The sequence below is a fragment of the Peromyscus leucopus genome, chromosome 8b, assembly GCF_004664715.2.
Source record: "Peromyscus leucopus breed LL Stock chromosome 8b, UCI_PerLeu_2.1, whole genome shotgun sequence".
In the NCBI taxonomy this organism is placed as follows: Eukaryota; Metazoa; Chordata; class Mammalia; order Rodentia; family Cricetidae; genus Peromyscus; species Peromyscus leucopus.
The window spans coordinates 90362938-90423885 of NC_051086.1; the positions used below are offsets into that span (position 1 = coordinate 90362938).

The 60948-nt window shown below is 51.1% G+C and overlaps 2 protein-coding genes across 4 annotated transcripts; one reads left to right on the top strand and one right to left on the bottom strand.

The window, feature by feature from the left end:
* The first annotated feature begins 17527 nt into the window (after window positions 1-17527).
* Window positions 17528-43344, top strand: Mpp2 (membrane palmitoylated protein 2). The gene is given in 13 exon segments (XM_028882563.2): window positions 17528-17685; window positions 19103-19179; window positions 19181-19222; window positions 35740-35892; window positions 36068-36217; window positions 36559-36786; window positions 37605-37736; window positions 37849-37954; window positions 38065-38133; window positions 38360-38521; window positions 39271-39473; window positions 39730-39858; window positions 40873-43344. Coding segments are annotated over 13 exon segments (1710 nt in total). The 5' UTR covers window positions 17528-17603; the 3' UTR covers window positions 41050-43344.
* Window positions 43345-45779: 2435 nt separating this feature from the next.
* Window positions 45780-60286, bottom strand: Cd300lg (CD300 molecule like family member g). Of its 3 annotated transcripts, XM_028882559.2 has the most exons (8): window positions 60166-60286; window positions 58461-58793; window positions 55390-55521; window positions 54426-54756; window positions 52560-52672; window positions 50468-50520; window positions 47133-47252; window positions 45780-46677 (listed from the first exon to the last, which is right to left on the bottom strand). In XM_028882559.2, exons 1-8 carry the CDS (start codon window positions 60206-60208, stop codon window positions 46564-46566), a joined length of 1239 nt encoding a protein of 412 aa, XP_028738392.1. In that variant the 5' UTR covers window positions 60209-60286; the 3' UTR covers window positions 45780-46563. The 3 variants fall into 3 exon arrangements, with proteins under 3 accessions (XP_028738392.1, XP_028738394.1, XP_028738395.1); XM_028882561.2 differs by lacking the exon at window positions 55390-55521 and having other exon boundaries at window positions 60166-60283; XM_028882562.2 differs by lacking the exon at window positions 55390-55521 and having other exon boundaries at window positions 54426-54507; window positions 60166-60281.
* Window positions 60287-60948: the final 662 nt, after the last annotated feature.

Sequence of the window (60948 nt, forward strand, 5' to 3'; positions counted from 1 at the left end):
TGTCCTGACCCAGGAATTGGGCACAGACAGAGTATGGGGGTGGAAGCACATGGCCTACCTATTGTCCTGACTAAGGCTCGGTGTCTTCCAGGGGCCCAGAGGGGTGGGTGGTAAAGGTGGGAGGCTCCTGGGGCCAGGGACCTTTTTGTTCCAAGATCATAGGTCCTGGGGAAGAGCTGTCTCTGGGCTTGTGAGTGGGCAGTGTCTTTCCCAGGGGCTATTTCTGTGTCAGCAGAGGCCAATGCTGAGAGACACCTTCCTTACTCACCACGCTGATCCGAGGGCAATCTTCCTGCAGGGTCGCTGTGGAGGCGAGTATGTCTGCTCTGGTGTCTAGGACTAGAGCAGCCGTGGGATTGGATCCCTGGTTCTCCCTGTCCCGTGTGGAGCCCCTGGGAGGGACCTGATGAGTCCTGTGGAGAGAGGAATCTTGGCTTCTTAAGTGACACACTCACTCGCTGCTGTCAGGCCGAAGAAGCTCCGTGTGGACCTGTCACCTTCCACCTTGCTGCGTGTCTAGACCAAATTGTGAAACATGGCATGGTCCCCTGTGACCACCCCACCCCTAGGGAAGGGACAGTAGGAGCCCTGGCCTCACTCACTCTTGGCTGTGTGAACTCCATCAAGGGACTCTACTTCCTGGTGAGCCCCCACAGTCTCATCTCTGGAATGGGGCTCATTAAGCTTCCAGCAGGAGACTGATGCCAAGATCGGTCTAGTCATGCGGCTCAGCCACCAGATAGCTCTTGGCATAGAGTGGGCAGTGGACGCGATGAACCCCTCTGTGTGGGTGCCTCTCTCCGCTCCTCTCCACTGATCTCATGTTCACCCTCTCATTAGTAAGTCCTGTTCTCAGGGAAGGGGTGAGAACTCAGGGCCAGGGTGATCTGAGTGCGCACAGCAGCTCTGGAGCTCGGTGAGACCAGAACCACAGTCCTAGGTAGCCAAAAGCTAGAAAAATAAGTGAGATTTCCAGGATAAAACTTCATAGTATAGGGGAGCTGTTTAGGGGGGTAGATACCCCACATGCTAACAGGTAATGAATTTGTGTGTGTGTGTGTGTGTGTGTGTGTGTGTGTGTGTGTGTGTGTGTGTGTGTGTGTTTTGAAACAGGGTCATGAGGCTGGCCTCAACCTACTATGTAGCCATGGAGAAGTTGGAACTGATCTTCCTGCCTCTGCCTCCTAAGTGCTGGGTGGGATTAAGACACATATCACCACACTCCATTTGAAACAAGCTATGATATATCCCAACTAGATGCGAGCCTAGTTCTAAACCCTGAACCCCACACTCAGTGAGGACCACATTGCTTCAGTGATGTGTCCTTGTGGACATCTAGGCTGTCCTGTTCCAACCTAGGACTCTTTCTCAGTCCTTCAGATGCAGGCCTTGGCTCATTTCAGGAACTGTCCAGTTCTGGCAGTGTGGGACGAGGGGGTAGGGGCTTAGCTGCTCTTATTTCTGGCTAGAGGAAAGCTTCAGACATGGAGCTGGCCAAGGAGAGAGATGAGGTGTGCTTCAGGAGGCAGAGCCGGAGGGACAGGACTGTTGGAGTCTGGATGATGCTTTTATGAGCCCCAGATGCCCAATCAGGGCAGGAACTGGAGTTGGCTCTGCTGGGTTTCAGTTTGGTCCAGTCTGTCTGTGGGTGTCAAGTGGGTGGACTTGTCATGTTTAATCTTCATGGGCTGCTTCAAGAATCAAGGGACTTATCTCCTGTGTCACTATCAATAATATCTGTATGAATATATAGTTCTTTTAAATCAATAACTGATAATCATTCTTGTGCTTGGTGGGAGGTCTGGTGTTCCAGTAAAACAACCTGACAGGAAGTCTCTAGTGTTACTTACGTCACATTTCTAACCCTTTATGTTGAAGGATGCAAGTTGAGAGAAATCAGGAGATCTGCCCAAGGGTTGAGGGGCATGAAGCAGAAGCTCAGGGCAAACGCATATCAGAAGCAACCTGGTCTCTTAGAAGTGCTCCCCCATTAGACACATGCCTGTCTGTCCCTGCATCATCTTCTGGTCCCTCATCCAGCAGCTGCCCATGCTCGGCAGGCTTGTGCCTTGCTGGTCTTCTAGAACTCCTGTTCTTTCCTATGCCTCCTCCATCTTGTCTGTTTCTCAGGAACTTTTCCCACTTCACTCTGGTAGGTGAGGTAGAGGCTTTGGTTCCAAGACAGCCCTGGGTTTCAAGCTTGGCATGGCCTCTTGCATTTTATGGACAAGTTACTCTGTTTCTTTGAGCAAGATATTCTTAGCTGGGGAGAGTGCTGGGGGTAGGGTGCCGGAGCCTCAGAGGGGTTTTGGCCTTAAGCTGAGGTGTCTCCCTTATAAGCTGCCCCAGGGACCATCAAGGAACTTTTCTTTTTTGCTTAAGGTGGTTTGAGTTGGCTAGACTGTCTGGCTAGTGAGCCCTAGGGATTCTCCTGTCTCTGCCCTCCCAGAACTGGACTTAAAAGCATGTGCCACCATACCTGATTATATATGGGTGCTTGGGATGGAACTAAGGTCCTCTTTGTACAGAAAGGACTTAGACCGAGCTATGTGTCCGTCTCTGATTGCTCCGTCAAAAAAAGTTTTGATATTTAAAATTGTGTGTGTGTGTGTGTGTGTGTGTGTGTGTGTGTAGCTTTTTGCACATGAGTGCAGTTGCTTGAAGAGACCAGAAGATGGTGTTGTATCCTCTGGAACTAGAGTTAAAGGCACTTGTGAGCCACTGAATGTAATTGCTGGGAACTGAACTTGGGTCCTCTGGAAGAACATTAGTGCTCTTAACCACTGAGCCATCTCTTCAGCCGATCCACCCCCATTTTTTTTGAGACAAGGTCTCTCTTTACATACCCATATCTATCCTGGAACTCACTATGTAGGTCAGGTTGGCTATGGACTCACAGAGATCTGTTGTGGAATATTAGTTTAAGATGTGTTACATTTGTTTGTGCTGTGGAATATTTGTTTAATGATGCAAAGACGTGTTGCATTCTTTTATGTTGCATTTGTTTAACTCTGTAAAATTGTGTTACTTTGCTTGCCTAAAAGAACCTGACTGGTCTAATAAAGAGCTGAACAGCCAAGAGCTAGGCAGGAGAGAGAAATAGATGAGGCTGGCATGCAGAGAGAATAAATAGGAGAAATCTAAAGAAGAGTGAAGAGGGAAAAGAGAGGAGGACGTGAGGCCAGCCACCCAGCCACATAGCCAGCCACAGGGTAAGAAGGAGAGAAAGATATATAGAATAAAGAAAAGTAAAAAGTCCAGAGGCAAAATGTCATTAAAGAGAAACAGGTTAATTTAAGTTAGAAAAGCTGGCTAGAAACAAGCCAAGCTAAGGCCAGGCATCTACAAGTAAGCCCAAATGCTGGGATTACAGGCATGCACCACTGTGCCTGACTTTTTCCCTTTCTCTTCCCCCTTCTTTTTCATTATTATTATTATTTTTTTGAGACAAAACCTCACTACATAGCCCAGTAGCCCAGGCTAGCCTTGAACTTGCTTCAATCCTGTCTCCCTGAGCCTTCTGAGTGTTGGAATTACAGGTGTATGTGGCCTGGCACAGTCTTCTTGCTTTTTCCATCCCTGTATGCAAGATTGAATCCAGGGCTGTATGCACACTAGGCACTGTATGCTGAGCTGTATCCTCAACCCTAAGCATGCTTTTCTGTTTTCTGTGTCCAGATGTTCCGACTTCTGGGCTAGACCCACTGTCTGACAGTTGTGCCACCTCTCAATAGTGGCACCCCGAGAACCAAGCCTTTATCCCACATTTCTTTGGAAGACACTCGTCTCAATCCCAGTTCCCTGAAACTTAGTAAAATGTTTGCGTGGACCTGTCCTCCGAGATTCTGCACCCCGTGTTTACTGAGCACTTCTTGATGGAAGGCACTTCTCTGAGTGCTGGAGTCACCGCTCAGTGAGACTGCCACTGTCCTCAAAGAACTCCACAGTCTAATGGGAATAGGTATTTAAGGAATGGAATAATTAATGTCTCAAGAAATATTTGCTAAGAGGCTACCTCTTGTCTGTGGAAAAGGGTTTTTTTAATTTTAATTTTCTTTTAATGAGTAGAATAGAAGCTCTGCATTTCTCAGCCTCCCCTATCACAGGTGATTCATGGACCAATTTTCCCATAATGGAGGATGCTGGTGTTCTTTGCAAACCAGAAGGTCCTGGCCTTTGGACATTCCTGACAGCTGTTGTCAAGCACTGCTGAACAGCTAGGTGTGGTGTTGCATGTCTGTAATCCCAGCACTGGGGAGGCAGAGGATTGTGAGTTCAGGGCCAGCCTAGGAAAGTTTGTGAGGCAGTGTCTCCATAAAAGGAAGGAAGAACCACTAAGCTGTTTCGGGTCCAGTGTCTGATGCCCAATTCATAAAGGATTAGGATGAATTAGTAAAAGTACCTCCATCGAGCTTAGGTAAGCGTAGGGTTAGATTAGGTTGTGATGAGAAGTGTCTAAACATCAGCAAGAAAGTACACAAGTTGTTTCCAGTTCATTTCTTTAAGCTGGGGCACCGAAGGGGGAAGAGGAGAGAAGTGGGTGGCACAGATGTGGCTGGACAAGGTTCTTCTCAAAGGTGTGTGGGCTGTGGGAAGAGGACATGCTCTTCAGACCACATACTTCAGAAGTCCTTGAGTGGACTCTGCCTGCTCTGGGAGGACCTGGGGTCAGTCATTCAGGGCACATCAGATGGCCTGAGAAAGGGATGAGCCACCCACTTGTCTCCACGGCACCTAGCTAAAGCCGTCCAAACTTCTAGAAGGGGCCTGCATTTAAGGATCGTTTTCTGTGTGTTGACACTGTGGCAGCCATTCCGCGGCTGTCCTCCAGCAAGGTGGAGGAGGTTGGCATCCACATTTTCCAGATGGGGAAACTGAGGCTCAGCAAAGCTGTGTAACAACTGGCTTAGTGTTCACACATCTGTGGCTGGAATAAGATTTCAACAAAACTGTTGTTACAACTTCCCACCCCGATAAGAAAAAGTGGAACCAGGAGACAGAGAGAAGTGCGGATGCTGGTCCTGGAATGGGGCAAGGAGGCTGCTTCACAGATAGGTCTAGGGCTCTCTTCCAGGTGAGCAGTCTGAGTACAGGGCAGGGTTGAGTGGGGTGACCTTGGATGGTAGAGCAGCCTTTGGGCTGTGTCTTGTGGTTGAAAAGAAACCAAGAAGTTAGAACATCTCAGTTTGGTTCTGAGCACGAGACAGAGCTACCCATTGAGATGTTGTATCGAGGCTGAGACTGGGGAAGGGGGCATAATATTTCCCAGGTAGAGGTGCACCAGGAGTATGCAAGGTAATTCCTTGCAGTATGGGAAAACAGAATGGAATTTTTATAGTTTCAAAATAATGTTTTAAGTTTTTGTGTATGTGTGAATTCCTTCTGATATACATAGTAGTTAGTTCAGTAGCTCAGCTATAATAATTTATAAGAAAATGACCTGTCTCTTTTTCTTTTCTTTTTTTTTTAATATTTTTTAAAGATTTATTTATTTATTATGTATACAGTATGTATGACTGCAGGCCAGAAGAGGGCACTAGATCTCATTACAGATGGTTGTGAGCCACCATGTGGTTGCTGGGAATTGAACTCAGGAACTTTGGAAGAGCAGTCAGTGCTCTTAACCTCTGAGCCATCTCTCCAGCCCCTCTCTTTTTCTTTTTTAAAGATATCTTTATTTTATGTATATGGATGTTTTTGTCTGCATGTACATCTGCACACCAGAAGACAGCATCAGATCCTATAGGACCACAGTTACAGATGGTTGTCAGCTGCTATGTGGGTCCTGGGAATTGAACTCAGGACCTCTAGAAGAGCAGCCAATGCTCTTAACCACTGAGCCAACTCTCCAGCCCTCTCCTATCCTTTTTTACACAGCTGTCTCCAAACTTCTCTTTCCTGAGGGTATAGCAAGTAGAAAATGTTTCCACAACAAGCAAGCTTTGGGGAGTTGCCCGTAGGTGTGTGTCCGTGTCTCTGTGTGTCCCGAGAGTGGGTACATCAACTGGGCATAGCTCTGGTGGCTCCTGCTGACTATCACAGGAAGTGTAGCACCACTCCAAGGATGGGCTTCTGGAAATTTACACCTGCTTAGGGTCCCCCCTTCCTCTTTGTGCCTTGATTCTCAAAGCTGTGGCCTGAACACCCACCACAGGAAAGAGTCATTGGAAGGGAAGTGCTGCCTTCACCCTGTGACCTCTGAGAAAGACAGAAGTAATACTGAGCTGGGGTCAGGAGGAAGCATTCTTCCCAGGGGAGGTGCAGCCTCTAAAACTGCAGTGAGAAGCTTGGTAGACTCCAGAGACCTTCTTCTAAGCTGGGCCTGGGTGGCTTTGGGCTCAGCTCAGAACACCATACCTAAGGGCACATTCTGTTATGACACTTAACCACACCATCAGAATAGCTTCTTCATCCCTGTGACATTGTTCTCCCCAACCTCCACCCCAGGACAATAGGCTCCTCATCTATTTCAGTATCATAGAAACTGGTATCTTGTCTTGAACAAACAGGAGGATTCTAGTCTTTGTTGATAAACATTTCCATCCACTCCAATCTCACAGGACTACTGAGTAAAACTATCAGTCAAATGTAAGGGGTATATTTGGGTCAGACCATAAGAACAACGAGTTGGACTCCAGCATGTCCTTGGGGTCCTGGATGGAATAGCTGTGCATTGTTATGGGGTAATAGTTGCTTGTTTGAGAAGGTAATTAATAGTTTTGAGAGGAATTAAGATCTCTCCCCTTCCCAACTAAATGCAAACAAGCAATTCCCTGAGCAGAGGTGTGTGCCAGGCTTTTTCTTTTGAGCCACCAACCAGCTCCCAAATCACGACACAGAGACTTATTACTAGTTTTGAATGCTCGGCCTTAGCTTAGCTCTTATTTTAACCTGTTTCTCCTTATCTACATTTTGCCTCAGGACTTTTTACCTCTCTTTCTTTCTGTATATCTTACTTTCCTGCTGTATCCAAGTTTGGCTGGCAGGTGCCTGGCTTCTGGTCTGGGGTGTGCCCCTCTGTTCTCCCTCGTTCTCTTCTTCTCTCTTTTGCCTAGATTTCTCCTCCGATTTATTCTCTCTGCCTCCCAGTTATTGGCTGGTCAGTTTTTTTATTAGACCAATCAGGTGCCTTAGGCAGGCAGGGTAAAACAAACGCAACAGGTCTTCAGTAATTAAACAAATGCAGCATAAACAAATGTAACACGTTTTTACATGGTTAACAAAGGCAGCAGAAACAGCTGTAACACACCTTCACATAGTTAGTAACATTCTGCAACATAACAAATGTAACACATCTTTGCCTAGTTCAGGTAATATTCCACAACAGAGGAGTGTGGGTGAGACAGGATGTAGTCTCTGCAACAGGAAGGAGACCTCTTGTCCTGAGTTCAGTTAGGAAGATCATCTAATCTAACTGCAGAGGTTTGGAAACGTTCTCTAGGAAGCATTTTTTCCTCAGACACAAGCCTGTAGGTTCCAGTCACTACCATCTGGGGTCGCTACAAAACTTTCTTCTCCTTCCTCAGTAATAAGCGAGGTCAGCTACTTAACATGGCTTTTAGCATGGCTTTTCCCTTTATCTATTTCCAATTTTTATCCTTTGTGAACAGAATCTGCTCAGACCACATCTAGGGATGGAGTCTCTCTCTTTTTTCTTCCTTTTTTAATTAAGAAATTTTTTTTCATTCATTTTACATACCAATCAAAGATCCCCCTCTTCCCTCCTTCTGCCCCCCCACCCAGTCTCCCCCTTCCAGCCCCTTCCCACTCCCACCCACAAGAAGGCAAGGCCTCCCATGGGGAGGCACATTCGGTAGAGGCAAGTCCAAGCCCTTCCTCCTGCCTCAAGGCTGCACGAGTTGTCCCCCCATAGGTAGTGGGCTCCACAAAGCCCGCTCAGGCACATGAAATTTGCAGGCAAATGGATGGAACTAGAAAATACCATCCTGAGTGAGGTAACCCAGACTCAGAAGGACAAACATTGGTATGTATAAGTGGATACTAAGCAGCGGAGGGAGTAGGGGACCCTTAACTCAGGGAAGTACCATGGGTTGTACAAACTGAAGAAATGCTGTTTTTTCTACACCGCAGCCACCGATAGTCTGAGGCTGTGCAGTATCTTTTACTAGCAGGTCTGGGCGGAGCTAGAGGCTGAGAAAGGCGGGCTAGTGGGCTTAACTCTTTGTTTCCTTCTTTTTTGGTGCTGGGGATAAAACCTAGGGCCTCCTGCAACGCTGCTACCACACGCAAAGGAGCCACTCGCCACAACTTGTTGAAAATGGAACTCAGGAAGGAGAGAGTGTTACTTCTGTCCTTATTCCATGGACAGAAGGCGTGGACGAAACTCCATGCGTCCAGGCCTAAATTAGGGTCTTGGTCCTCTTCATGAAGACACAGTCCCTTAAATTTTTTTTTTATTTTCAGATTTTCTTGGAAGCTGGGGAAGCAGATATTTGCCATCTGAATATTTAACGCTGCCCCCAGGCTGAGCCCCTATGGGAGTTAGTGCCCCATTCCTTTTCCAAACTTTATCAGGAAAGCGTGCATGGGACTGAACGCTGGATCAAGCGGTCCCGTTAGTGGTGTGTTGTGTGTGTGTGTGTGTGTGTGTGTGTGTGTGTCTGTGTGTGTGTCTGTCTGTGTGTGTTGGGGTGATCCCTTCAGGCTCCCCACCCACCCACCATCGCCCTTTTAAAGAATTCCTGGGCGCCAAGTAACACACGCTGGTGCTTCTCCGAGTTGGGGGTCGTGGGCTTTGAGGTGCTTGCTAACCACTACCTCCCGCCCACCCGTCTGCTGCTGCGAGATGACTGTACCGTGGTCGGGAGGTTGCTGGTGTCCCTTCCGCGTCCCAGCCCTCTCCTTTCTGTCTCCGCCCCTTCGCGCCTCGGCGGCCTCGCCGCTTTAAGAGCGCGGCTAGCGATTGACAAGCAATAACCGTGGAGTTGCCCGGCTGTGCGGAGTCGCCCGGAGCTAGGGGCTCCCCGAGACGCAGGTAGGTATCCCCAGGCCTCCGGCCAGCACCCACCTCAGGATCCCTGCCTCCTTTTCGACCTGGCACGGCCAACTAGGACCCAATTTTTCCAGGTCCCAAACTTCCCGGGCACCCCTTCCCCAGAACCGACACCCCCAGGGAGCTGGCTCTCATAACGAGGGCTCGAGGGACACGGCACGGGGGCTGCTGAGCTTGAAAGGACCCAGGTATTCGTCTGGGTCTGTGCAGGTGGGTGGGGGGGAGATTCGGAGGGCAACGTGGGCCGGGGGGCTTGGGCGTGGGTGGAGCTAGACTGAGACTTCTGTTGGGCTCCCTTTGGAACCAGGTATACTTCCTTAGGGAGGGGGTTGGAGAGGTGCTGCTACGTGGGGCGGGGGTGGGGTCTGGGGGCCAGGGTTGGTATGGGGCTAGTGGGTCGGTGAAGATTCCGAGAGTCAGGTCAGAAGTTAGGTCACCTGAGATGTATGAAGCTGGGGTCAGTCATGTGATTTGTTTTCTCGGGGGGCGGCTGGTTTTTGTGGCTGCGTGGGTGGAGATGTGTGTGGTGAGATCTACGCACGCGTGGGGCTTGCGTGCGTGTGGTAGGGTGTGGTTAGATCCACTAGAGACTTGTGTATGGTGGGATGGACTGTTTGCCCTTATCTAACATTTTGCCTAGGACTTTTACCTCTCTTTCTTTCTTATACTTTGCCTCTGTATCCAGTGGCTGCAGGTGCTGGCTTCTTCTGGGGGTCCCCTCCCCTCTCTTCTTCTCTCTTTTCCTAGATTTCCTCGATTATTCTCTCGCTCCCAGTTATGGCTGGTCATTTTTTTATTAGCAATCAGGTGCTTAGCAGGCAGGGTGAAAACAAACAGGTCTTCAGTAATAAACAAATGCAGCATAAACAAATGTAACACGTTTTTACATGGTTAACAAAGCAGCAGAAACAGCTGTAACACACCTCACATAGTTAGTAACATTCTGCAACATAACAAATGTAACACATCTTTGCCTAGTTCAGTAATATTCACCAAAGAGGAGTGGGGTGAGAGAGGATGTAGTCTCTGCAACAGAGGAACCTCTTGTCCTGAGTTCAGTTAGGAAGATCATCTAATCTAACTGCAGAGGTTGGAAACGTTCTCTAGGAAGCATTTTTTCCTCAGACACAAGCCTGAGGTTTCCAGTCACTACCATCTGGGGTCGCTACAAACTTCTTCTCCTTCTCAGTAATAAGCGAGGTCAGCTATTTAACATGGCTTTTAGCATGGCTTTCCCTTATCTATTTCCAATTTTTATCCTTTGTGAACAGAATCTGCTCAGACCACATCTAGGGATGAGTCTCTCTCTTTTTTCTTCCTTTTTTAATTAAGAAATTTTTTTTCATTCATTTTACAATACCAATCAAAGATCCCCCTCTTCCCTCCTTCTGCCCCCCCCCCCCCCGTCTCCCCTTTCCAGGCCCCTCCCACTTCCCACCCACAAGAAGCAAGGCCTCCCATGGGGAGGCACATTCGGTAGAGGCAAGTCCAAGGCCCTTCCTCCTGCCTCAAGCTGCACGAGTTGTCCCACCATAAGTAGTGGGCTCCACAAAGCCGGCTCAGGCACATGAAATTTGCAGGCAAATGGATGGAACTAGAAAATACCATCCTGAGGAGGTAACCCAGACTCAGAAGGACAAACATGGTATGTATAAGTGGATACTAGCAGCGGAGGGAGTAGGGGACCCTTAACTCAGGGAAGTACCTGGGTTGTACAAACTGAAGAAATGCTGTTTTTTCTACACCGCAGCCACCGATAGTCTGAGGCTGTGCAGTATCTTTTACTAGCAGGTCTGGGCGGAGCTAGAGGCTGAGAAAGGCGGGCTAGTGGGCTTAACTCTTTGTTTCCTTCTTTTTTGGTGCTGGGGATAAAACCTAGGGCCTCCTGCACGCTCTACCCACCAAAGGAGCCACTCGCCACAACTTGTTGAAAATGGAACTCAGGAAGGAGAGAGTGTTACTTCTGTCCTTATTCCATGGACAGAGGCGTGGACGAACTCCATGCGTCCAGGCCTAAATTAGGGTCTTGGTCCTCTTCATGAAGACACAGTCCCTTAAATTTTTTTTTATTTCAGATTTTCTTGGAAGCTGGGGAAGCAGATATTTGCCATCTGAATATTTAACGCTGCCCCCAGGCTGAGCCCCTATGGGAGTTAGTGCCCCATTCCTTTTCCAAACTTTATCAGGAAAGCGTGCATGGGACCTGAACGCTGGATCAAGCGGTCCCGTTAGTGTGTGTGTGTGTGTGTGTGTTGTGTGTGTGTGTGTGTGTGTGTGTGTCTGTCTGTGTGTGTTGGGGTGATCCCTTCAGGCTCCCCACCCACCCACCATCGCCTTTTAAAGATTCCTGGCGCCAAGTAACACACGCTGGTGCTTCTCCGAGTTGGGGGTCGTGGGCTTTGAGGTGCTTGCTAACCACTACCTCCCCGCCCACCCGTCTGCTGCTGCGAGATGACTGTACCGTGGTCGGGAGGTTGCTGTGTCCCTTCCGCGTCCCAGCCCTCTCCTTTCTGTCTCCGCCCCTTCGCGCCTCGGCGGCCTCGCCGCTTTAAGAGCGCGGCTAGCGATTGACAAGCAATAACCGTGGAGTTGCCCGGCTGTGCGGAGTCGCCCGGAGCTAGGGGCTCCCCGAGACGCAGGTAGGTATCCCCAGGCCTCCGGGCCAGCACCCACCTCAGGATCCCTGCCTCCTTTTCGACCTGGCACGGCACTAGGGGACCCAATTTTCCAGGTCCAAACTCCCGGGCCCCTTCCCCAAACCGACCCCCTCCCTCTCCAGCCGCAGCCCCCACGCTCTCTCTTTCTGTGGGATGCGGGTAAGGAGAACTGAACCCCTCATTCCAGGGATGCTGGTCTCCATCCCAGTAGTGAGGGCTCCAGAGGGACACCGGGCACAGGGGTGCTTGCTGAGCTGAGCGGAGCCCAGGTATTCACGCGGCCTCTCGGGGTCTGTGCAGGGTTGGGGTGGGGGGGACGACTTCGGATCCCGGCATTACGTAAGGGCCGCGCTGCTGGCGCTTCCGGCCGTGGGGGAGCTAGACTGAGACTCTGTTGGGTCCCTTGGCACCCTGCACCCCAAGAGGCCAATATCTTGACCTTCCTTGGGAGGGGGTCCTGGGAAGAGGTGCCCTGCTAACGCTGCAAGGGGCGGGAGGTTGCAGGGTCTCGGGGGCCAGGGTTTAAGGTATGGGGACTCCAGAGGGAATCGGTGCCAGAGGCGAGGAGCCAGGGTCAGAAAGTTAGGTCAACTAAGAGGATGGTGGGGAAATGAAGCCTGGGGGTGGGGTGGGGGCAGTCATCCAGTGACCTCATCCCCCTGGTCTCTGCGGGCGCGCGAGCAAAGAGCCTTCTTTGATGGCTCGCAACACGCCCCCTCCTTCCCGGGTCCTAGCGCCCCGCGGCTTCGCCTTGATTTGGAGGGGCGGGAGAGGTCTGATTGTGAGTGTGGGCACGTCCGTCTGCTCCCTAGACCCCATCCTCTAAATCTTAGTTGTGTCCGGCCCTCCCCACAACCCTATCAGGCTCCAAAGTGCCTTTGTCAGGCGCTCGTCTTTCGCACCTCTCTGTGTCTGCACTGATGGAGGGGTGGGTGGGTGGGAGGCTGGAGGTAACCTCCCCCTTGGAAGCTGGCGGGCTTTACCTACAGACAGACACCCTGGGGGTGGAGAAAGATGGATAGCCTGGTGGTGGATGTGCGTGTGGAGGTGGGAGTGGGAGGGTACCTGGGCTCAGGCTTTTGGACGCTGAGGTGCTGTTTCCGTGATGACTGGGCCTGGGGACCCTGGCATGGAACCAGGCTAGCTTGCCTGGCACTGCCGTTCTCCTGTGGGCACGGCCCGCCCCGCCCTCTCAGAGGCTTGGGTGGGGGTGGGGCAGAGCGAGCCGATGCCGTGGGAACCAACTCCTCTGGGAGCAAACCCGGGCTCACTGGGCAGGACTCCCGAGCCTAGGGTTTCATACAGGCTCCTCCCTGCTTCTTCCCTATCTCATCCCACCGCCAGCACCTCTCTTCCAGGAAGCACGGTTCAAGCCATGAGAGCGTGCCCCTTGCTCTCTAGGAAAGAACAGGGCAGCTGGCACTGGGGACACTGGCCTGCACAGTGGAGCCTGGACTTAGCTCCCAGCCAGTGGTGCTAGTGTGCCAGGGGTTTCCCTCCTCTCTCTGCAAGTTCAGTTCTTCTTTCTGGAGAAGATCCAGGAGGAAAAGGAACCATTCCTTCACCCTGGTGGTTTCTGCCTCCAGGGCTGAGGCCGTTAGCTTTGGCCTGAGAGAAGGCGCAGAGGGGCTTTTTAGTAAGGTCAGTAGTTGCTCCTCACTTTGGATTCTTGGGGGGCGGTGGAGTGGCCCTATGGCTCCCCTTCCCCCTGCCGGGGTGCAAGAGGCTTTAGTCTTAAAGTGGGCACTGCCAGCTGCTTCCCCCTGCTCCCCCACCCTTGCTGTGAGCCACTGCCTCCTGTTGCCATGGCAACTAGGGAATTAGGGTTTTATCCAGTGGTACATGCCCAGGAAGGCAAAGGGAGGAAGAGTGGTGGGTCACCCCGTTCTCCTTTCCAGGGAGGATGAAGGAGCCAGTCTCGGCTTGGGGAGACCCTGGGGTGGGCAGTGGGCTCCAGACTCCATGCCTGTTTATGGCTGCAGACCCTCCCCCCTCCCTGTCCCAACTCTGGACTAGGCAGGTAAGAGGGAGAAAGAGAGAGAGAGAGAGAGAGAGAGAGAGAGAGAGAGAGAGAGAGAGAGAGAGAGAGAGAGAGACAGGGCAGAAGGACAGTGGGAAAGGAAATATAATTTCTGTCAGCTGGACACCAGTGTTCATGGGACACCCAAAGGTTCTAGGCCTGGGCTCTAGAGGTGTCCATTCTTGTCCTCATGGAGCTTACTGTCTGGGGACACTTCCTGCTTTGGGCTTATATTCAGGACTCACACTTAATCTCCATCCAGAACCAGAAAGGAATATTATGCTTTGTTTTTGAGATGAGATCTCTATGTTTCCCAGGCTGGCTCAAACCCCTGGACTAAGGGGATCATTCTGCCTTAGCCTGAGTGCCTGATACTACACAGCACAGGTGGGCATGATCACATCCAGTGAGAAATACTTTTTTTTTTAATTGTCACAAAACCTAGGTTTCACTGTAGCTCTCCTACCAGCTTTGGGGTCTTGGGGGAAAACTAATTAACCTCTCTGATCCTTCCTGTCTCTCCCACCTCTGAGAAGGGGCATGCTATCTGCTCTTCTTACCTTCCAGGGCACTTGGGGTCATTCTTGTAATCCAAGCCCCCATTTCTGGGTGGTGCTGTCTTCCTCCCGTGGCTGTTCCTGAAGAGGATGCCCTTCCTAATTTCTCACCTCCCTGGCTTTGCCTTGTAACCTCTCATCCTCTTCCCTCCCACTCTAGGAGACTGACGCCAGAGTCCTCACTGACCTCAGCATGCCAGTTGCCGCCACGAACTCCGAGTCTGGTAAGAAGAGGGTAAAGCGGTCTGCCTACCCGAGTGGTTCCGAGGGGGGCTGGGCAGGGAGAAGGGGGTAGGGGCAGCAGTAGTGGCTGGGCGCTTTCACACCTGCACCCCCACCATGCCACACTCAGTCACTCAGCCCTCGTTCAGGCTGCCTTCTCCCTGCGATAAAATAGAGCAGAGTAAGACCTGAGCTTGCTCCAGGTAGCGCTGGATATGTAGCACAGCTCACCTGCCTGAGGGCCAGGGCACCTGCTCCAGTAATGGGGCGCACTGCAGCTGGACAGGATTGGCAGGGAAGTGCCCCTGGATGTGGCCCGGGAATCTGGGATTTGGAGGCCAGTACAGGTTGGAGGGACGGAGAAGTCCACAGTACATTTTGTCTATCCAGATGTGGCTGGGGAGTCTGGGATTTGGAGGCTAGTACAGGTTGGAGGGACGGAGAAGTCCACAGTACATTTTGTCTATCCAGATGTGGCTGGGGAGTCTGGGATTTGGAGGCTAGTACAGGTTGGAGGGACGGAGAAGTCCACAGTACATTTTGCCTTTCTGGGGGTTGCAGGGCAGGTTGAGCGAGGAGTAAATAGACAGACAAAAATCCCAGGCAGGGATGCTTGCACAAGGTTCTGTAGGTGTTACAGCCTTAGAGTACACAGGATGCAAAAGCCCAGGACGCAGCTGGGAAATGCCTTGCCCAAACTTCTAAAAGAGTTCATGTGACACTTCAAGGCTCCGAGAGGGAGAACTCACTGCTGTGAGTTTTCAGAGTCACTCTGCTGTGGTGGTGGTGGCGGCGGCGGCGACGGCGGCTGGTTGTTATGGCATTGACCTGTAAGTCAGCCATCTTCCTTTGAGGACTTGTTTCCTCTGAGATAAAGTGGCAGGATGGGATTGACATTTTTAATTTTGCTCCTAGATCCCCCAGACTCTGGAGACAGCAGTGAGCCCCCACCATCTGCATCCATACCCCAAAGTCTATACCTCACTCCAGGGGTGCCTGAGCCCTTGAGTGTTTTCTGGGACCCACCAGAGTTAGGTTCCTTGTCTAGAGGCTCTGAAAGGGCTCTGGCTACAGCTGTGAGATGCCCTGAAAGGTCGGAATTCTTCACAGTGGATCCTGCTCCTTCTGCAAGATATTCCAGGTCCCCACTTTGGATAGAACGAATCCTTGCCCCTACCCTCTGAGAAAATGAAAATTGCTGTGTGCCAGCCAGAACCTAGGCTGTGAGCCCTTTACTGTTTCTCCCCGCCCAGGAAAGGCTCTTTCTCCATCCCATGGAATGTCTCCCAGCTTCTTGGAGGGCTCAGATTTTTCTCCTGCCCCCTGGCCTCTCCCCTGCTCCGGTCGCCAGCAAGCTCTCTCTAAAGCTGCTTAGGAATGAATGAGACCCATCCCTGAGCCTGTGATTAAAGGCTCTCATCTGGGGTTGCCAAGTAAACCTATTAACAGTGACCCACAGGGCTGCACAGGGAGAAGGTTCCCAGCTGCAGGCCACTTGGTGGGGGCTCACAGGGTGGGGAGTCCATGCCTATGGGTGTGGCCTGAGTTGTCAGACACCTCCTGGTGCCCTGTTCCCCAGATGTAGTGCTGTGGACTGTTCTTTGCTTCTGTACCCAAAGGAAGAAATACCATGTGCGCCCTTTTCCTAGCCAGCTCTCTGTTGACATCTCCGACTCAAAATCTAAGGGTACATCCTGCCCCTTATCACTTGGTGGCCATTGTACTTCCCATGGGTCTGACTGAGACACAGCTGTGCCCCTCATCTGAGGTCAGGCTCCCCTCCCACGTCCTCTTGTTTCCATGGAGACATCCTCTGCAAAGGTGGAGCTAGCAAGTCCCTTCTCCATCCTTTCCCTGTGGATCAAAATGGCCCTTGTTATTATGGGAGGCCCACCCTTACTTTAGTTAAGGAGAATTTGGGAGCCATGTGAGTGATGTCACACACAGGATGGGAGTTTAGACATCTTGTGCTCACTTACAGCCCCTCTCCCCGCCCCACCCATTGTTTCTTTCTTCACCAGGCTCACTCCTTTCCTTGAATCAAGGTGAAGATGTGGGCCTGCGTTCAGATGGAGCTGTCCCTTTAAATATCTCTGCCATCCCTGGGTTACTGTCCGGGTGTGTAATCCTGCCTGCTGCCATGGCAACCAGGGGTGCAAGGCGACCTGGTGCCATTCCTCTGGGAATGGCTGGCTGGAGGTGGCGGCAACAGCAGCAGCAATGCCCTGGTAGTGGCCTCATGGATAAACATGTGTGCACGTGAGGTACAGGGCTAGGGTAGTTACTAAGCCCCCCCCCTCTTGCCCACCTTTATTCTTGCTGCATAAACGGGCTCTCATCTCTCCCCCCCCCCCCCCCCCGTTATAAGGTGCCTGGCTTGCTCCAGGGCGTCACCTCTCTCACCTGATGGATAATGATGCCAAAAAGGGAGAAGCTACTGTTAAGATGGACTCATGGGCTGGGTCCTTTACTGTCCTGTCCCATGGGTACCACCGTTCTGTCTCTCCGTCTACCCACTGTCCACACTGTGCTCGGGTGGATGATGGCATTTGAGGTTAAGATTTTTGCCTCTTGTCAAAACGGTATTACTGCCTTCCTGCACCTACCAGGGAGAGGGCCTAGAGCTGTTCTTGAGGGCTTTCTTCGGTTGAGGGGATTACTGTAAAGAAGCTAGCCTGGAGTTGGGGGAGAGGGTGAAGGTCAGAGCGTGCAGCGCAGGAGCGGGTGGGAATCAGCCTCGGATGAAGTAGAGGAGGGACATCGGTAAGAGAGAGGTGCAAAAACAAGCTGGGAGTCAAGTTCTGCCGGCCACCCCAGTCCCGAGGGGCTTACCCGAGTCTCTCAAGTCCGATCTCATTGCCACCCCCTTAACTGCACGGGTGACACTAAGTGACAGGGATCAGGCCAGTTTAGGATGACTCTCTCCTGCCACCGCCCTCCTCCCACCCATTACCGCCCCCTCCTCACCAGCAGGCGGGCTTTGGCCAATCAACAAGGCGGCCCAGGAGGCGGAGCTTTGCTATTGGCTGATCCTGCAGCGCTCCGAGGGTCCCGCCTTCTTTAGCTCAGCCCGCGTCTGGCTAGGAAGGCGCCGACCTCGCGGGAGACTGTTCCAGGACTGCCAAGGGGTCGCCATGGCCTGCAGCCCAGGCAGTGGGGCTTCCTTGGAGGGGATTTCCCTGGGCTCCTCTGAAGAGGCAGAGCTCCGCAGGGAAGGTAGGAAGAGGTGGGGTCGAAAGGCCACGGGAGGGCTACTCACCCTTTAATTGACCCTCCCATAGTGGGCTCTGGGGCACCTGGGCAGCGGCGCTCTTCCGGGAGATCTGGGCGCCCGCACCGGCCAGAAGAACTGATCTGGCAGAGGACATCACTCCCCCCTCCCCCAGGCTCAGTCCCCCAACCCCGATAGCAGGTTGTCTGGGGAGTCAGTGAGCAGGACCGGAGACTGTGGACATTTGGCAGAATGGGAAGGGCTCTGACTTGGCTTCTTTGAAAGCCCAAGAAGGATCTTGTACGCCTCTGGTCATTGCGACGTCCAGGCCTGGAAAGGAAGGGTCTGGAGGAAGGCTTGGCTGTTGTTGATGGAGAAGATGGGGAAGAGGAGCGGGAAAGAAACGGGGGGCTCAGGAGCCCTGAGCCATCCTCTCCAAGCTCCAGTTTTAGGGCTCCCTCCTGCCCACCCTCACTCTTTGGAGGAGGGGAGCTCTGACAAGAGTGTTGAGAGGTGCCAGGGAGCCTGTTTCCCCACTCCCCCCTCCTCCAGGGTTTGGATGCTGTTCTGCAGATGTAGGCGTGGGTGGCACAGTAATGATACCCCCTGCCCATCTTTGCTCCCAGCTGGGCACACTGCTTTTTTTCTTCCCACAACCCCCTGGAGTTCCCGCCCACCTTCACACAGGAGGGAAGACAGCCTCCACCCCATGTCTCAGAGGCCCGGTTCAGGTGTGCTGATGTCCTTGGTTATTGTCTCATCCCAGGCTGAGAGTGTTCATCCCTGGGGCGATGTGGTTTTTGACCTCTGCCCTTGGTACCCACAGCCATTCCTGGGTGCTTGTTTCTCCAGCGTGCTAGTATTCCACGCTTCAGTTTTGACTTTTTATCATGCATTAATTTCTAAAGAATGATGTCTGTCAGAGCGGAAGGAAACACGGAGGCTCGGGACAGTGGCGTGCGCAGTAGCGCACTAAACTGATGGTGTGTAGCTTAGACCCCTTCTGCAGCGCTGCCCACTTGACTCTGCCTGGACGTGGGGACCTGCTCCAAACACTGTCTCAGGCCTGCCAGCTACAGGTGGTTGAGTCCTCATGTTTCAACCCAGCTAGGGGTTGAGTGGGAAGTCTGGTTTTTTGGTGCTGGGCAGAATCTGGAAATGGGACACCTGCCCCTGCTCTTTGGTCTGATTCCTACTTGCCTAGGCTGGCATTGCCTAGGGTGGAAAAAAAAAGGTCAAGAAAACTGCTGCCTGCCCTGGGATCTCTGCCTGAGGCATACAAGGGTTTGGGTGTCTGTGAGAGGGGTAGGAAGTGCTGCTAGGTGTCTTGTGTGGGGCTGAGAGGATGGGAGGGAGGCTTTGCGCTGGATTTTGGTTTTCTGTGCCCAGCTGATACTCAGCATCTCACTGCCCCTCCCCCAGCCATGCAGCAAGTCTTGGACAACCTGGGATCCCTTCCCAATGCCACTGGGGCTGCGGAACTGGACCTGATCTTCCTTCCGAGGCATAATGGAAAGTCCCATAGTCAGATCCCTGGCTAAGGTATGATGTATCAGGGAGGTGGGTGGTGTACCCGGGAGCCTCAGGGGACCCTAGGAATGGGGCATGTAGCAGAAGGAGCCACCTGAAAGGGTGGAAGGATATCATGCCTGGGTAATGAACCTGAGGGACCAGGTAGAGGAACATCTATGGCACCCGGCTGCACCTGGCTGGTGAGAGGTAGCGGGGGGAACATCTGGCTGAGAGAAGAGCCTGCCTGTGTGTTGGAATCTCCAGATTGGTCCTGTCCACTTCTCTGCCTTTGTGTGTTTGTACATGTGTGTCAGGTAGGGGCAGACTCAGTAAAAGAGAAAATTATAAGAATTTTGTAATGGCATTTTAGGAGCACAGAGGACAGGTGCCTACCTGAACCTCTGGGGGCAGCGGAGGCCTCTTGAAGGAAGGATGCAGGCATCTTGGGCCACAGGAAGAGAGCTGGGGCAGAAACATCAAAGTGAGAGGCAGTTGCGAGTGTGAAGCTGGGGCCTGAGGTGCGAGACAAGGAGAGTGAACTGTGAAGATGGTGGCAGGTTGTGGAGGCACTGGGGATCATGCCTGCGGGCTCAGACATTGTCCCTCAAGTGTCAAGCAAGCTTTGTACGTTTTAGGCCAGAAGGGTCAGTGACAGGAGCTCCCCCTCTGGCAGCCACATGGAGGATCACATGAAGGATTTCAGAGACCAGCTAAAGACCATGTGGTAGTCAGAGCTAAGAGGAGCCTGGTGCTGAGATGGCGTGGGGTGGGACATAGTGGGGTACCCAAGGTTCCACCATAAGCAGAGGAGGCTGGTGCTGACTTTAGCAGAGAGGGCACAACAGTAAGGGAGAGCATCTTCTCTTGTGGGGAAGGAGGTGCTCCTGGGCTGGGCTGGAGGCAAGGCTGGGCATGCTGGGAAGTCAGCCTGATCACTGGGAAATCTGAGTAAAGGCAGGCATTCCTTTCCTGTGATTCAAGGGTCCAGGCTTGAGCAGGGGATCCGAAGCCAAGTTTGACCAGTCACTGGAGAGAATCTAGTGAACAGGGAGGGACCCAGACAGTCCATGGCAGGCACTGATTTCCCAGGGTGGCATGATGACTCAATCCCTAGACAAAGAGGAAAAAGAAGGTGCCTTTGATCCAGGCCCCCGATTGTAGGTGGATCCATGAATGAAGGCTGAGACTAACTTGGATAGCATGACTTCTGGGGTCCAGGCTGGGAGGAGGCAAAGAGGCAGGGAGAAAACCCAGGTCAAGGTTGGGGATTTCTCTGAGGGTGCACAATAGTTGGGGAGTGGTGGGGTTGTAGAGATGGCAGAGAAGGCCAAGGTCAGAAAGGGAGGTAGGAAGTGAAATATTTCCTAGGAGGGCAGGCAGTTCTGGGGGTTGGCATGGCCATACAGGGTGTGGCTGCTACAGATGAATCTGTTGTTCAGGGGCATTAAAGAGGTCCCAGAGGAGCCGGGTGCCTTTAATCCCAGCACTCGGGAGGCAGAGGCAGGTGGATCTCTGTGAGTTCCAGGCCAGCCTGGTCTACAGAGTGAGTTCCAGGACAGGCTCCAAAGCTACACAGAAAAACTCTGTCTCGAAAAACAAAAACAAAAAACCAACCAACCAACCAAACAAACAAACAAAAAAACCCAAACCAACCAACCAACCAAACAAACAAACAAAAAACCCCGAAAAACCAAAAAAGAGGTCCTGGAGGGGAAGGCTATAGTGAGGGTGGGCATGGCTACATGCACTTGGGAATCCTAGGCAATGGCAAGTGATAGGGGAATGAGACCAAGGCAGTCAACAGGGTCTTCACAAGTGAATGGTGGGGAGATTATAGGACAGAGAGGAAGGACAGAGAGGTGGTGGGTTTTCTTTTGTCTTTTCTTTGTGTGTGTGTGTGTGTGTGTGTGTGTGTGTGTGTGTGTGTGTGTAACCAAGAGATTGAAGTTGGGTGTCTTCCTCAATCATTTTTCTACCCGATTTTTTGAGACAGAATTTCTCATTGATCTTGGAGGTCACCAATTGGGTAGACTGGCTGAATAGCAAACCCAGGGAACCTGCACGGCCTGGCATTTACCAGGGTGCTGGAGATCCAAGCTTAGGACCTTATGCTTGTATAGCAAACGTTTTACCAACTGAGTCATCTCTCCAGCCTCAGGTGGTAGTTTTCCTATAGGGCTTTGTGGGGACCCTGTCATAGGGTGGTGGTAGCCTTGGTGTAGTGTGTGGAGGCAATTAGGTCCTCTTGGAGGAAGGGAGAGAGATGCTGTGTTCCAAGGACACACCAGGCATATGTTATTGCCTGTGTGCATAGGAAGCTGAGGCAGGAGAACTATGAGTTTGATAGCTTGGGCGACATAGTAAAGCCCTGTAAAGAACAAAACAAGACCCAGACATGATGACACATCCCTTTAATCCCAGCGCTTGGGATGTAGAGGCCTGAGCAGCAGGAGTTCAAGGTCAGCCTCAGAGAGTTGGAGGTCAGTCTGAGCTGCATGAAATACTGTCTCCAGAAACCACAAAAAGAAAACACTCGAAGCAAAGAAAAACAAACAACCAAAACACAAAAAAGAGCAGATGATTAAAAGGTCTAAGAAATTCTGGGGAAGAGAAAATGTGATTGGAGGGAACAGGAGAAAGGCAGGTTGCTTTTTGCATTCCTTCGACATTGAAGATAACTTTTTTTTTTTTTAAAGCAACAAACTATGCATGCCTGTATTGCTAGCTACTCTGGAGACTGAGGCAGGAAGATTGCTTGAGCTCAGTGCAGGGCAAGCCTGGGCAACACAGTGAGACCCGGTCTCTTAGAAGAGGAGGGAGGAATTATTGGTGTTTCAAATGTTGAGCACATAAGCTGCAGGCGGGCAGGAAGGTTTGTCTGCCTGTATGACCACTGTGTCTTCAGAGCCTAAAACAGTGCTTGGTGCATAATTGGTTTTTACTGAATATTTATTGAGTGGATAAATAGAAAAGATTGAAGAAAATAATGTAATCATGCACCAAACACCCATTTCCATATTGTTAGTACTGAGACTACTTATTTTGGCTTTTCTGCTTTCTTTTTAAACCATGTATATATATAATGTGTATGTGTGTCTGTTTGTGTGAATATATGCTACATATGTGTGGGTATCCACAGAGGCAGAAGAAGGCCTTAGATCACCTGGAGCTGGAGTTATAGGGGGTTGTGAACCATTTGATGTAGGTGCTGGGAACTGAACTTGCCTCGGCAGAAGCAAGAAGTGCTCTTAACTGCTGAGCCCTCTCTTACTCGTTCCTTTGAGGAAATAAAAATGTTGTTTGTTACAATTTGCTCCCCCCTCTTCCTCATTTCTACTGCTGTCCTTTCCCAAGAGTAAACACTGGTGATGTCATTTCCCAGAATACTTGCTATCCTTGTCTGTACATGGGCTTAGCCACTAATAATATGTCCTTGTTGTACATGTCTTTAAATTTCCCATAAATGGAATGATAGTATAATCTGCTTCTGCCTTTGAAATTTTTAGTTCATGTAGGGAGTAAAGTTATTGATCTAAGTATGGATAAAGATGGTGAGAGTCTTGGCAAGCATTAATGTAAGCCTAGGAACTGTAGTCATGCTTTTGGATTCTCCAGAAGAGCTGCCAGCTTAAGTTGTTGTGGGATCAAGAAAAATGGGCCTTGGCGGTTCGTGTTCCTGGAGTTGTATCCATGCCAGTGGATGTCCACACGCTCCAGAAGAGAATTTGACATTGCTGCTGCCGTTGTTGCTGTTATAGCAGTGGCGGCCACCACTGCTACTGTTTCTGGGATTACCATTTCAAAATTACTTACTACAGCTAGCACAGTGGAGACCCTGGCAGCAAAAGTAGCTACCGCAGTTAGTTAATCTTTCATTCTATTGAGCATGATAAATTTAATTCAATAGTTTTATACATTTCAATTGGCTTTGAAAATTATAAATTTACAAACTCAAGTTCCATTGGCTTTTGGGATACCATCTTACAAGGACTCCAATTTGCAGTAAGGCTCGTTAAGGAAGGGAATGGCTCAGTTGCCTTTAGCCTACTGGCTATGGGTGGGATAGGACCTCTGTTGGTCTTTTCTGTGTTGAACACACAGATTGTAAGCCCAGTGCCACTTTGAGATCTTTGGCAGCAGTTAACTCTGAAGCTCACACACTATTGAGCCTGTATGATTATGAGTATTCAGAGATGGGTAATTCCTGGGGGGCACTCACCAACCTAAGACAGAGCACCTGTGTGGCCTGGGCAGGCGTCTCCATGACGGGTAAGGTGACCTGCTGACATCCCATGCAACCTAAGTTAGAAGCTCATTTTTTAGTAAAAGGGGGACCTGTAGGGCCCTGGCCCCTGTTTTGGGTAACTGTTGCCTTGCTTGCTGACCTTGACCTTGATATCCTCCCTATGCTAATTCCCTGCCGGGTTCTACCCTCCTGAATGCTTAAGGGAAGTTCCTTATCTGTGTATCCTGCATAATGGGAATTAACAGCTTAGATGCAAGATTGTAAAACATCTGTAGCGAACTTCTGCCCTCCGGGGTTCTCCCATTGCGCTGTAAGCCTGTATTTAGGACCTCCTCCCTCCTTCAATAAACACATTCGGCTTTAAAGGACAGCACTGTTGCGGGTGTTCTTAGGTCCTTGTGTTTCTGCACAAATGTGGGGGTTTCTCCAGGGTGGACTTGGCAATGGAAGTGCTGAACGTGTGAAGTTTTGGCTGCAGCATCTGTAACCTTCCAAAGCTGGATTCAGGGTTGTATGGGTCAGTCTACATCTTCTGTGGATCACAGGTTCAGGGGGTGGGTGGTACTCAGCTTCCTTCAAAGTGTGACTTCCCTCAGTAACACTCATTCCCTGATGGCCTTGTCCAAGCACTTGACAGATCTCCAGAGAGGGATTGCTAGCTCTGTCACTCATTCATTCCCTCCTTCATTCATTCATTCCCTCCCTCATTCATTTTTTCACTCATCTATTCAACAGCTATCTACTGGATACTCAGCATGCACCAGGTATGGCACCAAGAATAACAGCAGATGAACCGGAGATAGTTTGTTCTTCCGATAGCACCCAAGTCTGACTTCCTCTTACTGGGTCTCACAATACCTCAGTCCCAGAGGCCCACATACAGCCTAGTTGATAAGTTACCAATGTACTGAATCAGACTGAAAGAGAGTCCTCTCTTCTAGAAATGTTTGGAGCATAAGCAGGTCAGATTGTCCTTCCAGAAAACCCTGGGCATGATTCTCGATGCAGAGAACACTACAAAAGATATCGAGGATATTTGTTCAACTCTGAGGCTCACCTCACCTGAGAGGATAGTGTGCTAAGGGCATCCAGTGACTTCTCTCATCTGGTTCTGAAACAAACAGGGAAAGAATCTCCCAGAAGGACTTCAGAATAGTAAACCTCTCCTACCTCTGTGTGGGTGATCCTGTGGAAGGCCACTGCTCATCAAAAGTCAACACAGCCCCTCTCTTTACTTTCCAACATGGGCTTGCTTTGGACAATGGGACCCACTTCTTACCAGTTTCAATGATTATATAGCCATAGATGAATTTGTGAATCAATAGACAAAATACTTTGATTAAAGATCCAGCTGCAAAATCTTGGTTCTCCTGAAGAAGTAGCCCAGAGCTCCCAATGGATTCGGGTTGAACTGTTTGTAGTAGTTAGTAACCTGTCTCCTTCCTGCCTTTGAGGAGTTGGACTTGACTCTTGTCTCTGAAGCTATGACAGACATGTGGGAGGGTCTGGGATGGGTAGAGCTGGGGCCAAGGATGGGGTACCTGAGGGAGCAAACCCAGGGAATTAGAAGTTCTGAGGGCAAGCTTGGCAGGCAGCTCATAAGTCCAAGGGTTGACTGTAGATAGCAGGTGGCTGACATCTGGGAGGGCTGACATGGATCCAGCAACAGGTGTTCCAATGGCAGCCAACGCCAAGGTGAGAAATCTTGGGCGAATGGTATTTAGAAACCAGTAAAGTTGCTAACAGCAGCCTCACCTGCCTGCAGGGAGGCATGGGAAAACGGTATTTGAGCTACTCCACTCGATGAAGTACAGAGAGCAGTGGCTGAAGTCAGAAGACCCCATGACTGGCTTTTGGGGGGGTCACAATAGCTAAAAGGAGAAAGCGTTTGTTCTGAATCACAGTTTCAGGGCAGTCCGTCCCGGCAGGGAAGGCATGGCAGAGTTCTTGAGGGCAGGGAGAGCGTGTGGTGGAGCTTCATCACGTCACCGAGGACCAGGGACCAGAGCGCAGCTGGAACTAGGGGCTGAGCTGTAACTTTCAATGGACAGTTCCCTAGTGCCTTGCTTCTGTCAGATAGGTAGGTCTACCTCCTCTTAAGTAGTGCCACCAGCGAGGGGACAAGCTTTCAAAAACATGAGCCCATGGGAGGCATTTCAGGTTCAAACCCTATGGTGTAGTAGTACATCGGTTGATCTTTGTGGACGTCAGTTGTTTCTTCTGAGAAGTGAGGAGAGTGTCACCAGTTTGGTAGGAGAGTCAAACCAATGTGGTGGTGGTTATGGATGTGGAAGTGTTCCTTTGGTATGGTGTTGGCCATGAGCCTGACGTTCCTCAGAAGGCTTTATCCTGTGGTTAGGCTGCCGTGGATGAGCTGGTTGAACAAGCGGGGGGCTCTAGAACAGTGAAGGTACAGGGAAGCCGATAAGATTGGAGCCTTGACAAGGGTGTGTGGTGAGGGGAAGGCGTGGCATTGGGGAGCTCAGCAAACCAGTTAGCCTTTGCTACATCCCAAACTGCAATGTGCTCTGGTTAAATTTTCGTGGTTTTGTGGGTAGGTTGGCTGGCTTTTCTGGGCTGGGCTTGCTCACCTGCATGAGCTGGGTGGTGTAAGATGGCCTCACTCACGACTGCTCTCTCAGCTCAACAGGCTGCCATGCCTGAGGTGACTGGAACTCTCTCCTACAGTTTCTCAGCCTGTAGGAGGGTGGCCCTGTCCTCCCCACACAGTGGTTTCTCCATCGAGGGAAGACAAATTCCAGATCATAGACGCTGTCCAGTCTCTGACTGCTTGCATGACATTTGCTAATGTCCCAATCGCCAAAGCAAGTAAGTCACCATTGCAAAACCCTGATTGAAGAGTTCTGGAACACTGCTCTCTGGCACTGGCTTCAGTTCCTGAGTTTAATTATCAGCCCAGAGTTCAAAGGAGAATTCCGTCCTTTGCCGAGATCAGAACACTTGGAGTGAGAGGGAGGAGGAGTTTGGCAGGGAGATGGCTGTGGTGGTTCTGTGGATGCAGCCCACTGTTGGCTCTGCCTCAGGAGTTGGCAGAACCAGGCTACTAGTAACTCCTCTCTTGTCAGCTGGCCATGTCCCTGGCCCCAGTTTCTGGACCCTGCATTGAGGGTGTGTGTGAGTCTTATGTAGCTCAGGCTGGCCTTGAACTCACTATGTGGCAGAGGATGACTCTGAATTCCTGCTTCGACTTCCCCAGTGCTGGGATTCGAAGCATGCACCACTGTGCCTTGTTACATTATGCTAGGAGTCCCCATGGCTTCCTTCACGCTAGGCAAGCTCTACCAGTTGAGCTACATCCCAGGCCATGTTGAGGATGATTTTGACATCAAAATGATACATGCGGTTACCATGGACATTCAAATCGCTCTCCTGGGTCCCAGGTCCAGTGCCTCTAATAATTGTGTGTACATCAATCACTTCTACAAAAAATAAGAAGAAATCTTTTGGGGGTTGGAGAGATGGCTCAGCAGCTAAGAGCACCTGCTGCTCTTGTAGAGGACCCTGGTTTTGTTCCTAGAACCCATATGACGACAGTTCACAACCACATGTAACTCCAGTTCCAGGCTACTCAACACTTATCTGGCTGCCGTCAGCACCAGGCACAAACACGGTGCGAATACAGACATGAAGGCAAACTACTAATACATATAAAGTTTAAAAATCATTCCTAGCCAGGCGGTGGTGGCACACACCCTTAATCCCAGCACTTGGGAGGCAGGGGCAGGTGGATCTCTGTGAGTTTGAAGCCAGCCTGGTCTACAGAGCAAGTTCCAGGACAGCCAGGGCTACATGGAGAAACCCTGTCTTGAAAAAAACAAAAACAAAAAACAAAAACAACAACAACAACAACAACAACAACAAAAAACGAGGACAAAAAAAAATTCCTAGTAAAATAATACTGAGTGAAAAGTAGCAGGTAAAATTTCACTCAGTAAGTAAATTTTCATAATAAAGTGTAAACAAAATAAAACAAAACCCCAAACCAGGCCCCTAGGATTTTACATATATAACATGATTCTCTCTCTCTTTTTTAAGGTAAAAATAGCTACAAATTATATTCACTTTAGGACTGTGTAGAATCCATACAGCTGTAATAAAACTTACACAGGAAGCTAGGGAATCATGAATGCAGGCAATGGAGATGTGGTAGGTGGGGCCTGTGTTTAGATAGAGAATATCATCAATTAACTTCCAAGACACTGCATAAAGCAATTATGAAAACATATTATAAACTCAGCATTGTGAAGGCAACTGAGTTCCTAAGGCCTCCAGAAGTTGGCAATTGTGATGGAGGCTGAAGTGTTCAGCACTGGTGAGCCAGCTGTTTTTTAGCCCTTCCATATATTTGCTTTGTATTTCATGGTTCCTTCCATATTCAGAGTTTTCTCTGGGCTGTGGAGGCTGAGCTTGGGACTGCCCATGGGTAAGATTCCAGGCAGAAGCCATAAGAATAGAGATGGAGCAGCCTTTGATGGGTTCAGGGGCTATTGTATTAGTCAGAGCTCTCTAAAGGAACAAAACTGGTAGAATGAATGGAATATATACATCACACACACACACACACACACACACACACACACACACACACACACTATTTATTAGAGTGGCTTACAGGCTATGGTGGGTAGTCCAACAATGACTGTCTCCTGATGGAAAAGTTCAAGACTCCAGTAGTTCAATCCATGAGACTGGATATCTCAGCCACTGCAATCTGGTGCTGGAGTCCTAGGGAATTCCTAAAGAGCTGCTGGTCTTGGGTCTGCATTGGAATCCTGAAGAAGCAGAGTCTAACACCAGTGAAGGAATGCCTCAGCAACAGGGTAGATGGACTTGCCAGCAAGAGTGAGGGCAAGCAGGCAAAAAGGTGAAGGCTTCTTTCTCCCATATCCTTTTCTATGGGCCGCCACCAGGAGGTGTGGTCCAGACTGAGGGTGGGCCTTTCCACCTCAAATGATCTAACCAAGAAAATTTCTCAGCCTGGCGGTGGTGGCGCAGGCCTTTAATGCCAGCACTTGGGAGGCAGAGCCAGGCGGATCTCTGTGAGTTTGAGGCCAGCCTGGTCTATAGAGTGAGATCCAGGACAGGTACCTCTGGGGGGGGGGTGGCGGGGGAGAAAGAAAGAAAATTCTTCACATCCAGAGGATGCCAGAGCCCAAAGGAGCAACTTCTCAGGTGCCCAAGCCAGATACCCGGGTCAGAGCTGGACCCCATTAGCCAAAGAGCTGCGCTTGGGCCATGGTGCCCCCATTCCTGGTGCCCCCATGCCTTTGTTCTTTCTTGTGACTCATATTCCCAGCATGCCTTGGGCACAGACATGATCCAGAGTCAGGCAAGCTTCTGTCTCTTCTCAGGCTACATGGACTGTGCTCTGGGGGTGTCCACCCCTTACAGGCTTGTTTCTGTCCCTGAATATGACTCTTGTGTCCCATCCATGGCCTAGTCCCCCTTAACAGGAACATTGCCAAGCCAAGAGGAAGATGGACAGTTTAGGTGGTCATGTTGGGTGCTGTTCGCTGTCCTGTTTGGGAAAGAGAAAGGGAAGAGGCCTGCTGTATGTCAGGCATTTTGTCTGTCCACTTCACTCCTCGTTATATGTTTATGAGATGTTATTAAGGTCTCATTTCAGAAGACTGACTCCAGCAAATTGTCCTCTGGCCTCTACATGCACTCTGTGGCATGCTCCCCTCAATAAGTAAAATGTAATACAATAAGTAAATGTAATAAAAACAATTAAAATCTCCTTGTCTGAAGCTGGGTTTGGTGGCTGGCTCATGCATGCCTGTAATCCCAGGATTTAGGGGACTGAGGGGGAGGGTGAGAGTTGAAGACCAGCATGTCGACATGTTGGGAGCCTCACCCCCAAAACAACCAAACAAAACTTCCCCTGTCTTGTGGGCTTAAAAGACATTGTGGAATTAAAACAAAAAAATGTACCCAGAGCCGTTATCCATCTCTCAGCTCACTTCAGTATGAGGTAATTTACAATCTGGCTTCATCTACACCTCCACCTGCTTCCCTCTCTCCGCAAGCGAATCTCAGGTGTAATCAACTTTATCTCAGTATGCATATCAAAGATAAGGAACACCTCCCTCCCTCCCTCCCTCCCTCCTTCTCCCTTCCTTCCTCTCTCTCTCTCTCTCTGGACAGGGTTTCTCTGTGTAGTTCTGGCTGCCTTGGAACTTACTCTGTAGAACAGGCTGGCCTCGAACTCAAAGATCCACCTGCTTCTGCCTCCTGAGTGCTGGGATAAAAGGCGTGTGCCCACATACCTAGCTGAAGATTTTTTTTTTAAGTAATAACACTACTATTATCACATATTGAAAAATACAACAATAACTTATGTGTTATATGTGTATTATCCTGTTTGTGTGTGTGTACTTTTTTTTTGTTGTTTTTTTGAGACAGGGTTTCTTTATGTAGCCTTGGCTATCCTAGAACTAGCTATATAGACTAGGCTGGCCTTGAACTCACAGAGATCCACCTGCCTCTGCCAACCAAAGTGCTGGGATTAAAGGCGTGTGCCACCACTGCCTGGCTGGTGTATGTGTGAGTGTGGGTGTGAGGGCCAGAGGTGGATGTTTTATGTCTGGTTTTGATCTTTCTCCATTTAAAAAAGTGCATTTTTAAAGATGCATTTATTTTTAGTTTATGTATATGTGTGAGTCCCTGCATATATGTACATGCAACATGTTCGTATCTGGTGCTCAAGGAGCTAGAAGAAGAAAGCGCTGGACTTCCTGAAACTGATTTAGAAGCAGTCATGAGCCACCATGTAGATGCTGGGAACCAAACCAGGGTCCTCTGCAAGAGCAGCCTGTGCGTTCCACTGCTGAGCGGTCTCTCTAGCCCTTCCTTTTTGTAGACAGGGTCTCTCCCAGATACCAAAGCTCATCAGTTTGGCCAGGCTGGCTAGCCAATGAGCTGCAGGGATCTGTGTATCCTCTGGTTACCTCCCCATCCCATCTCCACCTCACCTGCTGGTATCTCGTCCCCACCCCACCACACGCACACACACTCTGATTCCACCTTTTAACATTCGTCTTGGGCATCTGACTTCAGGTCCTCATACTTGCAAAAAGCATGGAACCTTACGGACAGCCATCTCCCAGCCTCATATTGTGCAGTTTTAATAAACAGCATTGAGGCATCCTGAGAGTCATTTTTGGAGCTATCAAGGTAGATCCACAATTCACACTATACATCAGAATAAACTCCAAGCAGACTAGAGACCTAAATGTGAAACTGTGAACCCTAGAAGAAAATAGATCTGTATATAGGAATAACACCTCCAACCTCAAAATTCAGATGCATGAAAGATTAATAAGTTCAGCCATAATAAATATATATTTTTTTTGCAAAGCCAAACTACCATAAGCAGAATCCAAAGATAAATGACAAGCTAGAGGAAAATGATTTGCAAAAGATGTCACAAATAAAGGGCTAATCTTCTCAATATAGAGAGAACATTTAAAAATGGGAAAAGGAAAAAAAATCAAATAGAAAAATTGGCAAAAGACATGAACAGACAGTTCACACAAGAAGATACACAGATGGTCTTTAAACATACGAAGAGATGCTTGGCTGCACCCATAATAAGCAAAATGCAAATTAAGCCCTGCTGACAGATCATCATTTCTCATTGGAGTGACTGGCAGGCATTCAAAATCTGATTAGTACTGGGAGGAGCTTGGGGACATTTCACATGTGATGCTGGTGGCTGCCGCACCACAGTATCTAAGACATCTGCTTGACCCACCAGACTTCTAGCAACGGATGCAGGATTAGATAGAGAGCACCGTGCCATGGTTATTTCCCACAGCCTTATTGCAACAGCAAAATATTAGAAACGACCTAAATATTCAGAGACTGGTTGAGTAAGTTATAGGGCTCCAGATGCACAGTAGAGTCTTGCAGTCATTAAAAGAGTAATAGCAATAGAAGGAAATCTCTATTTGTGGTGTGGGGTGGTATCTAGAGAGAAGCGTTAGGTTGGAAACCCAGATAACAACCGGGTGTCGTGACACGTCTTTAATCCCAGTACTTGGGAGGCAGAGGCAGGAGGATCTCTGCGAGTTCACATAGCAAGTTCAGGCCAGCCTAGGCTACATAGTGAGACCCTGTCTCAAACAAATAAAACAAAACAAAACAAGCAATAACAAAAAACAAACAAACAAAAAACCAGGGCTGGAAAGATGGCTCAGAAGTTAAGAGCACTGGTTGCTCTTCCAGAGGACCCAGGTGTGATCCCAGCATCCACATGGCAGCTCAAAACCATCTGTAACTGCAGTTCCAGGGGATCCAATGTCCTTTTCTGGTCTCTATGGGCACTGCATGCACATGGTACACAGACATGCTTACACGCAAAACACCGATACACATAGAATAAAAAATGAATAAAATCTAAAAATAAAAATCCCGCCGGGTGGTGGTGGCGCACGCCTTTAATCCCAGCACTCGGGAGGCAGAGCCAGGCGGATCTTTGTGAGTTCAAGGCCGGCCTGGTCTACAGAGTGAGATCCAGGAAAGGCGCAAAGCTACACAGAGAAACCCTGCCTCAAAAAAACAAACAAACAAAAAACCCCAAAACCCAAACAAATAAAAAAGAAAGAAAAGAAATATGCCAGGCAGTGGTGGCACACGCCTTTAATCCCAACACTTGGGAGGCAGAGGCAGGCTGATCTCTGTGAGTTTGAGGCAAGCCTGGTCTACAAAGCAAGTTCCAGGACAGACAGGACTGTTACACAGAGAAACCCTATCTCAAAAAAAAAATAAATAAATAAAATAAACCAAAAATAAATAAACAAAATAAAAAAGGAGTGTATTGCATCTTTCTTGTCAGAGTTTCTTTGGACTGCCAGCCCCCAAATAATGACACAGAGACTTACTAATTACAAAAGCTTGGCCTTAGCTTAGGCTTGTTCCCAACTAGCTCTTATAACTTAACCTGTTTCTATTAATCTACGTTTTACCACATGGCTTTTTACCTCTCCTCCATTCTGTATGTCCAACTCCCTCCGTGTCTCGCTGGTGTCTCCAGATGTGCCGGATTCTAACCCTTAGTTCCTCTCTCTGTCCGAAATCCCATCTATTCTTTCCTGCTTGTCTATTGGCCATTCAGCTCTTTATTAAACCAATCAGGTGCCTTAGGCAGGTGAGGCAAAACATAGACACATCTTCACAAAGTGTTCAAAAAGATTATCCCACAACAAAGGAGAAATAACAGGTTAGTCTTGTGGAAACAGCATAATCCCTAAAATGATGAAATGATTCTTTCTGGGTGTGAGTGTAAATAGGGTTCGGGGATGGGGATGGAATTGAGACTTTGAGTTTACTTTTTAGTGTAGATTTGAAATTTGAGCTAAATCAACGTACAAATTAAAAATTAAGTGGAAAAAAGCATAGCCTAAAGTCAAGGGGAAAATGGATGCATCTATCCAGATATCAACTTTTGCTGATTGTACAGAAATCGTATTAAGTCAAGTAACTTTTGCTCACAGTATTCCGACTAGACACTGTGGCACAGGATACATGATTTGGATACTCATGTCGCCTCTAAAATTCACAGAACCCTTAATACGATTGTATTAACAGATGTGTCCTTTGAGGACAGTTAACTCTTGAGGGTGGAGCCCTTCTCACTGAGATTAGCAACCTCATAGGCAGCTGAAGAGAATTAGCATGGCTTCTTTTCAAGCCTTTGGGCCTCTGACTTCCTGGCCTGCAAGACTGTAAGAAATAACTTTCTGCTCAGTTACTCTGTATCGAGGTGGTTTTGTTGTTGATGTTGTTACTTTTGCTGTTGCTGGGGACTGAACCCAGGGCCTGGCACATGCCAAGCATCTGTTGTTCTGCCACTGACATACATTCCAGGCCCTCAGACTCAGGTTATTTTTGGTTATAGCAGTAAAAATGTACCAAGATAATACTTAAACTGTATCTCCATTTTATAGCTGGGTGGTGGTGGCGCACCCCTTTAATCCCAGCACTCGGGAGGCAGAGCCAGGCGGATCTCTGTGAGTTCGAGGCCAGCCTGGGCTACCATGTGAGTCCCAGGAAAGGCGCAAAGCTACACAGAGAAACCCTGTCTCGAAAAACCAAAAAAAAAAAAAAAACCCAAAACAAACAAAAAACAAAAACACCCCCCCAAAAAGACCAAAGAGAGCTCTGGTAATCTTGATTTCCACCTAGTTGATCTGAAGAACAGAGCAAAAAGTTAAGAAGTGATTGGGAAATAACTTCTCACTGAGGGAGAGGGGTGGAGAAAGATAAGGGCGATCGTGCAGTTATCTTTTTTTCTTTCCTTCCCTCCCTCCCTCCCTCCCTCCCTCCCTCCCTCCCTCCCTCCCTCCCTCCCTCCCTCCTTCCTTTGAGACAGGGTTTCTCTGTGTTGCCTTGGCTGTCCCAGAACTCGCTCCGTAGACCAGGCTGGCCTTGAACTCAGAGATCCACCTGCCTCTGCCTCCCGAGAGCTGAGACTAAAGGTGTGCACCACCACCGCCCGGCTCTGTAGAGTTATTTTAGTGGAAACTATCAATATTGACAATGAAGGAAACGGCGCACAGAGACCAGTGAGACGACTTAGGGGTCAAAGTGCTGACCACGGAAGCTTGATGGCCCGAGTTTGATCCCTGGAAACCATGTAAACGTGGGAGGAGAGAACCAGCTCCATGAAGCTGTCCTCTGGCCTCCACGTGTGTGCTGTGGCAGACTTGCACACACACACACACACACACGCACGCACGCACGCACGCACTCACATACACACACGCACTCACGCACTCCACAGTAAGAAAATACAATTTAAAAACGAAAGGCACACAAGGAGCATCAAGTACCGAGAGCCAGTCTTGGATTCTGAATCCTGTTACCTAACAGAGAACTCAGTGTTCCCTGGAGAAGTGGCTGGTTCCAGACCTGGGTTAGGAAAAGTAGTAGTAGGCGAGCCTGTATGGAAACGGAAGTGGGTGCTCTTGGACGGATGGGACCTTGTCGCCAGGACCCAGGTGTGGATGGGTTTCCCTTGGAGAAAACGAACCAGTGAAGAGGCTGCCGGAGCTGCATGCAGTGGCCCACACCTGTAATTCAGCACTTGGAGGCCGAGGCAGGAATATTGGAATTTGAGAACAGCCTGGGATACATAGCAAGGCCCTTTCTAAAAAACAATAAGCCCCAAACCCCAAACAAACCCAGGAGATAGTAATGGCAACAGAGAAAACGTGATGCGCACGCGTGGGCGTGCGTGCGTGCGTGTGTGCGCGTGTGCGTGCGTGCTACAGCATGCACACGGAGGCTAGAGGACAATTCTGTGAAGTCATTTCTCTTCTTCCACCTGTATGTGGGCTCCGGGGGACAGACTCGGGTTGACAAGCTTGACTGACGTGTATGTTTTGAGACAGTGTCTCACTGAATCTGAAACTAGACTAGCTGGCTAGCCGGCTTTTTATCTCCCTGTGATGTTGTTGCCCATCCTGGTCACCCCAAGCACAGGTGTTACAGATGTGTCCCAGCTTTTACATGGATGGTAGGGATTTGGAGCCAAGTCCTTATTCTTGAACATAAAACATTTAACTCAGGAGCTATTTCACCAAATATTTTGTAATTTTGTTTCTTAGTTTAGGTAATTAAAATTTTTTTCCTGGTCCCATGAATTGATTTCTTGCCCCTACCCCACAAGAAACACGGAGCCTAGAGACCCATGCCCTTGAGAAAGTTCCTTTACCTCCATGGAACTCCATCTGATCTTGGGCTACAAGATGTCTAAGGTCCCATTAGACCATGATGTTGACCCCATATACTTACATTATCTTGAGAGATGGGGACAGTTGGATGATTTTTGGTGAGCATGTGAGTCAAGAGAATGGAAACAGAAGTCTGTCTTTTGGATTGTCCCATCCATAATCTGAGTCTTTTTTTAAAAATAATTTATTTTTATTTTATGTGCATCGGTGTTTTGCCTGCATGTATGTCTGTGTGAGGGTGTCTGATCTTGGAATTACAGACAGTTGTGAATTGCCATGTGGGTGCCGGGAATTGAACCCAGGTCCTCTGGTCCGTCTCTCAATCATCATTTGCTGGAGAAAGGAAAGCAAAGTGTGTGTGTGTGTGTGTGTGTGTGTGTGTGTGTGTGTGTGTGTCTCATGTAGTTGAAGTGGAACCTAGAGTGATGTTGGGGGTGGGGTTTAAGGATCAGGGGCTTGGAGCCAGAGGAGGGGTGCTTTTGGGCGTCCCAGGACTCCTGGGTCTGACCGGCCTGACCTGTACTGCTTCTTCCACACCCCAGGCCCACGAGCGGCTGGAGGAGACGAAGTTGGAGGCTGTGCGGGATAACAACCTGGAGCTGGTGCAGGAGATCCTCCGGGACCTGGCGCAGCTGGCAGAGCAGAGTAGCACTGCGGCAGAGCTGGCGTGCATCCTCCAGGAGCCTCACTTCCAGGTTCCTGCTGTTGGCTGCTGCGTGTGGGTGGGGTGTGTGTGTGTGTGTGTGGGGGGGGGTGTGGGGTGTGTGTGTGTGTGTGGGGGGGGTATGTGTGTGGGTGTGGGGTGTGTGGGTGTGGCAATTTCCTAGTTGGGAAGCCAGCACGGGGCATTTCCCCATTGTCCCTTTTCAGTCCCTCCTGGAGACACATGACTCAGTGGCCTCAAAGACCTATGAGACACCACCCCCCAGCCCTGGTCTAGATCCCACGTTCAGCAATCAGCCGGTACCTCCTGATGCGGTTCGCATGGTGGGCATCCGCAAGACGGCAGGAGAACATTTGGTGAGCATTGGAGGCTGGTGGGAGAGGGGACAGAGAGTCGCCAGTGGGAAAGGGGAAGGGGCAGGCAGGAGTTGAAGACTAGGCCCAGGTTGGCCCAAGGGAGGACCTGCATAGACTTAGGAGCTAAACAGGAATGTGAGTGTACACACACACACACACACACACACACACACACACACACTCCCTCAGAATCCTCTCCAGGCTGTGGCTATGAGTGGAGACAAGAACAGGAGACTTTTTGAGTGGGGAAGAGGGCGGGGACAGGAATGGAGGCCCACCCCTGGGAGTATTTTACAACAGAGAGCAGGGCAGCCTTACCACCCACCCTTTTCATCCCTCAGGGGGTGACATTCCGAGTGGAGGGCGGTGAGCTGGTGATCGCTCGCATTCTGCACGGGGGCATGGTGGCTCAGCAAGGCCTGCTGCACGTGGGGGACATCATCAAGGAAGTGAACGGGCAGCCCGTGGGCAGCGATCCCCGGGCACTTCAGGAGCTCTTACGCAGCGCCAGTGGTAGCGTCATCCTCAAGATCCTGCCCAGCTACCAGGAGCCCCACCTGCCCCGACAGGTGGGCCTGTCTCCCTGAACCCTACCCAGCTCGAGGCCCAAGAGATGGCCGAGCCTCTTAGCTGTGGCTCTCAGGTCTCTTGAAGCTGTTCCATGCTAGGCTGTTCATCTAAGGCACAGAGACAGCAGGACCTCCAGGCTGAGGGCACTCGTCACAGCCACACAGTCTCCGACGGTGGCACTTAGAAGTACACACTGATTTGTCTTACGCGTGGGCATTACCCATGCACATATGCAAGGGATAGGTGAGCTTCTATGACTCGAGAGTCCTACCTGAGTGTGCAAGCGATCGTGTTGAGTGTCCTGAGTGTGCAAAGAGAGGCAAGTGATCTTGGTGGTCTTTGCACCCGTGTGTGTGTGTGTGTGTGTGTGTGTGTGTGTGTGTGTGTGTGTACAAAGACCTCACCCTGCACGCCTGTGTAAGGTGGGATCGGCACCTGCCCTGGTAGCTGCTTCCTTATTGGTGGATTGTGAAGCTGTTCACCTCAGCCTCCTCTTTGGCGTTTGCACCCTGGGAGCTCTGTCCTCCTGGAAGGTGGAAGGAAGAATACAGGGTTAGGGGACAGTGACCCCGACCTGGGTATCTGCTTCTTTTTTCCTGGGGCCTGACCCAGCCTCAGGCACTTTCTCAATTGCTAAATCTAAATCTCTTCATTCCAATTGTCAGAGAAGTCCCAGGAAGGTGGGGTAGGCAGGCCTGGGGCATTACTCCTCCAGGGAGGGGGAGTGGTGGGGAGGGGCTGACGGTCTGCCAGGCACCCTTCCGGTGGACACAATCTCTTTTCGTTCCCTTGACTCTTCCCACATCCCTGGGCTCAGGTATTTGTTAAATGCCACTTCGATTATGACCCTGCCCGAGACAGCCTCATCCCCTGCAAGGAAGCGGGCTTGCGCTTCAACGCCGGGGACTTGCTCCAGATTGTAAACCAAGATGACGCCAATTGGTGGCAGGTGAGCCCCGGGCTCTCCTACAGGGTCTCCAAGTCCGGCAGTGGGGCAGAAGAGGTGGGGTGCCGGGAAGGGTCCTCTTACCCAGGTAGGTCTTTGGCCTGTGCTGTTTCAGGCATGCCACGTTGAAGGGGGCAGCGCTGGGCTCATCCCCAGCCAGTTGTTGGAGGAAAAGCGGAAAGCGTTTGTGAAGCGGGACCTGGAACTAACCCCGACCTCGGGTAGGAGCCCCCCACCCCCCCCCCCCCCCCCGTCCTCCGTCCCCCACCTCAGGCCCCAATTTAAGGCCGGGCATGGCCCAGTTTTCTTACTCACTTGTCCTTGTGGCCAGGGACCCTATGTGGCAGCCTTTCAGGAAAGAAAAAGAAGCGAATGATGTATTTGACTACCAAGAACGCAGGTGGGTATGAGTTCCTGTCCCGGTTGTCCAGTGTGTCACATCTCTCTTCCTCACACGTGACCTGTGGGTCTGCTCTGCCTGTGATTCTGCCAGCCTGGTTCCTAGGCCTGCCCAATCGCTCAATCGTTTCCCAGGCCTCAAGCACTTTCACCCTTGATGCGTTCTGAGAGCCCCTTCCCTCCCCCATGGGGCAGCCTGGTGAGCAGTGCCATCTCTCTATGCCCAGAGTTTGACCGCCACGAACTGCTCATTTATGAGGAGGTGGCCCGCATGCCCCCATTCCGCCGGAAAACCCTGGTGTTGATTGGTGCGCAGGGTGTGGGCCGGCGCAGCCTGAAAAACAAGCTCATTCTGTGGGATCCGGACCGCTACGGTACCACAGTGCCCTGTGAGTGGGGGCCGTGAAGCGGGAGGTGGGAGGGTGGATGGGTGTAGGGCAAAGAGAAAGGAGGGGTGGTGATGGAGGTGTGCTAAATAGCACTGAGCAGGGGTGAATGAGCATCTTCAGGGACACCAGGACTGGCGGTTCCTTTGGGTGAGAGCTGTGTGGTTTGCGCCCTCTGTGGGTGGATGATGGGAACGGCAGGCTCAGGATCTGGTCAAGGGGCTGGCTTTATCTCAGGATTTCTGCGCTCAAGTTTTACTTGCAAAAAGGCTTGAAAAAAAAAAAAGTGAGTGTCTACCTTGGGATCCGGTGGAACAGGGTTGAACTGTGTGTGGCCTTATGGCAGACAGAGCTTTTAATCTAAGTGATGGGACAGCAGGAGGTGTAGGTGGGTGATGGTGGGTGGGTTCCTGGAGGCAGAAACAAGAACTTTAAGCACAGATTTCTTGCCCTCGCTGGGTGGCTTTGGGATGCTCATCCCCCTTCCTGAGCCTTTGATACCATCATTGCACATGGGATTGGGCTAGCTGTTCTCTGAAGGTCCTCCCAGACAAGTGCCTTGAGTGTGTTTGTGCACATGCACACCAGTGGTGAAGGTGAGGGTAGGTGTGTGTGAAGTCACGAGTTCTGAGGAGATGGAGGGCATGCTGTGCCTCTGGGGCTGAGATCATGCAACCCACATGGAGCCCACCTATGCATATTTAAGGGGTGTGTGTGGCTCGACTGACTAGTGAGCCATGCTTCCCCTCCAGACACATCCCGGAGGCCCAAGGACTCGGAACGGGAAGGGCAGGGCTACAGCTTTGTGTCTCGTGGGGAGATGGAGGCCGACATCCGTGCCGGGCGCTACCTGGAACACGGCGAGTATGAGGGCAACCTGTACGGCACGCGTATCGACTCCATCCGCGGCGTGGTTGCCTCCGGCAAGGTGTGCGTGCTGGATGTCAATCCCCAGGTACTGTCTGTCTCCCTTTGGTGTTTGTCAGGGACCCCTACCCACACTCTGCTCCCCTCAGCAACCCCTGTGTGCCTCCTAGTGTTCACATTCTCCTCAGCGATTACTGGGGATCCAACCCGCCTAGATCCCTTCTCCAGCTTTCTAGAGCCCTCCCCCAGGCTCCTTCAGGCCGTCTCTCGGGCACCCACCCTGACACCCACACATCTTCCCGTTGCGTGAAGAAACGTGCTCCCTGCCTCTCCTTTCCCTGCAGGCAGTGAAGGCCCTGAGGACAGCTGAATTTGTCCCTTATGTGGTATTCATTGAGGCCCCTGACTTTGAGACCCTGCGAGCCATGAACCGGGCTGCACTGGAGAGTGGCGTGTCCACGAAACAGCTCACGGTGAGGAGATCAGAGTGGCCGTGGGAGGGCTTGCTGGTGGCCTGGGGTGGCACTCAGAGAGGTAGGACTTTCGGTCCATGATTTGTACATCTGAAGAGAGCAAAGGCTGAGAGAGGAACACAGTGCCCAGCGTCTCAGATGGAGCCTTTGACCCCAGGCCTAGGATGGGGTGCACTCTTCGGAGGGCCCGTGGGAAATCTGTGGAACAGAGATGGCCAGGGGAAACTTCTGGAGGAAACTTGGACCTTGATACAGCATTCCCCCAGGAATAGGGTTTGCTGAGCTCTGACCTCAAGGTTCTTCCTGCCCAATGCCTGATACAACAGCTCCTCCGCTCCGCAGAGGCTATCTGGGTTGGGCTTGCATCCTCTGATGACCTGAGGCCAGCTCTAGGCACCATGGCCCTAGCAACAGATGTGGCCAGAGCCTCTGGGACTCGGCTGCCCTCAGCTTCGTCAGTTGTCCAGTTCCAGATGGAGGGAAGAGAGGGAGGGAGGGAAGGGTGGAGGGAGGGAGGGAGCTTCCTTTAGGTCTGGGCTGGAAATTGTTCGTTTGTGGAATCATCCTGGTACCAGGTAAGTTCTGATGCCACTTCATAGCTGTGGCGAGGGGGCTTGGTGAGACTGAAGTCCTGGCTGGAGTGAGGCAGGTCCCTGAGCCATCCGCTCACAGTGACCTCTTGGTATCTGAGCTTTGTGTTATTAATGGGAGAAAGCTGATCCTTTGTGGAGCTGTGGTGAAGAGCCTGTGGGTTGATGAATGATTAGTGCCCTACTTGTCATTACAGCTCTCCCTCCCTCCCTCCCTCCCTCCCTCCCTCCCTCCCTCCCTCCCTCCCCCCTCTCTCCCTCCCTCCCGCCCTCCCTCCCTTTCATCCAAGCTTGGTGCAGGAGCACAGCCTTGTGGGGCACAGGGAATCTATGCCACTGTGGCTGGGCTTTGGGGTGAGGTAGGCAGGTTGCAGACCCCTCTAGTGAGTTGGAGGCACTGACCGAAGCCCTTTGTGCGGGGCAGGAGGCGGATCTGAGGCGGACCGTGGAGGAGAGCAGCCGCATCCAGCGGGGATATGGGCACTACTTTGACCTCAGCCTGGTCAACAGCAACCTGGAGAGGACCTTTCGTGAGCTCCAGGCTGCCATGGAGAAGCTCCGAACAGAGCCCCAGTGGGTGCCTGTCAGCTGGGTGTACTGAGCCCTGCTCTGGACCTTGTCCCCTGCCTGGTTGGGAATCCATCCTTCACCCCACCTATGACACTCCCCTACTCCCCAACATGATCTTCATCCCCCCCCCCATCTCTGGTTTTCCCTGGATCACAGTTCCCACAGGGGCAGGCTTCAGTACAGAGGTGTGCGCTGCCGGGGAGGTGGGTGTTCAGGGGGTACCTCGGTACCCAGGTGCTGCCCACTCCCGATGTCCACCGGCCACCAGACATCCCTCTCTAAGGGTGAGGCTGTGTCCAGGAGCATCTCAGAGTCACTGTAATGCTCAGTCTAGAGAGGAGTGGAGCTGCCTGGGGCCTTGTGGTCAGCAGGTGGATGACCCTGCCAGCCTTTTCTCCTCTAGGCTGGCCACACCCACCCTGTTCCTTGGCCCTGCCCACCCCTTACTGTAGATAGTCCTTGGATCAGCCTTGGGCTGTTCTCATGTGGCCAGGAACTCAGACCGCTGGTAACTAGGCAGCCTAACCTGGGCAGCAGTGTCAGTCTGGGCCGTTTTAGAGGCTGGGGGAGCCCCGTCGTGAGCCAGCTGTAGCAGCTGGTAACACAGGCCTCAGATACTCGAGGAGCGAACGCAGCCTGGCCCCTCCCTTATTCCCAGCTTCTCACTGCCAAAGTCTCTCCACGGACTCTCTCAATGTGTCCCTCTTTTATAAATCCTGCTCCCCAAACAGTGCGACTGGCTTAGCCCTGGTTGGGAATAGGACCTAGAAAGCTGAACCCTCTGTTGTTGGGACCAGAAGCACTCCAGGATCCCCAGGCCACACCAGGCCTCGATCGCTTCCGATCGCTTCTGGCTGGTCTCTGGATGATGTAGGAGGCTCACTGGCATTACGGCTGACATGATTGGGCCTGCGGGAAAGGAGACTGTGCGTCAGGGCTTGGAAACAGACAGATTAGCTTTGGTAGCCCTTGCCACACAACTCCAGGGGGTGCCATTGGCACTCCAGGCTGGGCAGTGTGTGGCCCTGCCAGCTGAGGTGCTGGTCCCTGTTTCTGGTTTTGGGGTGTGTGTTGTATGCGCATGTCCAAACACACGGATTTGGTTTGGTTTGAGGGGAGGCAGAGTACTGCTTTCTCTTGGAGGTGGCTCTTTGAGATCCCTTTATGGGTTCCCCTCAGCCCCCCATTTCTTACAAGCCCCTACTCCAGACCCCAGAGCCTGGGCCTTCCTCTGCTCCCCTCTTGTCCCTATCCTAAGTACCAGCCTTTAGTCCTCGGAGAGGGTGATTTTGTAAAATAGGATAAACCTTTTAAGAACTCTGCCCTTGACATCTGGAGACATCTCATCCTGCATCCTTCTTGAGGGGGGCCCTGTCCTGTCAGGGGACCCCCAGCATCCCCACCCTGTGCCTCCCAGTTCTCCTGAGAGTCAGTCTTGGCTGCCATGTCAGCCGAGCTGACCCCTGAACCACTGTGTGCCCATTTCCTAGGGGAGGGAGGGAGAATAAACAGAATATTTATTACAAATGCTAGAAATATATTTATTATATTAGGAATCTCATTTGCATCGGCATTGGATATGTAAATGAGACGAGGTGGCCTTGCCTGCTGCTCATTTGCATAGCTCTGTCCTCGCTCTGTGTAGACATCTTCCCAGCTTTGTTTCCCTTTAGTCAAGGTCCTTTTCTCCAGCTCAGCATCTTGCTGTGACCCTGACCCTTACTTAGCCTCAGGGGACTGGTAGTGGGAGAGAAATTTCCCTGCTTACTTCCCTGCTTTCCAGTTCCATCCTCCCCTGGAGTGTGTAGGGTCAGAGCAGTCCCTGACCCCTCTTGATTTACCCACAAAGCCCTCTGACCAAAAGACCATGGCCTCCGATAGAGATCTGGTGGGTACCATGCTGGAGAGTTGGGACCATCCTTCCGTCTGGATACCCAGCGTGGTAGAAAACCTCACCTCTTCCCTAGTCACGTGCAAGGGTCAGGGCTGGACCCCCCCCACAGCCTCCTACCTCTCCCACTGAGCCCCCTCCCTACACCCCTTCCCAAGCACTGGCCAGGTGGGAATAGAGGCTGTAAGCCTCCTCCGCTCCCCTGGCACCTGGCTGGGTTAGAACACATTCCCGCTCACCAAGCTAGCTCTGTGACTGCCCTCCCTCCCTCCCTCCCTCCCACCGTGGCCTCTTCTGTTTGAGGACCTCAGGAGAAGGAGCCCCCCCCCATGGTCCACCCTCAGTCCCGGCCCATTCCCCTCCCTTTGTTCCCCCCCACCAGCCGTCTCAGTCTTAAGTTTTCTTTCTTTTCCTTTGATTAAATGTGAAAGCAAATGTGTCTGGGCTCTGTTTGTCTTTGATTGGGGGGTTGAGTAGATGGTTTGGGGAGGTGAGGGTCAGGGAATACAGCACAGATAGCTGAATTAAAAAAAAGAGAGAAGGAAAAGGAAAGAACGTGGTATGGTGGAGAAGAAGGTTTATTATAGATATGTGGGAGAGCCTAGCCAGAGGCAGGGACAGGGACATCGGGGAGAGTCCAGCGTGGACGTGATCAGACTGAGCTGTGCCATGTGAAGCGGGGGAGGGGAAGGGAGGGAGGGGAGGGGAGGGAACCAGCTGCAGCAGCCAGGAGGCCCAAAAGACAAAAAGCAGTAACCAAAATGGCTACATTGTATGGGGAAGAGCAGCTCAGCCCCCTGGGATGGAGAGTTCAGGGTAGGGGGTGGGGCATGCCAGCCAGAAGGGCCCTGTAACAACAGGTAGGACTGAGTGAGGGATGCAGGGCGAACCTGGCAGCCAGTGTCCTCTTTGATATTGATATAATGATTCGATGTTAAGCAGGCACCTTAGCCATTTGTCCTGGGTTTGAAACCTAGTAATTCTAGAATGGAAGATGGACTGACTATGGCCTCTTCCTCTCCTATCTAGAATGGAAGATGGACTGACTATGGCCTCTTTCTCTCTTACCGTGCCCCTCTGTGCTGTATCTAAGTGCTTATGCCTGGGAGCTGTTGAACACCAGGGGGACAAAGGACTCCGGGTCTCCATGGCCAGGCCACAGGACTCCACGTGGAACCTGTGTGGCCTTCGGCAGATGCCCCTACCTCCCAAGACCTTGGCTTCATCCTCCGTAAAAGTGCCACGGTCTCTCAGTGATATGCTCCGGGTTCTAGGTGCTCACCCAACGGCAGTAGACAACACCGAAATGTTACTCTTTAGATCCCAACAACGACAACATTTCATCTCCCAGACGCTGCCACCACGGAGGTGTGTGTAGTCCAGGGGATCAACATCCTTTCCACCTGGAGTTCTTCAGGAGGGAATCGTGGTACACCTGACCACAGCATTATCACTGCGGATTCTCTGAGGCTGTCCCTGTCTGCAATGGCCACTTGTACATCAGAACCTAGGTCCAGCTGGGTTCTGGGTAACTGAATGGAAGGCTGGGAAATGTAGTCTTCCTCTGTACTATGGCTGAGTGAACAGGTGTTTTGTTTTAGAAGCTCCCTGAGTGAGAGCGAATTTGCTGACCACGGTTGGTCCGTGTTTGCCACACTTGGGACTGAGGAAACTTCTTTTTAGCTTCCAATCGGCATCAAGGTATCTAGAGACCAGGCTGGCCTGGAATTCACAGGGATCCACTTGCTTCTGCCTCCTAGGATTAAAGGCATGCACCACCATGCCAGAGTTTTTTTTGTTACTAGCTTTTTAAAATATAGTTTTAAAATTGACACATAGCAATTGTGGTATCTATATATCTCAGAGATGTGTTTCTTTTCCATCAGTTACTCTTTTTTTTTTTTTTTTTTTTTTTTTTTTTGGTTTTTGGTTTTTTTCAAGACAGGGTTTCTCTGTGTAGCTTTGCGCCTTTCCTGGAACTCGCTAGGTAGACCAGGCTGGCCTTGAACTCACAAAGATCTGCCTGCCTCTGCCTCCCGAGTGCTGGGATTAAAGGTGTGCGCCACCACCGCCCGGCTTCCATCAGTTACTCTTAAACACCAGCATGCTTTAATTTATGTTGCGTTTTGAGGTGGGGTCTCATCATGCAGCAAAGACTAGCCTTGAACTTGGAATTCTTCTACCTCACCTCCTAAATACTGGGATTACAGGTCTGTGCTACTCTGTCCGGTTGGAAAGTCCACTTTGGATGAACTTTTTGGGTATTCTCTGCTATTTGACTGGATCACTGTTTATCCCAATTTTTAATGTATTAATGGAGTTGCATGTCCTGTGTTCTTGTAGGTACAGATTCTGAGTGTGTGTGTGTGTGTGTGTGTGTGTGTGTGTGTGTGTGTGTGTTCACTTGACCATGTATACCTGTATAGGCCAGAGGTCTACACTGGGTGTCTTCCTCTAGGTTTTGGCATGGTCTTGCACTGAGTCTAGAGGTTGATGTTTTGGTGGCTGTGCTCCTGGAATTCACCATCCTCCCTATGCTCCAGCACTGGGGTCACAGACTCACAGGGATGCTTTTCCAAGGGACCTGAACTCAGGTCCTTTTGCTTGCACAGCAAACTCTTGAGCTACCAAGACACCCCTCCAGGAGAGGTTAGGAGAGGGCGGAGCAAGGGGAGAAGGGGGAAGGGGAAGGTTAGAAAAAGAAAAGAATAAAAAGAAAACATTTTCTTCCCTCAGAACCACCTGTTTCCACACGTGCACATCCTTCTAGAGATTTCCAGTAGCAGCTAAAGCCCCTGCACAAAGATTCACCCTGCAGATTAAACAGCTAGTGACAGAGAACGGGTTGGGTAAACTGAGGCACACCCATATGCTGAAACCTTATGCAGCCGAGAAACAGTTTATTGTACAAGGTTTGTAGGGCACAGAGGGATGCCTATGATGGGGTAAGACGGGGAGGGCAGCATGCAGTGCACAGTGGGCCGACCCCTCTGTGAAGTGCGGCTGCTCACTTCACAGAGGAGGGATCCAGGCAAGTGCGATGCGCAGGGATGTCAACGGGGCTTGGTGAGATTAGAGACGACCTTAACGGCACTTACCCCTTTTTGTTCTTCTCCCCGTATTTCTATATTTTATATGCTGAGCACTTCCCTTCCCAGCATGCCATTTTTCAAAACAAAATAGAAAAAGGGGAAAAAAATAGTTGCGCCAGTCTATCTTTCCGTCACCCGGCTGGCCTGGATTTAGCATTATCCTCTCGTAACCAGGGTCTAGTTTCTTCCTGCCCCCTCCTCTCCCCTCAGCTAACCGCCCTACTCTGGTTCCCTCCCTTAGTCTCCAGAGCCCATGGAGTAGTAGCCCTTCTGGACAGAGACGATAAGGAACCTTCCTCCAATGTCCTTCCAAAGCTAGGTATACAGTGGCATGGGGAAGGAGAAGGAAAGACAGCCAATCCCTGGACGGGCCGCCTCCATGGCCTCCACTGTGTACCTGACCACGGAGGTATCAGGGAGCTCCCGCTGGGGCCGTGTCATGGTCAGAGCTCTAGGAGAACCCACAGTGAAAGAGAGAGGGAAGGAGGACTCTCCAGGCTAGAGGGAGAAGAGGATCCATCAGGCCCATGTGTGGGAATCCTGGCCACGTGTCATTCCGCAGTCACACAGGGATGAACTCGGAGAAGGCCAGTTCCTCAGCAGACATCTGCAGGGGAGAAGCTGCCGTCACATCCTCCTTGGCGTCCGGGGAAGGGGCTGCCTCTTCCTCTGTAGTCTGGAGAGATGATGGGGAGGTTGAAAAGGAGAACCTGGTGGTGAGGTCTCCACCCTAGCAGAGCCTCCCCGGCCCATCTCATCTCTTGTCTGTGGTGTGTGCGCTTTTGAGACAGGGTCTCATCAGGTAGACCGGTTCCTAATACCCCAGCTCCTCCCTTTGATCACAGACCCCCAAATGTTAGGATTACAAGCACGCACCTCGATGCTCAGTTCAGCTGAGAGCTCTCTAAGTGGACACCCAATATGCTAGTAAAGGATTTTCTGAACAGGGAAGGAGAGAATATGAAGCTTCCAGCCTGAAATGACCTAGGCTTATTACGGCTCTGATAGGCTAGATGGACAGATGCTGGAGTGGGGCTTCTGGGGAAGAGGATGCTGGGGGAAAGAGCCCACCCTGACCCGTCCCCATGATCTCAGTGGTGTCAGATAGCATGGGTTCCCTTCTGTCCACACCTGACTGAGGTGCTGGGTCTCCATGGAGGGCGCAGCAGAGGGCTTGGGCTTGCTGAGACACTCGGGAGGCGCTGCAAGGTTGATCATGGTGTCCTCAGGCACCCAGTTGTTCCCTGGCGGCTGTACGAGAGACTTGGTCAGAACTCGGAAAAGCCTATTCTTAGCAGCATACTCTGGAGTTAAGCCAAGAGGAAGGACACGGTTCTGGGGACACATAACTTCCTACACCTGGGTGTTCCCTTGGCAAGCTAGAAACTCTGAGGAGCTCAGTTTCCTCAGCTATAAAATGAGAATATATGTTTCTTCTCAGGATCATAAAATTCAGATAGCATTACTTTTTTTTTTTTTTTCTTTCCTGAGACAGGGTTTCTCTGTGTAGCTTTGGTGCCTGTCCTGGATCTCACTCTTGTAGACTAGGCTGGCCTCAAACTCACAGAGATTCTGCCTGGCTCTGCCTCCCGAGTGCTGGGATTAAAGGCATGCGCCACCACTGCCTGGCTGATAGCATTACTTTTAAAGACAGAACTTCACTATGTAACCCTGAATGACTTGGAACTTGCTATGTAGACTAGGCTGACCTTGAACTCACAGAGATCCCCGAGCCTCCCGTCACCAGGCCTGGCTTCCTTTGTTTCCTGCAGAAGTCAGGGTCTCATGCTGTCTAGGCTGGCTTTGAATTCCTTATGTAGCCGAGGATGGCTTTGAACTTACATCTGAGCCTCATGTTCTGAACTTCCTTGTTGAGGGCTGGCACCACCATACCCAGTTTATGCTGACTTGCTTCCTGCATGCTAGGCGAGCACGAGAGAGCTGCATCCGCAGTCTCCAGACAGCGTCTTACCACCCAGTGAACGAGAACTTTTGGAATGGTCTGTTTTAATCATGTTATTTCTTTGTTTGTAACCAGACGGAACAAGCCGTCTGCTCGTTTTCATGTGCCTCAAAGATTTCCCAAGTACAAACAGCACAGGAGACATTTGCTCTGTGGCTATCCCATGCCTAGGGATGAAGGATAGTTCTTTTCCTAGAGTCTGAGGGATCAGGGTTGGGCAGTACATATGGCTGGATTCCTCCGATCCTTGCGCTTCAATGTAGGAGGACTCTGCGGCCAGCCTCGCAGACCTCGGATCGTTTTGTCTAGTTCTGTTTTTCTCAGGCTGGGTTACTGTGGGCATAGAATTACCCTTTCCCTGTTGCTGTGTCTATAAAACAGAGGAATAATGCTGCCTGCCCCGACAGAAAGGACAAGGGGTCAGGCCCTCACCACCTGCTGTCACCTGTGTCTCTCTCATGTGTAGCCCAGGCTTGCCTTGAACAGAATCCTTCTTCCTTAGCTCCCGAGTGCTGGATGTCAGGTGTGTGCCAACATCCATGTCCTTTAGCTCTCTTCCAGGACAAGTGTCCTCTTCCAGCCTTGACATGAGTGTGTGCAAAGAAAATCCCCAGGCTGGGCGGTGGTGGCACACGTCTTTAATCCCAGCACTGGGGAGGCAGAGCCAGGCGGATCTCTGTGAGTTTGAGGCCAGCCTGGGCTACAGAGTGGGTTCCAGGACAAGCACCAAAACTACACAGAGAAACCCTGTCTCAAAAAGAAAAGAAAAGAAAATCCCCGACCACCCCTTTTCTTCCCCAGCCTCTGCTGAAGACTGAAAAAGTCAAATGGGAAACATACCAAGCACGTGTCTTCAGCTGGCTACTATGTTCTGGTGGCTGTGGCCTCTGACCTTCCAGGTCCCCTCTTCTATCCTTCTGCCTAAAGCAGCGACTACTCAGTGTCCTTCTGTTCAAACTGCCCTGGGCTCGCTCTTGTCCCTTCCTGCCTCTGCAGGAGGAGCTCAGGTGTCCCAGGTAGGAAGCAGTCCAGCCCAGAGTGGAAGGGCAGGAGGTAGCAGTGAGGAGACACCCCACACCCACACCCACACACCAGACTGTGGCTGGTTTGCTGAGTCACAGCACTCTCCTGATGAGCCACTTCCACGACAGCCAGAAGGCTGAGCCCTGAAGGTGGCCCATGGTGGCAGTCCACACCCCCCCCACCCCACACACCCGTGACTTTTCTCCCATTCCCCTTAGCCACTTTTGGCCTTGTCCCACTTCCTGAGATAACAACAGCTGCTTCCTAAATCAAGGAAGAACCGATTCCCACTGAGCCCTCCTCTAGGGATCTGCCTGGAGCCTTTTTGTCTTTTCTGGCGCCAGGAAAGAAGGGGACGTAGTTTCCCTTTCCTGCCCCCATGTTTGGAGGAGTAAGAGTGGAAATACTTCAGTAAGGCATTGGGTGGACTTAGGGGCAGGGTATCAGGCAAGGCAAGGTGGGATTTTTGTTTCTTGAATAGAATTCTGCAGCACTACCCACCCCAGGGAGGGCCAGGCAAATGGCCTGGGAAGTTGGACATCTTGGCTCCTCAGGAAGATGGGCAGAGGGATCTCTGCACCCCACCCCCACTCCCACCGGTTCCCTGGGTGCACTGCTCACAACTGGGTCCTTGAGCAGTCAAACCTTGAGCAGCGTGGTCTCAGAACCACTGGAGGACCAGAAACAATGTTCTGAGAGAGAAAATAAGCATTGATAAATCTGGGACTGGAGAGATGGCTCAAAGGTTAAGAGGACCGGCTGTTCCTTCAGGGAACCTGGGTTTGGATCCCAGTACCCTCATGGTGGCTCACAATTGTCTGTAGCTCCTGTTCCAGGGGATCCAACACCCCTCTTCTGGTTCCGTGGGCACCAGGCACAATTGTGGGGCACAGACACACATGCAGGCAGAACACTCATACACAGAAAATAAAATAAAATAAATCTTTTAAAAGAATCGAGAAATCTGAGTGCTGCTGTGTGAGTTTGGGCCTCAGTTTCCTTTGTGAAAGTGCACTGGAGTCGTTTGAGGGGCCCTTGTACTCCAGTGTGCTGTGGGGTCATCAGCCCCAGGCCTAGAAGGTTGAGTTGGCAGTAGAGCCTGGGAGATCCTATCTCCAACACTGCTGACAGATGAGATGGGCCCAGAGTTTAGATAAACACTGCATCCAGGATCCATAGGGATCCGTCTCGTTCCAATACTGAAGTCCCCTGGTTCTCAACGACGTGGGAAGAGGGTACTTGCCTGGTGGAAGGATGCCCACCTGGTTCTTTGTGACCCTGCCTGATATCAGGTGGGAATCAGGGCTGCTGATGGCCACACCATGGAGCTCACACCCTAAAGGGCCGATCTTCAGACTCCCACAGATCCCTTCAAGGCTGGGAGCAAGCTTTGCCTCTGGGTGGGCACAGAGATGGGCTCAGAAGTCTGACCTCAGACCCAGATGGGTTGATCTCACACTTTGGCTCCCTGGGTCCTTACCGAGGCTGGGGGGTAGACCTTCTCATTCCTCTGTGTCTCCGTGGCCAGCCAAGCTGAAAGAGACCCAGGAGAACCTTGAGGCCAGGAAAAAACTTAAACCATTCCCAGAATGCACAGGTCCATTGCACTGGTGTATGAGGGATTTCCAGAGGGAGCTGGTGGACCCTGAAGTGGGAAGTCCTGTCTAGCTCAGCCCTTTAGGAAGGAGCCGGCATCTGAGATCTTCTTTGTGAACTAGAAAGTAGATGGAGAACTGTGTTCCCTTCTTGAACCTTAATATGCATAGGGGATGGATATCTACAGCTTGGTCTTCCTTGGTCCCCAGCTTGGCACTGTTGAGAAGTGGTAAGACTTTTAAGAAGTGAGGCTTAGGGGAAGCTCCTTAAGATATTGGGACATGTCTTTGAAGGGTCTGTGGGGCCCTGTCTTCTTTTCACTTCCTAGCCATGAGGTAAGCAGTTTTGCCCTCACCATGATATATCTTTTCAGAAGCCCAAAGAAACGCCAGCTGACACGAATTTTCTGTGTCCAAGATGACTACCACAGGTATCCTGAGGGTTAATTTTCTTTTTTCTTTTTTTCTTTTCTTTTTTTTTTTTTTTTGGTTTTTTGAGACAGGGTTTCTCTGTGTAGCTTTGCGCCTTTCCTGGAACTCACTTGGTAGCCCAGGCTGGCCTCGAACTCACAGAGATCCACCTGCCTCTGCCTCCCGAGTACTGGGATTAAAGGCGCGCGCCACCACCGCCCGGCTAGAGGGTTAATTTTCTTAACACACAGGTTCTGAATCAGTAGGTTGGGTTGGCTTGAGCTCTGAGACTGCATTTCTAACAGGCTACCAGAGGGGGCGCTGCTGTTTGCTAGGGGAGCCACAATTCCAGAGGTGATACGCTCAGTGGCTTCAGAGTTGAGGCTGTTCCCATTCTGTGTGTTTCCTTCTGGGCTCCTAGGGGACTTGGGGACACAAATAAGCTGAGATTTCTTCTTGGGAGTCCCAGCGAAGAGGTAGGAAGCAGGCCCACCCTCTGTGGGATGCCACTGTAGGAACCTTCCTGGCTCCACTGTTTCCTAGGCCTGCAAACACAAGGCAAGCTACTTAATCCTCCAGTGTCCTCCACTATAAGACAGGGTACCCTACAGCACAGGAGGTTAGTGGAGAGGAGATGCAGGACCTTGCCTGGCCCCTGTCACTCTTAATTCCGTGACATCACGTCATCTGCTTGGCCAGAAGCCACACAGGTCACCCAGCACTGGAATGGGGTCATGTGAAATCACACCTAGGCTTCCCAAGGCTCAACATGAAAAACAAAAACAAGAGAACAGTGTAGGGTATGATCATCACATTTCGTTTGAGGTTTTGAGATGGGGTCTGGCTATATTGCTCAGGTTGCTTTCAAATTCTTGGACTCAACTGATCCTCCTGCCTCAGTCTGAGCGGCTGAGGCTTTGGGCTTACGCTACAATGTCCAGCTGTCCAGCTTTCCTTAGTGTTTTAATATGCGTTCCATGTTGAGCCGATCATGTGTCAGGTCTATTGAATTGAATGAAATTTGATTGTTATTGTTAAAGTTAACTTTGCTAGCTCGTTTGTTCTGTTTGCTCACTTATTTGTTTGTCTAGACACAAGGCCAGGCTGGTATTGAAATCCTTACGTATCCACGACTGTCCTTGGGCTCCCGACCCCCTTTCTCCACCTTCCAAGTGTTGGGAAAACAGGTATATGCTTCCGTCCTGGCTCCTTTAACTTTTGTATTAAAAAACTCCCATTCCCCAGCTGAATTGGTCTTCCCAGGGCTGGCTGCTTCACAGCTCCTCAGAAGGGAATGACTAGGTTGTTTTCTTTTGGTTTTTTTGAGCCAGGCATTCTCTGTGTATCCCCGGCTGTCCTGGACCTAGCTTTGTAGATCAGGCTGGCCTCGAACTCAGAGATCCTCCTGCCTCTCTCTGCCTCCCGGGTGCTGAGATTAAAGGGGTGCACCAGTCCACACAGCGAACAGTAAGGTTGTCAGACAGACCCACTGAGGCCCAGTCTTTCCAAGGTCGCTGAAGTGTCACGGGTGTGCACGAGCCGCCTCCCACCTCCTCAATCACTTACCTTTCTTTCTCCCCCGGAGCATGTGGCTGCCAAAGGCAATCAGAGCGGCAGCCAGCACAAGGGACAAGAGGACCCAGACAGAGGCCAACATGCGGACCATCGGGATGGACACACTGGAGGAGAAATGAAAGGAGCCTGGTGGCTGTGACCAGATCAGCCATCTGTGTCCTTGAATCCCATGCACACGCTGAGAAAGCCAGCTTCTAGCCTGATGGCTAATTCTACCAGACCAAGACTGGCAGGATGCTCAGACCCTGAATCCAGGCTTGCTGGGTTTGAACCCTGGTCTTGACACTTTAGGGACATATCACTTTGAGTCAGTGACTTAACAACCTTCCAGACCACCAATTTCACCTCCCTCGAAGCAGGGCTGTGAGGATCAAACAAGTTGGGATGTTTGAGATACTGAGCTCAGAGGTTAAGAGCCCTGACTGCTCTTCCAGAGGACCTGGGTTCAATTCCCAGCACCCACTGATGACTCACAAGTGTCTATAACTATAGTTCCTGACACCCTTACACAGGCATATACATGCAGGCAAAACACCAATGCACATAAAAAAATAAGTGAAGAAATAAAAAAAAAAGAAAGAAAAGGAAAATGATACTGAGTTTAGAACCAGGTAAGGTGATTCAAGATTGTAATCCTTGCACTTGGGAAGTGAAGGCAGGAAGATCAGGAATTTAAGGTCATCCTTGGCTACATAGGGAGCTGGAGGCTAGCCTGAGCTACATGAGAGACCTTATCTCAAATTAAATACTCCTCCTGCGAAGCATCAATCTTAGTACCTAGCTACCTTTGCTGTTAAACTATACAGTTCACGAAGCAGAAATGGTCCCGTGGTATGCTGGGAAAACTGGGGTGCTAGGATTGAGCCTAGGACCTCATTCATGCTGGGCAGTCACTCTCCTGTGGGGCTTTATGTCCTACCTTCCTCTCTTCAAAAGTTACTTGTTAGTATTCGTATTAGTATTGAGTGTATGGTTGCAGGAGGGAGAGTGTGCCGTGGTTCACATGCTGAGGTTACAGAACAACTTCGTGGAGTCTGTTCTCTCTCTCTTCCCTTCTGTGGGCTCTGGGGGCCAAACTCAGGCCATCAGGCTTGCATGCCAAGCCCTTTACTCACGGAGACGCCTCACCAGACCCACTTTTTATTTTCAGACGAGATCTAAAAATACCCTTTTTAACCCAGCCCGGCCTCGAACTTGTGGCCTTCCTATCTCAGCCTTCTGAGTAGTTGGAATTACAGGCCCCCTCCTCTACATTTGGCAAGAAACGGGGAGCCTGCCTGGCCTGGAGCCATGTCACCAGCCTCAGTTTGATGGTGGCACCATGCTCCGACTCAGAGTGAGGTCCCTAGTCGTCCAAGGAAATCAGAAGGCCTGAGGGGCCGGGGTCTCAGAGCCCATCAGTATGTGCTCTGCATGGGGTACCCCAGCCCCACCAGACACTTTCAGCCTGGTCTGAACCTGCTAGTGGGGACCTGCAAGTCAGGAACTGGGAGTAGGTAGAAACCCAGAACCCTTTGCTGCAGGCTGGGGTCCAGCTATGGAAAGAAAAAAGTCTGTGAAAGGCTTTCACGTTTTCACGCGGCACAGGGCTCGGGAAACCCGTGAGCTGGGGTGGCCTGAGCAAGAGGAGAGGTGAGTTCTGGGACCAAGGTAGACCCTTCACCTCAGACAGCCCTGTGTGTCCGTCCAGGGCAGTAGGGCTGCCCGCTCCTAATGCAGGTCCTGGGAGGAGAATGAGGCCTGAAGTTGCCGCCTTTTGAGCCACAGGCTGTGGCCACAACCAGAGGAAGTGCCTGCCTGGAGGAAAGGATGTAGAGTCTTAAGGTTGTCGGGGGACTTCAGGTCCCCTGGACTCACCTGGACTTGGAGACACCCCTGGTTATAGCCTTGGAGTCCTTTGGTGTGGTGGGGGGCAGCCAGAGGGCTGGGCGGGAGCTCCCTGCATGAGGAGAGGTCGCTGTGTGAGGAGAGCTCCCAGCATATGGAGAGGTTCCCGGGGGAGGGGAGGTTCCTGCAGGCCAGGCTGGGGATGCTGTGTGAGGAGGGCTCCCAGCATATGGAGAGGTTCCTGGGAGAACCTGGGAGGTTCCTGCAGGCCGGGCCAGGGCCGCCTCGGTGAACCCAGGGGCCTCAACCCCTGTCTTCCCCTGCTGGGCTGTGACGACTGTCGGTTGGAGACCAGGAAAAGCTATAAGTCCAAAAACAATACCTCAGGACCTTCCCTGGTCCCTGAGCCCCACCCAGACTGACCTTCAAATGTGAACCTTCCCAATCTCTCAGGACATCCTCAACTAAAACACTCCCCAGGAGGCAAGCAGAGGCCTAAGTGAAGCCTTTTGAGCAAGAAGACACCCGGGCCAGGCACATCCATCCATAGTCTGTTCTGTAAGAGGACCCTACCCCTAAGGCCTTGTCCCACACTACTCCATAGACACTTCCCTGCCCCTCCTGTTAGTCCAGGCCAGGGTCACCTCTTCTCTGACCAAAAAGCAAGTTCTCTGTCTGCCCAGCGCTGGCCTCTTGACCCCTATGCCTCAGTAAGGCCTAACCTCCTTCAGCTGCTGAAGGCTGGGCCGGGGTCAGTGGCAAAAACAGGCCTGAGGTCAGGGCAGGCATCTGGCTCCCCCCAGATCCTGGAGGAAGAGCTTTGGGGTCAGCTATAGCCGCTCCCCATGTGACCCTGAGCCAGTGCCCCAGCCCCTCAGAGCCATGCTGGCTTCTGAGGCTGTTGGGAACCCCTGGGTGGCCCTCCCTGTATGTCTCCTGAAATGGAGAAGGGGCAGGTTTAGGAGATGGTTTCTTCCCGAAGCCATTGACTCACTCGGTTCTGGGAGCCGAGTCTGCCTGGCTTTTGCCTTGGGCTGCGGGCTCCTTGTAGCTGGAAGAGGCTGGAAGGAAGGGTTGGGGGAGGGGGGACAGCAGATGCCAGTGGGGACAGGTCTGCCCCTTTTTCCTAGAGGGAAGGGAGAGGCTGCTCTCAGGGGGGGCAGACACTGCTGCCGCTGACACCACACCTCAGTGGCCCCCTCCTCCTCAGCAGAGGCCTTCATTGTCTCCTCGGAGCCAGTGGGAGGCCATGACTGGAAGATCCCAGTGGATCCCAGATCTTCCCCGCCTGCTGTCCGTATTGGTCTCTCATTGGAGCAGGTCTTCTGTGTCCCCTGCCCCAGCCTTCTCTCGTGCCACCCTTTACACGGACACCTGTATTTCTAAAACACACCTTGGATCCTGTCACCTCCTGCTTGGGACGCAGTCAGTGGCTCCGCATTTCAGCCGTGGGCCGACACACCATCTGCTTACTTAGTGTACCTCTCAGACTTCACATCGTCCTCTCCAAGTTACCTCTTCCCCGCGTGGAACTCACTGAGCCGCGCAGAGGCACGTGTTCAGGGTCACCCTGTCTACTGCTGTGCCTGTACCATGTCGTTCCTCTGTGACACCATTCTCTTACATCTCTGCCTAAAGACCCCCCGATCACCCCTGTCCCCCCCCCGTGTCGCCCCCCCGCCGCCCCTGCCCTGTCTTCCATCATCAGCTCATAAGTTAAGTCCCAGCAACGTGGAGGAATTCCCCTCTTCCTTTGTGTACCCCAATATCCTGTGTTTGCCTCCAGGGGAGCTAGTGCTCACTTTGACTACAGCTATGGCTTTGCAGGATCTCCCATGGGGCTGGGATTCCTCAAGGGCCAGCATCCCTGAGACTTTGCTGACCATACCCAACCTGGACATTCCGGGATTGCTCTCCATTCTCTATTCTTACGCTCTGCCCTTTGCTTGTCGTTTTTTCTAAGTAGACGACTAAATCTTCTGTAAATAGAGAGCGGCTTCTACTTTGTGTGTTTCTAAGTCTCTATCCATTGCCCGGGGGCTTCCAGGAGATGAGGAATAAGGGAGGTGATAGTGGGTATGCTCAGCCTCGTTTGACCCTGGAGACTAGTTTGACCCCGGAGACGTTAGTTCACTCTGGCCTGTTAACTTTTCAGGAATTCCGGGAGCTGGTTGTTAAATGATTGGCAGATAGAAACTGGCCTTGCAAGGAGTGTTGCTACCATAGAAACCTATAAATATTACAGACCCACCTACACAGCCCTCATCATTGGCAGGCTGAACTGTTAACAGAAGCCAACCAGCTCTGACATGAAAGGGTGAAAATACGTGGATCACATACCTCAGAGAGGTGGCTAGAGCTCAGGGCAAGAACGAGACCCAAGAGAATCTCAAAACTAGAGAACCCTAGGCTGGGTATCGTGGCACAGGACCTTAGTCCCAGCACTCAGGAGGCAGAGACAGGTGGGTCTCTGTGAGTTCGAGGCCAGTCAGAGCTACATAGTGAGACACCATCTAAAAGGCCACATAAATGAATTAAATAAAGATAGAGCTAATTGGGCTGCAGAAATGGCTCAGTGGTTAAGAGCACTAGCTTCTCTTCCAGAGGACCTGGGTTCAATTCCCAGCACCCCCAGGGCAGCTCACAACCGTCTGCAACTCCAGTTCCAGGGGGTCCGACACCCTCACACCAACGCACATAAAATAAAATGAAATAAGTAAGAAGATAGTGTGTAAAGAAGGTTGTCTGTGCTTCACCCCCGAAGCACCGCCCCTACCAGGCAGCAGGTAACTGCTAGGAACCTGTCCCCCACCCCCGGGGTGTGGCCAAAGGGGGATCCCTTAAGACCTGGAATGTGTACATGCTGGCTCTCTTGGCTACCTCATGGTCTTGGATGCTGGATGCTGGTACTGCAGACCAAGACAGATTCTCTAGAGAACAGGGTTGGACCGCACCTCACCCCTCCTGGACCCCGGGACCAACCCCCTTTTGCTTGTTGTAAGTTAACCCCAAATAAACATCTTTGGTTATCAGCTGAACTCCGTGGAACTGCCTCATTAATAGAGCTACTCACAATTAGGCAAAAGAAGGATGTGCACTGATAAGAACTGGAAGAGACTGGAGAACCTTCCAGATAACAGAGAACCCACTCAGCCAGTGTTGCTTTATTGCTGCGGCATCAGGGAGGCAGCCAGGGGCTCAGCCACAGCAGGCAGATGCTCTGCATCCGAGCCACACCCTCCAGTCTCATCAGTGAGGCTCGGTGCTGCTGTCACTGTTTGGTTCGTTTACTTTGGTTTCCCTGAATTGTCATAGAGACCTAGGGGTGAGAGAGAACGGGCTTCGAGGACAGATCTGGGCTTAGGATGGGTCCTGGCTCCTGGGCCCATCTTTCGAACAGAGATAAAGGTGGCAGTGATCTGCGTCTGAATCCTCTGTTTCCTGCCTCAACCTTGGGCCAGTCACTGAGTGTCTTGGAGTGTCTTTGTGTGAAGTGTGGTTCAGACATACCCAGCTCTCCCTGGCTGTCTGTACTCTGGCCTCCTCTGGCTTCCCTTGCCTGGGTTCTCCATATAGAAAGTGAACACAGTGTACAGAGACCGTCAGCGCAGTGAGGGCAGCGCATGACTTAGGGAACACACTGCAGGCTGGGCCTGGGCTGCAGTGATGGTTGGCCTGGGCTCAGAAAGCTGTGGGAGCGTTCGTGACGCAGGGAAGACGCAGGTCCTTCCTTGTCCCCCGAGATGGTCATCTTGTCCCCATCCTGTGGCAGCCTCCCCCGGTATATCTAGGCCAAGAGTGACAGGCGTGGCTGCCTTTTGCTCTATGAAGTCCTAACAGGGAGACTTGCCAGAGCAAAGGGACACTAAGGCTTCTCTGAGTTGTCCCCAGTGCTCAGCAGGTGTCCTTACTGAGTCCCCAAGTCCCGGAGAAGCCTGACGAGGTTGGTACCAAGACTGCCCCCTTCTGTAATGAGGAAACTGAATCTATGGTTCAGATCCCCCTACCTATCCTTGTCTCTATAGCTCCTGCCACCCAGGCAGGGGGAGGAGAGTCATTCATTACCTGGAAAGACGATGAGAGAGACTTCAAAAGACTCATCGAAACCCAGTCGGTCAATCCCGCACCAGTACTTCCCCGCGTCCTTCAGGGTGAGGTCCCTCATGGTCACGGTCATCGAGAGCTCTCGGGGGTTGTCTCGGATGGACATCCTGCCCTGTGCCACCTCCTGGTTCTGACTTGTGTAGACAATGTCAGTGCAGCGGGACACCATGATGCCACCCTGCCGGCACCAGTACTTCCGGTGTCCCCTCAGGTTCTTCTCATAGGTGCACCGCAGGGACACCTTGTCACCTTCAAATCCACTGACCTCCTTCGGGCCCTTCAGGGCTTCATAACCTGAAAACACAGCACAAATGGAGGTGGGATTTCCATGGCTCTAAGGAAAGACCAGGCCAAGACCAGAAGTTTCCATTTCACGGGAGGAAGGGAGGTTTGCTTGGCAGACCTTCCGAGGCAGCCCCGTAAAGCCCCGGGGTTCTCCCTTCCTCTGGAGAACCTTAAGACAAACCTGTCACTCTTCCCCTAAACCCCATTAACTGAAAGGGATAGAGCAAGTGCCGTAGCCTCAGACAGCTGGGAGTCTGAGTCCCAGCACTGGCATTCAGTAGCTTTGTGATGCTGGGCAAGTTGCTTGCCCCAGCTAAGTTTTCTCGCTTATAGAGGATAACGACATTCTCCTTCACTGCATTTGAGAGACAGGACCAGGCTGGCCAGACCACTCAAGGGGTAAAGGCACTTGCTGCTAAGCCTGACAATGTGAGTTTAAGACTCAAGAAGGCGAGAACAGACACCAAAATTTGTACACTGACCTCCTTATGTATGCTGAAGCATGTGTACCAGGGCATGCTCAATATGTGCTTACACACACACACAAGAACACATATAATAAAAAACCTAGAAACAGTGTGAGTTGATTTTATATATTATTAAGGGAAAAAAACAAACAAACACAGCCAACAGAGCAACCGACATCAGTTATAAGATACATCTTGATTTTTCGGTCTTAAAAAGTAAAGGAAGCCCAGCAAGGCGGGCACTCTTGTGATCACAGCTACTTGGGATCAGAGCAAGTTCAAGGCTGGTCTGTCTGAAGGAAACAATGGGAAGGGGCCTGGGGATACAGCTTAGGCATAGAGCGCTCGCTTAGCATGCTCCAGTGCCTAGGTTCCACCCACCCCTTCTCTGAGCGTCCCAGAAAAGAAATAAAAGATAAAAATGATAAGAGCAAAGAAAGCATCCCTGTAGGTGGCAATCGAGTTATTCTTCAGCCCTCTGCCCTCTTGCAATGAACTAACTAAACTAACATATGTGTGTGATATATATGTAAATATATATATATATACACACTCAATAACAACAATAAATTACAATTTAAAAATAAGAAGATGGAAGCAAAGAAAGGGAAGCAGTTTAGTAGAAATGCAACGAAGTTAGCTGAGTTAACAGGGTAAATGGATGCGTCTTTGTGATCAGAGAGGCTCCGCTCCCTCTCTTTACACCTGCACAGCCATGCAGATGCCACAAACATTCGTGAAGACCCCTGGGTCTGAGCTCAAAAACAGCAGATGCCGCACGCAGGGCTGCCGGGCTGAGGATGGCTTAGCTGGGTTGTAATGGAGAAGCAAACCCGCTTCCTCAGGCGTGGAGGGAGTGAGCTCAAGCCTCCACGTGCGTGCCCCTCCATCCCTGCCACCTCCATCCCCCTCACCTGGGAGCACCAGACAGCTCCACAGCAGAACTAGAGGCCGCATGGTGGGTGATGGACACTGTGGGAGCAGACGCCTGCAAGTGCCAGCTCCTTGGGGCCACGCGGGGCTTTAGCTTCCTGCAGAAACCCCAGGCTGGGACCAGGAAGGGAGGGGAGGGGCCTGCTAGTCCAGTCTCAGAGGCTCCTCGGCTTTTCCTTCTGTTACCCTGGGTCAGTTCTGCAGTCTGCAGACCCGCACAAACTCTTTTCTAAAACTCCAGCTCCTGCTTAACCTTAATCTGTGATCTGAGCACCAGATCCTGGTGCAATTCAGGAGTCGGTGGGCTCCAGTGGGAAAAACGTGCATCGTGGCCTTTAGGAGCCCCTAAAAGATTGTATTCCCTTCTGTTAAGAATTCCCAGAGGTGTGCAGAACCTGCCACTGTTACTATTAAAAAAAATCACAAACCCTGGAGCAAACAGTTGTTGCTGATATCCCAAAATATCTATATATTCCTCATTGTTTGGAAAGTTATTAGTTTTTAGACCTGCCCCTAGATCTGAGTATTTAAGTACTAAATATGGAAGCATATTTATTGCCATTGATGACATGTTTAAAACTATCTATGTCTAGTATTTTAATATGTTTATTATTTTCATTTAATTTATTATTATTTTGATTTTTCAAGACAAGGTTTCTCTGTGCAACCCTGGGTGTCCTGGAACTTGCTCTGTAGTCCAGACTGGCTTTGAACTCACTGAGACCTGCCTGCTTCTGCCTCCTGAGTGCTGGGATTAAAGGCGT

Excerpts from the sequence above, each read along its gene's own strand:
- Cd300lg (XM_028882559.2), bottom strand. The coding sequence starts at position 60,208 with ATGCGGCCTCTAGTTCTGCTGTGGAGCTGTCTGGTGCTCCCAG. Across the intron at positions 55,522-58,460 it reads CTCTCTCATCGTCTTTCCAG|GAAAAAGGGGCAGACCTGTC; the intron begins GTAATGAATGAC and ends CCTTCCCTCTAG. Across the intron at positions 50,521-52,559 it reads GCTCCGGGGGAGAAAGAAAG|CTTGGCTGGCCACGGAGACA; the intron begins GTAAGTGATTGA and ends GGTCTCTTTCAG.